A 72,089-nucleotide genomic window follows, 5' to 3' on the forward strand; every position below is an offset into this window, starting at 1 on the left:
CTGGTAGGCCTCAGTGAGGCGTCTTACGAAAGCCAGCCTCCGGCCCTCTGTGAGGAGGGCGAGGCGGCGTGCCTCCAGTGCTTCGTCGTCGGCATCAGCCGGGAGGGGGGTGGACAAGTCATCGGCTGCCGCGTGCGGGGCGTCGTGGGCGCTCTCGCCGGCCGGGCCGCCGTGGCCGATAACCATCACTTCGGTGGTGACAGTATCGCAGCCGTCGGCTCGAGGGAGCGGGTCGTTGTAGATCGTGACGTTGGTGGGGAAGGTGTCGAACGAGGCCGTGTCGGAGTCGACAGGCATCGGGTCGGTGGAGCCAACCGACTCCAGGTCCACAGCGGGCTCGCTGGAGACATGAAGCTGACCGAGGAGATCGGCGAGGCGGCTCGCCGCGCAGATGCTGGTGACGCCTTGCAACGCGTCGTGGCGAGCGCCATCGGGCGTGCCGGGCTGGCTACGCTCGCGGGGGAGGAAGAGGGTTCCCGTCCAGAACAGGTCTCCGGACGATGGTGCACCTGGCCCCACGGTGGGCGCCAAATGTCGGGTGGTAGGTGCGACATATGCCAACGGGTGGCTTATCATTGTGGGAGCCAGTAAGACATCGCCGGTGCCTGGATACGGGATAAGGCGAAGACATGCACGCCGGCGGATCTTACCCAGCTTCGGGGCTTTCCGTGGAGATAACACCCCTACTGCTGCTCTGCGGGGTCTCCGCATGATCACTAGATCAACAAGTAGCTACACAATGCTCCTTGAGCTGTTTGGGTGGGAGGAGGAAGAAGAGCACGGCTAGCCTACTTCCTCTCCTTGTATGGTGTCTAAGACTAGCAGGGGGTCGAACCCTTTGCATGGGTGCCCCGGGGGGTTTATATAGGCCTACCCCCGGGGGTACAATGGTAATCCGACTGGGCGCGGGGCCCAGCCGTCTGTGACTGCGCTTGCCGGCTTCCGCGCCGGCTGCTGGGGCCCGCCGACTGGTGGGTCCCGCCGGCTGCTGGCCCCTTGGTCGACAGGCAGGCCCCACCGTCTAGGGCCTGGTCGGTGGCTGGTTACTGTGGCTCCATCTTGGTGACGTGGGCCTCGTCGTGGTAGGCGCGGCTACAGTGCCGCCGCCCGTCGGGCGATCGCTGTAGCCTCACCGCGTCTTATCTCCTTAATGGGGCGTCTCCTTCGAGGGAGGCGGCAAGCCGGCTGCGGGGAGCCGGCTCCGTCTTGGGCCGACTGGCTGGAGGCGTGGCCGCCTTCGGGCGTCTCTCTGCCCAAAGGGGCTCACCGTCTGTGGGCCACGCTGGCGGCCCATCGTGGGTGACACCGAAGTCAACATGGCAACAGTGCCGCGCCGGACGGGTCATGCCTACTCCGTATGGTGCACTGTGCCAGGCATGCTCCGGGATTTGGGGGCGGCAGGCTTCACTGTAGCCACGCCCCACCGCTTTATGGGAGCCGGCTTCTTGGAGTCGGCCTTCTCATGGCCGGCTTCCTGAAGTCGGCCCTCCCGTGGCTTTCTTCAGGAGAGCTAAAGTCGGACCGCCTTCCGAAAGCCGGCCTGGGTGGCAGCCAGCCAGGGGAAGGCGGCCCCATGTCTTGGATTCTTGAGAGCCGGACGGGCTCATAATTTTTTCAGAAGGGCCAGGGGAAGCCGGCTAGGCTACCCATGGCTATTTACTCCGACAGCGGTAACATAGCCAAACAATGGTTTGCTAGGACAAGGTGGGTTAGAGGCTTGACATGGCAATATGGGAGGCATGATATAGCAAGTGGTAGGTATTTCGGCATAGAAAATGAGCGAGAAACTAGCAAGCAAAGATAGAAGTGATTTTGAGGGTATGGTCATCTTGCCTGAGATCCCGCAAGGAAGAAGAACGAGTCCATGGAGAAGACAAACGGACGTAGTCGAACGAATCCTCACCACACGATGTTATCGGAACCAACCCGAAGAAGCACACCGGAAAGAAGCAAACAACATAGTAAACAACCACCACATCAACATGGCATGATGCACAATCAAGTATGATGCATGTACGGTTTAAATATGCATGGCATGGCAAAATGCATAAAAAATCCTACAAATTAAGTGGAGCTCAATATGCAACTCCGTTGCATAGTGACGAAACACCACGTGACTTATTTAGTTCTCTCTCGTTTATGTACTCAACAATATTAAATATTGGTTAGCATGGCAAGAGGTGAAGCATAAAGAAAACTACATATCTAGGCAAGTTTAAATGAGGCCGGAACAACAAACAACAAGTCCGGAAACTCCTCATGTGCATATTTTAAGGTTTGTTACTGTTCTGCCCTAAACACAATTTTAGAGTTATCAAACATGCAAAGTAATGCCACCATGTTAAACTAGGCATTTTTCTACCCCATTTACATATAAAGTTTAATAAAAACCGAGCCATGGTTATTTAGTTATGAATCAAATCATTTAGCATGGCATTTGAGCAAATTTAAACAAACAACATTTTAAACATGCATGAAAGTTGGATATTATGAAACTAGATGAAAAACTAAGCATTTTTCATATATAATGTTTTTTACAAAAGATGCACGGTTGGTGAGTTATGATATGCATGGAGCTTAGGGGTTTTTCTGCAAATCTGTAAATCCCTGGTAATTAGCAAAATCGCAGAACCAAAAAAACATCCACTGGGCTGAAACTTGCTGGCTCAACAGGAACAGGGGATCTGGAGGGGTCTGCTCACATCGGGCCTAGCAGGCCGAAACTGAAGCTGGGCCAGAGAAGAGGCGCACTGGGCCGACGGGGAAACCTCATGGGCCGACCGGATCTGACCGATGCGATCAACGCGGTTGCTGCAGCGCTCATCGTCTGGTTCCTGAAGCGGGGACTGAGCGATGCAGGGGAGCTGACCCGGTCAATGCCAAAGAAACAGGAGCCTTGGCGCGGCCGCGACATAGAGGACGCAGCGGCGGATGGAGCTTCAACGGGCAGGCGAGGTGGAGGCCGCCGGGAGCGGAGCAGAACGGTGCGGCGCGAGACTTGGCAAGGCGGCGACCTGCGGGGCTTCAGCCTAGGGTGGAGCTGCTCCCGCGAGGCACAAGGAGGAGAAGCAGAGGAGGCCGCGGGCTCCTGGAGGTCTTGGACGTGCTTGGGGACTCCTTCCTCGAGCCGCTGTCTGGGCACGGGCGGCTACAGGCTCGAGCACGGGGAAGCAGGGAGGCGGGGTCTAGACGACGGGAACGGCGCAGAGGAGGTCCTTGGCGGCGGGGGCTCCTCCTGTCGACGAACGAAGACAGAGGGAGTGACGTGAGAGCGAGAGAGAGAAAGAGAGGAAAACGCGGGGAAGGAGGATGAGAAGGGCGACGAAGCTCCGACCTAGTTGCAGCGGTGGTCGATGGGCATGCTGAAGCGGTGGATCGAGCCGGTGCTCGGGCGGACAGGGACTCAGGTGGTCGCGGTGGTCTCCAAGGTCGATGGATCATCGGTGAGTCAAGGTGGGGTTGAGGGCGACGAGGAGAAGCACGAGGTGCTCGGGCGCCTCGAGCACACGATCGAGCAGGGAGGCGCTGCGGCTGGCTGATTTGGCGCTACGGCAGGGTGGGGTTGGATTGGTGGGTGGCTGTGAGATGAGAGAGGTGGTTGGCCCGATGGGGATAACAAGGAAGGAGGCTGGTCGGGTGGCTCAATCGAGAGGATCAGGCAAGATCCCGAGGAACCAGGAACAGTGGGTGGCAGCGGCGGGGAGGATTTGATGGATGGATGGGACAGGGCTAGGGTTAGACTATATATATATATATATATACCAGATGAAATTAGGTTAGGGGCTAACTCGTCCCTCCGATCAGAATCGGGCGGTCGAGAAAAATAGACTAGGAAGTCCAAATAAGAAAACGATGATGTTTTGTAGATGTTTGGGGATGATCCGGATCCAACGGTGACGACTGTCCAGGTTGGGTTCGGGTAAGTTTCGGACACAGGCGAGGGGTCGATGCACTATGCAAAAAGTGGTTTTCGGACCGTGCAATCGCATCGGAGGGCTCCGGACGCGAAGAGGGGTAGGCATGGGCCTAGGTGGACCATGGAGAGCAGGTTGGCCTAAGAGAAGAGGGGAGAGATGCTGCCCGGCACAGTTTCTGGAGACCGAAAACGTCCGACGAAAAGACCGGCTATACTGCCTCTATAGTTATCCGTTGGGGCATCAAACAGACTACAAATGCGATGAAACTTGACAGGCGGTCTATCTACACTATAATAAGACCACATGCCAACTTTCATCCCATTCCGAGAACATTTTCCGGCCACTTATAAAATAAAATATCGGACATGCCACGGGCGCGTGCAAGTGTGTCTGGGCTCAGAACGGGCAACGAAGAGAACTGGGAGACCCGGACGAATGCAAGTTTTGAAAACATGATGATGCAATGCACATGATGACATGGCAAGAAGCGACACGCAATCAAATGGCAAGGCAACAATAACGAATAACTGGAAGACACCTGGCACAACGATCTCGGGGCGTTACAGGCCTCTCCCAGTGTATGCTCCTCGTCACCTCCAGGAATATCAAGCTCTAGCCTCGAATAGTGGTCCACCACTTCATCAACCATGACACAAGCATAGCCAGCTGGAATCGGGTTGCAATGGAAGGTTGCTTTGGGGGGATTTGTATAAGTAACGACATCTACCACCTTCAGGGATATGTTCTTCATTTTGAAGTGTAGCTCACAATTAGTGTTCTCCATGATGTCATCCACAGGGTATCTATCCAGCAGTGCCTCGTCCGGGGCAGAACCCACGCTGCTTCTCGACATGGATGGGATGGTGATATCCAATGCAGGATCATCCGCTAGCCGCTACCGCTGCCGAGATCCCCTTTCTTGGCTAAGTGAGTCGATCTGCTGCCGTTGCCGCTGGAATTGGAGTGCCAACTGCGTGTGCACTGATTCTAGGCCGTTAATGTTGGAAATATGCCCTAGAGGCAATAATAAAATGGTTATTATTATATTTCCTTGTTCATGATAATTGTCTATTGTTCATGCTATAATTGTATTAACTGGAAACCATAATACATGTGTGAATACATAGACCACAACATGTCCCTAGTAAGCCTCTAGTTGACTAGCTCGTTGATCAATAGATGGTCATGGTTTCCTGACCATGGACATTGGATGTCATTGATAACGGGATCACATCATTAGGAGAATGATGTGATGGACAAGACCCAATCCTAAGCGTAGCACAAGATCGTGTAGTTCGTTTGCTAAAGCTTTTCTAATGTCAAGTATCTTTTCCTTAGACCATGAGATTGTGCAACCCCCGGATACTGTAGGAATACTTTGGGTGTGCCAAACACCACAACGTAACTGGATGGCTATAAAGGTGCACTATGGGTATCTCTGAAAGTGTCTGTTGGGTTGGCACGAATCGAGACCAGGATTTGTCACTCCGTATGACGGAGAGGTATCTCTAGGCCCACTCGGTAATACATCATCATAATGAGCTCAATGTGACCAAGGGTTGGTCACGGGATGATGTGTTAAGGAACGAGTAAAGTGACTTGCCGGTAACGAGATTGAACGAGGTATTGGGATACCGACGATCGAATCTCGGGCAAGTAACATACACTACAAAAAAATACACTTCCGTGATGATACGTGTTTGTCACAGTAGGTCGCTTTTTTTGTCATGCATGTACATCCATGACAAATTTATGACAGAATCAAGATAGTCATACCTATGCTGTCATAGAAGTGTTCCATGACATTACCAAAATTATCATCACGGAAGTGTCCACTTCCATGACGATAAATCGCGCGTCACAGAAGTGCTTTCGTCAAGGGTGACCGACACGTGGCATCCACCGTAACGGAACGCCGTTAAGCTATCGGGTCGGGTTTTGGATCCGATAACCCGTTAACAACCCCGACCAATGGGGATTTTCCACGTGTAAAATCATCATTGGCTGGAGGAAACACGTGTCGGCTCATCGTTGGGACAGATGTCAACCACTCATTGGACGGAAGGCGCCTATGATACGTCGACACGTGGCACGGCCCAACAGAGGCCCATTCTTGTGAAAAGGCCGGCCCATTTGACTTGGTCAAAAGGTGGCGGGCCGGCCCATGGAAAGCCTGTTAACGGCCTATTCGCATATAGCCCATTTACAGCCCGCTAACCCAAGGCCCGTTATGCCCTATCCGAATTAGGCCCAGTAGCGTCATCTGGGCCATCCAATATGATTCCAGCCCGTTTTCACTTCTAGCCCATGTATGGCCCATGACGTCTTTCGGCCCATATGAGGCCCTATGTAACTCTTGGCCTATTAACGGCCCGTGGTGAAACTGGCCCGTAATGAACAGTGTATCACTTTACACCCATTAACGGCCCGTGGTGAAACTGGCCCGTAATGAACAGTGTATCACTTTATACCCATTAACGGCCCGTTATTCTGTTGGACCGTTTCCAGCCCATGTTATCTTTCGGCCTTCTCAGAGCCCATTTATTCTTGGGCTCATTTCCAGCATTCGTTTACTTACGACCCGTTACTCTCATTTTCTGCTTGTGGGCCAAATTCAGCCCGTGGTTACAGTCGGCCCGTTTGTGGTCCGTTAATATGTTGGGCCGTTTTCATAGCGTCATCAAATACGGCCTATTACCGATGGCCCGTTACGGTCGGCCCATGAACGGACGATTCCAACTCTAGCCCGTTTACAGCCATAATGCGGCCTGTTATTGGCCCATGTTTGGCCAATCGATCATACGGCCCATATAAGGCCCATTGATGATACGGCCCGTAGAAGGCCCATTGTTTCTACGGCCCGTAGAAGGCCTACTGTTTCTACGGCCCGTAGAAGGCCCATTGTTTCTACGGCCCGTAGGAGGCCGAGTGTCACTATAGTAAATATTAGCCCATGGTTATTGTGGCCTAGTTTTAAAAAATAGGTTATTGCAGCCACTAGTTAACCGCGGAAAAAGAATTGCAATGACTATAAGCAAACAAATAAACAAGACAACAAGGAAATAAATAAGCAAGCAACTAACGCTAGGCTATCACGGCTATTACACATATTACATCCACTGGGCATCAAAGTTTGCCACCAATGCAAATATAGGGAATAAAGCAGCATATCATATACACTGGCCGTCAAAATTGGCCACCAGTGCGAATAAACGCGGCAGCAAAACAAGAGCATAATTGAAACAACTTCAGAAGAGCTCAAGAAATGTTATCCTGGGTATCCACCATGCTGGCAATAAGCTTAGCAAGCTGATTAGCTTTGTCCTGTTTGGCGCTAAAATCCTCCAACGCTTGCTGTTGCACTAGAAAGTATGCATCTGAATGCTCCAGGGACTTCCGCAGTCCTTCCGCTTCTTGTCGCAGCACAACTGATCGATGTCTTTCAGCTTGTAGTTGAGACTCAAGGAACCGAACTGATTCAGACAATGAGTTTGAATAGCTTGTGCAAGCGGTAGTGGCCAGTAACTCCAACACTAAACCAAGACAGGATGTGTCACTATCCTGAACCTTATCTACATTACTTCCTTTACCGTTGCTTAATAAGGCACTCTTCCCCAATATTCTGTCAGCATTCTAAAAGAAGAAACAAGCAGACACATAACAAGTTTAGCATGTACTAGTATATGAAACTCATTTCGGTGAACCAGTTCATTAGTAGGGTGGACAGGATTAAACTACCAAGTCTTCTATTGCCAAGTACTAGTACATAATAAAAGCATCAAACAAACATATATCTATGTCCTATGGTAGCAATGGAATCTTAAATTAGAATAATTGTTCTTCAGGTTTAGGCACTTGTTCTACATGAACAGAGTACAGTAAGACGCAAGAATATAATACTTAAAAATAGAAAATGAGCTCATAGACCTTACCACATTCTTGGTTTGGGACCAGTACAGAACAAGGCGTTCCCAGCCATCGTCTAGTAAATGTGTCTCAGGAGAACGTAAGGGAATTTGATGAGTTTCTTTGCCGGTGAAGTACGTTTTCTTCACATAATTCCGATACTGCCACCAAGCATTCTTGAAGATAGCAGAGGTATTAGCACAGGTTACCTCATCCCGAGTTTCCAAATCGGTCCTTCTCTATAGAGAAAAATGGGAAAATTTGCTGTATTATAACCATCATGGAGGTAGGATGTATGGGACGAAGCAAAGTAATTGCCATGAATAACATTACTTACACATAACTCCTGGACAAACACCTGCAACTGGCATTTTCCTTCATCTTCAGTATAATATTTCCAAGATGGGCAGATACGCACATACGATTTAACAACATGAAATGCGATAGATGCTAAACTACGACTAGCTGGTTGTGCTTCCTCCACAGGAATAGGCGTACTAACTGGTGGAGTTGGGGTTCGCCGTGATAGTACTGGACCTATGGGTACTGGAGCTGCATTACTAACTGCTCTTGTTTGGGAGCTCTGTGGTGGAGATGGTGCTGTGTCAACAGGAACTGGGTTACTATCGGCTCGGGTTGGGGTTAGATTGGGTGAAGCTGGTTCTCTGTCCATCGTAGTAGGGGTACAATCTGCGAGAGTTTGGGTTATGTGTGGTAGGGCTGGTTCTTGTGCATGTACAACCGGGGTGCTATCTCCACCAAGAGGTAGCACTGTTTTATTTGAAGACCGTGTTTTTAGTCCGCTAGATACTGGCATCACCCGCTCCAATTCAAATGGCTGATAAACAGGAAACATAGTTGAATGTACAGACATTGTATGAGAGACAGATGCAATTGATAGTGTGGAAAAAAGAGGGCATGAAATAGTTGACATGTATATTGTTTAACTAAAACGGATAGCATGACATAATTTCACATATATGATGTCTATCTAAACTGGATAGCATAGCATAACATAATTCAAAGATATGATGAATAACTAAATAGGATCGCATGACATAATTCACCTACATGTTATCTAAGTAATCAGGATCGCATCATTTAATTCACATATGTGATTTATATGCTAAAGAGAGGGCATTCGATATGATGTATGAACTAAGAACATGGTGTTGAATATTGTGTATATGATGTCTAAACTATGCAATGCAAGACACCATATGCATGATATGAGAAGTATAACCGTGCCAAGTTAGAACATACACCCCAGTGGGGGAATAGGACTGGTCATCTGTCTCTGAATCCATCTCTGAGGAGCTATCGGGACCCAACAAGAGATCTGCTTCAACAGGTAGCACTGTCTACTCTGAAGGCCTTGTTTTCACTCCAGATTTTTCCATCTCCCACCCAAATGGCTGATTCACAGGAAGAGTAGTTTAATGTACAAACATTGTCGACAAATTAAAATGTAATGAAGAAAAGGATGGGCAAGATATCACGCAAATATATGATGCCTGGTTAAACAGGATGGCATTGCACATTTCACATATATTATGGCTGGCTAAAAGACATGAGACTGCATAATTCCCATATATGATACAGAAACTAAACAGGTGGCATTACAGAACATGTCTAAACTAAGCAGATGACATATATGATGTTAAAAGTAGGCACTACAAGGCAACATATGCATGATATGACTAACATCATCATGCCAAGGTAGAGCAAACACCTTGGGGGTAAATAGGAGTGGTCAGCGGCGTCCGAATCCGCCTCAGAACAGATATCTTCCTCTGGATTACAATCTGGAGAGGGGTGGGGAGGGTTTGCCATTGAACCCATCATGGAGCGATGTCTGCATGACATTGTATTGTCGTGCAAAACTCTTCTCTTTTTCTCTACATGTTCAGCATGACTGTGTACAATATCTGACATGCATACGAAAAAAATATGGTGAGATTATGTAAGGAGAGCATGCAAAAACTTAGAGTGATGGTAACAACCAGTGGATCGATGTTTTTCCGTTGAACCAAAATAGCCCTAATGGATCGACGTGAATGTATAGTAATAAGTGATGCAACAAGTGTACAACCTCTTTGCCGTAGCCGTGTCGACCTCAGCATCATTGGGTTGGTCGCTGAAGCAGTTGAGGTAGAGGTGGCTGTCGGAGGTGTGGAGGAAGATCTGAGGAATCTGTAGACGGCGTCCAGGGCACTGCTCTGTTGTGACGGATCGTTCTGTCGTTGGAGCAGCTCCGGTGAGCCGTAAGACATCAAGGCTGAAGCAGCACAACACAGACATCGTCAATCTCAAGTGGGATTCTAATAGCATCTCTAATAGATGATGTAAAATGGATGTAAAATTAACATCACCAAAAACCACCTGACTACAACAGATGAGGTAAAAACTGTTGACTCTGAACTTAACTATCAAAAACTGAAATTTACTATGGAATCTGAATGCTACTGTCGAAACTGAACGCAATGGTAGCAGAGAGGCACTTGACATGTAGTTTAGGGAGGGCCTGCAGTTCATTTTCAACCTGCACCCCCCTAAGCCGCCAGCCACCACCGGCCGAACCGCCGGCCCCAGCACTGCCTCGCCGCCCCAAAACAACTCGCCACCGCTGCCCCGGCCAGCCCTCTAGGCCCCCGCCCCCACCCTGAACCCTAAGATAGATGGTGGGGTACCTCTCCGGCGAGCCCCCGTCCCCGCTGCAGGTGGTTCTTCCCTAACTCCGGCGAGACCCCCAACCCCTAAAAATCGACTGACCCAAAAGTCGATTCAGTCGACTGAAGTGTGGCTTAATCGGAGCAGAGCAGCAGCACGAGCGAGGGGGAGAGCAGCAGTAGCAGCTGGGCGAGCGAGCGATCGAGCGAGAGCTGGAGCAGCAGCAGCAGATCCGGCTGGTATGGACGCCGCCGCCGAAGGGGCCTCGCAGTGGGGGAGAGCCGCCGTGGAGATGTCGCCCGCGGCGCCGGCTTCAAGGTAGCCGCTCCATGGGGGTGCGGGATGGAGCAACGTCGGTGCTGGGAGGTCGAGTTAAGGAGAAGGTGCGATGCGATGAGTGTACAACCTCTTTGGTGGCGCTGAGTAGGCCTCGGCTTCGTCCGAGGAGTCGGCGAGTGCTACGTCTTGAGCTTGCGTTGGTTTTCCCCGAAGAGGAAGGGATGATGCAGCAGAGTAGCGTAAGTATTTCCCTCAGTTTTTGAGAACCAAGGTATCAATCCAGTAGGAGGCCACGCTCAAGTCCCTCGTACCTGCACAAAACGATAGCTACTCGCAACCAACGCGATTAGGGGTTGTCAATCCCTTCATGGTCACTTACGAGAGTGAGATCTGATAGATATAATATTTTTGGTATTTTTGGTATAAAGATGCAAAGTAAAAAGTAAAGGCAAAGTAAAAAGCAAAGCAAGATTAAAGTGATGGAGATTGATATGATGAGAATAGACCCGGGGGCCATAGGTTTCACTAGTGGCTTCTCTCAAGAGCATAAGTGTCGGTGTCAAAACCGGCGGATCTCGGGTAGGGGGTCCCGAACTGTGCGTCTAGGCCGGATGGTAACATGAGACAGGGGACACTTTGTTTTACCCAGGTTCGGGCCCTCTCGATGGAGGTAATACCCTACTCCTGCTTGATTAATATTGAAGATATGGGTAGTACAAGAGTAGATCTACCACGAGATCAAGGAGGCTAAACCCTAGAAGCTAGCCTATGGTATGATTGTTGTGTATGGAGTTGATTCTGTCCTACGGACTACAACCCTCCGGTTTATATAGACACCGGATAGGGTTAGGGTTACACAGAGTCGGTTACAATGGTAGGAGATCTTTGAATATCGCATCGCCAAGCTTGCCTTCCACGCCAAGGAAAGTCCCATCCGGACACGGGACGAAGTCTTCAATCTTGTATCTTCATAGTCCAGGAGTCCGGCTGAAGGTATAGTCCGGCTACCCGAACACCCCCTAATCCAGGACTCCCTTAGTAGCCCCTGAACCAGGCTTCAATGACGACGAGTCCGGCACGCAAATTGTCTTCGGCATTGCAAGGCGGGTTCCTCCTCCAAGTCCTTCATAGAAGATTGTAAACACCAAGGGTAGTGTCCGGCTCTGCAAAATAAGTTTCCACATATTGCCATAGAGAGAATAATATTAACACAAATCAAATCTGCTGACATATTCTGCAGTGCGCCATCACACTGCAGCCAAGTCCTTTAGTCGAATCGTTTTTACTTTCCCACCTCAGCATCTTTTGCGAGGCGGTTTCCTTGGCACGTCTTGTTAAAGCAGAGATCGTGTACCCTTTTTACGGGATTCTCATCAATACGGACGTGGGTAACCCAATCGTGCCCGTTAGCATGTTTTCTCGATTAAAGGCGAGCCCCAAACGGTTACGGGGAGGGCTCCTGGTATTCAACCTCTTATAAAGAGACCAAGGCCTTACCCCCTTTTCCAATCTCAAACGAGTTCGCCCGTCGCCTCGAGTTCCAACACCCTAGGCTTCAGATTCCAGGCGCTTCGGACCTTCGATAATGTCCGGTTCTGACCTTCAAGGCCGATGGATGCCTTCCTCCATCACGGAGGAGGACGTGCTAAAGATGAGAGAGGCTAAGTTCTTGACCGCCGAAATTCCGCATAGGTTGCCTGTTCAAGGGCAGGCCATTCCCAATCCCTAGCCCGGTGAGAGCGTAGTGTTCATGTCTCACTTCCTTCGGGGGTTAGGCTTCCCGATGGATCCCTTCGTGAGGGGGCTGCTGTTTTATTACGGGCTGGAATTTCATGACTTAGCCCCGGAGTCCATCCTCCACATTTCCTCATTCATCGTCGTGTGCGAAGCATTCCTCCGTGTTACTCCTCACTTTGGATTATGGCTCAAGACTTTTGGAGTGGAGCCGAAGATGATCGAGGGACGGCACGCAGAGTGCGGAGTTGCTGTCATAAGTAGGAATGCCGATGCTCCATGGCCCGAGGGCTCCTTTCAAGAGGAGATCGGCTTGTGGCAACGAGAGTGGTTCTATATCACCGCTCCCAGGAGCGCCAAGTGGGTGGCGCCTCCTGCTTTTCGCTCGGGTCCCCCACCACGGCTAACGTCATGGGTCAACAAAGGATTAAATTGGGGGTTATCCAAAGACGTGCCCCTGTTGCAGGGCCGCATTAGGGATCTCTTAAAAGGAGACCTCAACCTGGTCAAGGTGACGCAGGTCATGCTGATTCTCCGAATATTGCCCGGCAAACATCACCCCCTTCGCCTATGGGAGTTTAATCCAGAGGGACCGCAAGCTCTCCAGCATTTTATGGGCGCAACGCCCGCGGAGATGTATAGACTGTTCTTCGGATCACAAGAGATGTGTCCGGATTTAACCAAGGATGCAGGCCTAAGCTGCCATCGCCCGGATACTCAAGTAAGAAACCTTGTGCCCAGACTTTCTATCCATATAATTGTCATAAACTTGCCCCTAAAAGAGCCGTCCTTTTAAATAGGAGTGGATAGCGAAGGCAAAGCTGATCAGGTGTCCGGCTCCCCTTCCTGAAACCAGGCCGGATCCCGTGCTAGTCAGGATGCTGGAGATAATGCCTTTGGAGGGGAAGGACAAGGAAGCTATGGCCTCCTCGAAGGAGGCTGCTCCGAAGGGAGGAACCGACAATTCCTCTCCTAAGGGGAAGAAGAGAGCCGCCTCTGACGACCCGGAGACGATGGCCTCGAAACGGGGGAGAACATCCTTGTCAGAGGGTCCGACGCCAGGGAGTTCCTCGGCAGGACTACGCCCTCAAGGGGATCAGCCCTCCAGCGAGCCGTAAGTGGAGAAAAGAATTTCTTTTTGAGGGAAATCCTTGATTTATACCTGAGAAGATTAACCGAAATTTTACCTTGTAGCTCAGACCTCAGCGCATCTCAGCAGAGCTCGTCTTCGGGGGATCTTCTTCCGGAGATGATGGAGAGCGGGACGCCTCCCCTTGCCGTACCGCCTAGCGAGGCGGGCGACCCTGAGGTGTCGTCACGGAGGGTTTCTACGAATCCGGCAGGGGAGGAAGATAGCTATGTGGCCCCCCAAGGCTCTTCACGTCGGGCCTTTGAAAGAGGCCATAGGACAAGTCTGGCACCATCCGGTGCTCGTCCGGAGGAGCTAAAAATTCTGCTGGGGCGAGCTTCTATCTCAGTGGAGCACCGTGCATTGATGGGCACGGTGATTGAAAGGATTTCATCCGCAGAAAGCGGGTTGCATGAGGCCGTCAAAAGTTTACTGACGGGTTTTGAGGTACGTTAGATAATGTACACTTTTGTCAGTTGCGCATAAGTAAGATGCGCCCTGTGTAGATAGTAGCCCCTGAGACTCTGCGCGTTGTCAAGAAATGACGGCACGCAGAGGATCATACTCCCAGGTCTAAAATGTCGCCTTTGAATGTAGGTGGCGAGGTGTTCGGAATCAAGCCGAACTGATGATATGGCCGAACTAAAGCGGCAACTGGACGTGGCAGATGCTGACATCGCGCTTGTCAACAAGCGGCTTGATGAGGCTCAAGGTATGTAATTCTTCATGCGGCATTAGGTAAGAGGAGCTTCATGACAGTGTCTTACAATGTGTGCCCTTGACACAGATGGTACGGCCGCCATGGAGAATCTTAGGGCAGAACTTGCCCGAGCTAAGGAGCAAGCCCGAAAAAGCGATGCGGCTACCAAGAAGGCCCTTGAAGAGCTGAGAGCCGAACAGGCTGCTCACTGCCGAAGCAGAGAAGAGATGGCCGAGATGGCCGAGAAGTTAAAGAGCGCTGCAGACCGTTGCAAACTTCTTGAGAAGGAAGACCGGGCGAGACAGACGGATTTAGAGAAGGCCGTTGCCGATGCCAAGGACGCTCGCTCTGCGATGAGAGCTACGAAAGAGGAGCTGTGTTAGGCCAAACAGATTGCGGCTGGAAAGGCCTTTATGCTGCGGAGGAAGGTTTGTGATCCGAAGTTTGCTCCGTTGGACTGGATGTGGAGTGTGGAGGACACCTATCTGGATTTGGCAGCGAGTGCTGCTGATGTGACCGAACACTTTCGAGATCAGAAAGATCGCGAAGTGGAAAAGCTTTTCTGGTCGCAGTTTCACAATCCAGAGCGTCCACTGGCAGTGGATGATCATTTGGCTCAATGGGCCGAACTGAATAGGATGTCTGGACTCGCCATGAAGTACGTTGTGGGTCACCTGTGGCCGGGGAGTTCGGAGCCGAAGAGTTATTTCAGCTTGGTGCAGCAATTCCTTGACGCGGTGCCGCGTATAAATGCAATTAAGAGGTCAGCATGCATAGAGGGCGCTAGGATGGCTCTAGCCCATGTTAAGACATACTGGGCAGGGATGGAGACCACCGTTGTTGCGTCCCGAGATTCGGACCAAAGCCGAGTGCCCTCCGAGCACTATTTTCAGGAAGTTCTTGAAGGCGCTCGTGTAATAGAGACGCAGTGCCCGAAAGATGCTATGTTATGATAGCATATGTAATTATAAAGTAATATTTTGATAAAATGTAGTGACCTTTTTTATACCTGTGCCTCCAAGTATTGTAAACACCTTCTATTCGGCCGTTTTAAGATATATGTATATATATATACGTATATAATCTGAAAGATGGCAGTCGTTGGCTTCAGCCCCCACGCACATAGTGCGGGGGTGCTCGCAGAAGACGCATTTTCACACTTAACCCAACGTCTTGGTCCTACAAAGGAGGTGATAGCGCAGCGGGCCAGGCAACCAGACTATAATGCTTTAACACTTTCACTTAGCCATAGGAGTTTGAAAATGAGACTCTTTAGGTAGCTCCTTGGTGGCAACTACGCTCGTCCATATTCGGGGCGCGTATGTGCCTGACTGGGAAGCGGTCCTTCGTTAAAGTAGAGGAATCCGATAGATTCCAATAGGTCATCGAGTGGCTGACCAGTCTCGCGCTACATCATGACAGTCAGTTTTCGGCTTTCTCTACTGAGGTGCTCGCCCTGGCCGAACCGGGGGCACAATCGCAGTAGTTCTCCTAGTGCTACCTTAGCCGATAGAAAGGAACGTAAGGTAGCCGAACTCAGGAGCCGGGCAACCCAACATTTGACCAAAGACATGATTCGGAACTGATGCATATAATGCCAAAACTCGCGACGTCGAACACTCCCTAAGGTGTTCGGTCTTTATGAGTGCGGGTCAAACAACACTCTTTTTTTAAAAAAGCCCCTAGTGTCCAGGTACGTGCAAAAATTCTAACGTGGCCACATGCCAAGACGCCAGCCTCCTCCTTGGTTATACTAGAAAGAAAAACCAGGGGATGTGTAGCAACAAGAGACAGTAAAGAAGGTTTACGTAGGGTCTTAATCTAAAAATAATCCTTTAGGACGGGTCCCCACTGCACGCCTGCGCCTGTGTCTCCGTTGTGCCGTATCCTGGACGGGCGCCGCACGACGTTCATCTGTAAAAGAGAGGAACTGAGTTGGAAAACAGGTCGTGCCGAAATTTTTTAAAATAAGCAAAGTATAAAGTAAGATATGTAAGTTTGAGCTTTATTGTCTCTTATTGTATATGCGTGGAGCCCCTAGTGCGGGGGTATGTGGCTTCTAGGCCTGCATTAATGATGATTTTGCACCGAACTCGTCTATCCGCGCTCGTGGTCTTGAATGACCTATTTTGAAGTTTATTGGCCGGTGAGGCCATTTTGCTGTGGGGCTGTCAAAGCGGCCGCGCAGTCCTTCGCTTGGGGAGGCGCACTTTAGTGCTTCCCTTTCAAAGAGATGATGCCTCGTGGACCAGGCATTTTAAGCATAAGAGATGCATAATGCGGTATTGCGTTAAATCGAGCGAAAGCTTCGCGTCCCAGTAGTGCTTGATAGCGACTTGAGAACGGGACGATGTGGAAGGTCAGCTTTTCACGGCGGAGGTTATCGGCAGAGCCGAATATGACTGTGAGCCGGAGAAAACCCGTACAATGGGTGTCCGGACCAGGTATTACCCCTTGAAAGGAGGTTTTGCTGCGGCGGATTCTTGCTGGGTTTATCCCCATGTGCTGTATTGTACCCTGATATATCAGGTTTAGTCCGCTGCCGCCGTCCATAAGGACATTTGAAAACTTGAGTCCGCCAATTATTGGATCGAGTATCAAGGCAGTCCAGCCTACATTCTTGATATTCCTAGAATAATCTAGCTGATCGAAGATGATCGGTTTTGACAACCAGTGGCAGGACCCTTTAGGCCGTGTGGTGCGTGCCTTTACGGGAGCCGCACGTTTTGTTATGTGAAGTGAGTTCACTATTTTTACTTCTTGTGGGAAGTTCTTTTGTTTCCTGGTACTCTGCTTTTGGGGTTCGTCCTCGTCTTTGCTTGGTGTGTCGAGCCCCTTGTGTTCGGCATTGAGTCTGCCTGATTGTTTGAAAACCCAGCAGCTCTGTGGGTATGGTTGGCAGGCTTCCCGGGAGTACTGTGTATCTGACATATCCTGTCCAGGATTTTATTTAGGTTGGATGGATCGTCCCTGTTGTCCTGGGGGGGGGGGGGGCGATTTTTCCTGATTTTGTCATGAGCCTTTGAATCCGGCATTGTCTGCCGTGCTCTTCGGAATTTTTTTAGTCCAGCGACGGTCCTTGTTGCGTCGCGGTTTTCCATTTCCATCCCTAGTTTCGGATGTACTTGGGTCGCTAGGGCTGCACCTTGCCAACCAGCTGTCCTCCCCTACACAAAAGCGGGTCATGAGGCTTGTTAGTGCGGCCATTGTTCTTGGCTTTTCTCGGCCGAGGTGTCTGGCGAGCCATTTGTCTCGGACATTATGCCTGAAAGCTGCTAAGGCTTCGGCGTCCGGACAGTCGACTATCTGATTCTTTTTAGTGAGGAATCTATTCCAGAACTGCCGAGCTGATTCTCCGGGTTGTTGAGTTATGTGACTAAGATTGTCTGCATCCGGAGGGCGGACGTAGGTCCCTTGAAAGTTTGCTCGGAAAGCATCCTCGAGCTCTTCCCAAGTTCCAATTGTGTTTTCAGGAAGGCTTTTAAGCCAATGCCGGGCTGGCCCTTTAAGCTTGAGGGGTAGATATTTTATGGCGTGGAGATCATCTCCTCTAGCCATGTGTATGTGGAGGATATAGTCCTCGATCCAGACTCCAGGGTCTGTTGTTCCATCATATGCCTCTATGTTTACGGGTTTGAATCCCTCTGGGAATTCATAGTCCAGGACCTCATCGGTGAAACATAGGGGGTGTGCGGCGCCCCTGTATTTGGGTGTGCTGGATTCTGATGATGGCTTCATAGCGTTGCTTATGAGAGCTTGCTTTCTTGGCCCATAGATGGACCTGACTGGGCCATGATGCAGGTCCTTAAGAGGGTCGCATGCCGATTTGGGTGCGGCACCGCTTGCCGCTTTATTGGGTCGTCTATCCGACCGTGTGGCTTTTTCATTTTTTGAATGCGAGGGCTCTGAGGCCTCTTCGTCGAATTCAGGCAGTAGCTTTCTTTTCGGGTAGCTTTTAGTGCGGCGACTGTTGCCGTACTTATCTGTGGCATTGATTACCTTGCTCCATCTAATCCAGAGTGCATCTTCCGCTGTTTTTAGCTTCCGCTTCTGCTTTTTTAGGCCGCGTGCAGTTGCAACGAGCCTCTCATGGAGATTCTTCTGATCCGTAGGTTTATTTGGCGTGAGGTCGTCCAGAATGCCGTTTTCGCCGGGGGAGGGATGTTCGGTTTCTCTATCCATGTTGCCCTGTTCGGACGGTTGCTCTAAGGCCTGCTCGTCATCTACCGGCTCGTCCTGCTCTATGGCTGGGTTTTTGTCAAGGCGAGGCTTGGGTCGGCGTTTACGCCGGTGCTTTGATTGCTTTTCGGGGGGTCGATCTCTCGTCCCATCCCCTTTTTCCTCGTTGTTGCTTCCTTTAGGGGTGTCCACCATGTACACGTCGTGAGATGAGGTGGCTGTCCAATGCCCTATGGGCGTTGGTTCGTCGGTATCTCCTGCATCGTCATCCATGCTGTCGATGTCTTCGGAGCCGAAGTCTAGCATGTCGGTTAGATCGTCGACAGTGGCTATGAAGTGGGTGGTGGGTGGGTTTTGGATTTCTTCATCGTCCGCATCCCAACCTCGCTGACCGTAGTCCGGCCAAGGCTCTCCTGACAATGAGAGAGACTTTAGAGAATTCAGGATGTCGCCAAAGGGCGAGTGCTGAAAGATGTCCACGGCGGTGAACTCCATTACCGGCGCCCAATCGGATTCGATTGGCAGGGGCGTGGGGGGCTCGGAGTTCGGAGAGGGATCCGGCTCCTCGGAGTCACGGGCCATGCGGAGTGCGGGGCTGGAGTTCGGCTCGATCGCCTCCGAGTTCGCAGCCCTTGAGGCAGCGTCCAACCGCTGATCCTCGATCGGCGCAGTGGGCTCCGAATCAATGGTCGAAACCGACGCGTGTGCGGCCTCCAAGGCGCTGTTCGGTGGCAGAGCTATATCATGCCCATCGAGACAGTGCGGCGCGTTTGGCTGTGGCTCAAATCCGTCGAAGATCAAGTCCCCGCGGATGTTAGCCGTGTAGTTTAGGTTTTCAAACCTGACCTGATGGCCAGGGGCGTAGCTTTCGATCTGCTCAAGGTGGCCAAGCGAATTGGCCCGTAGTGCGAAGCCGCCGAAGACGAAGATCTGTCCGGGGAGAAAAATCTCAACCCGGACTGCATCGTCATTGATGATCGAAGGAGCCATCGGTCCTGAAGGCGACGGCATAGAGGAACTCTCAATGAAAGCACCAATGTCGGTGTCAAAACCGGCGGATCTCGGGTAGGGGGTCCCGAACTGTGCGTCTAGGCCGGCTGGTAACAGGAGACAGGGGACACTTTGTTTTACCCAGGTTCGGGCCCTCTCGATGGAGGTAATACCCTACTCCTACTTGATTAATATTGATGATATGGGTAGTACAAGAGTAGATCTACCACGAGATCAAGGAGGCTAAACCCTAGAAGCTAGCCTATGGTATGATTGTTGTGTATGGAGTTGATTCTGTCCTATGGACTACAACCCTCCGGTTTATATAGACATCGGATAGGGTTAGGGTTACACAGAGTCGGTTACAATGGTAGGAGATCTTTGAATATCTCATCGCAAAGCTTGCCTTCCACGCCAAGGAAAGTCCCATCCGGACACGGCACGAAGTCTTCAATCTTGTATCTTCATAGTCCAGGAGTCCGGCTGAAGGTATAGTCCGGCTACCCGAACACCCCCTAATCCAGGACTCCCTCAATAAGTATTCTACAGTGGGTGAACAAATTACTGTTGAGCAATTGACAGAATTGAGCATAGTTATGAGAATATCTAGGCATGATCATGTATATAGGCATCACGTCAGTGACAAGTAGACCGAAACGATTCTGCATCTACTACTATTACTCCACTCACCGACCGCTATCCAGCATGTATCTAGAGTATTAAGTTAAAAACAGAGTAACGCCTTAAGCAAGATGACATGATGTAGAGAGATAAATTCATGCAATATGAAATAAACCCCATCTTGTTATCCTCGATGGCAATGATGCAATACGTGCCTTGCTGCCCCTTCTGTCACTGGGAAAGGACACCGCAAGATCGAACCCAAAGCTAAGCACTTCTCCCATGGCAAGAACTACCAATCTAGTTGGCCAAACCAAACGGATAATTCGAAGAGACTTGCAAAGATAATCAATCATACATAAAATAATTCAGAGAAGATTCAAATATTATTCATAGATAGACTTGATCATAAATCCACAATTCATCGGTCTCAACAAACACACCACAAAAAGAAGATTGCATCAAATAGATCTCCACAAGAGAGGGGGAGAACTTTGTATTGAGATTCAAAAATAGAGAAGAAGCCATCTAGCTACTAACTATGGACCCGAAGGTCTGAGGTAAACTACTCACACTTCATCGGAGAGGCTATGATGATGTAGAAGCCCTCCGTGATGACGGCTCTCTTCCGGCGGAGCTCCGGAACAGGCCCCAAGATGGGATCTCGTGGATACAGAAAGTTGCGGTGAATTAGGTTTTTGGCTCCTGTTCTGATCGTTTGGGGGTACGTGTGTATATATAGGAGGAAGAAGTACGCCGGAGGAGCACCAAGGGGCCCACGAGGCAGGGGGGCGCGCCCTAGGGGGGGCACCGTCGTGACCGCCTCTTTTGTTCCTTGGAGTAGGGTCCAAGTCTCCTGGATCACGTTCGGTGAGAAAATCACGTTCCCGAAGATTTTATTCCGTTTGGACTCCGTTTGATATTCCGTTTCTTCGAAACACTGAAATAGGCAAAAACCAACAATTCTGGGCTGGGCCTCCGGTTAATAGGTTAGTCCCAAAAATAATATAAAAGTGGAAAATAAAGCCCAATATAGTCCAAAACAGTAGATAATATAGCATGGAGCAATCAAAAATTATAGATACGTTGGATACGTATCAGGCATCCCCAAGCTTAATTCATGCTCGTCCTCGGGTAGGTAAATGATAAAAAAAGAATTTTTGATGCGGAGTGCTACTTGGCATAATTTCAATGCAAATCTTCTTAATTGTGGTATGAATATTCAGATTCGAAAGATTCAAGACAAAAGTTTATATTGACATAAAAGTAATAATACTTCAAGCATACTGATAAAGCAATTATGTCTTCTCAAAATAACATGGCCAAAGAAAGTTATCCCTACAAAATCATATAGTCTGGCTATGCTCTATCTTCACCACACAAAGTATTTAAATCATGCACAACCCCGATGACAAGCCAAGCAATTGTTTCATACTCTAACTTTTTCAAAACTTTTTGAATCTTCACGCAATACATGAGCGTGAGCCATGGATATATCACTATAGGTGGAATAGAATGGTGGTTGTGGAGAAGACAAAAAGGAGAAGATAGTCTCACATCAACTAGGTGTATCAACGGGCTATGGAGATGCCCATCAATAGATATCAATGTGAGTGAGTAGGGATTGCCATGCAACGGATGCACTAGAGCTATAAGTATATGAAAGCTCAAAAAGAAACTAAGTGGGTGTGCATCCAACTTGCTTGATCATGAAGACCTAGGGCCATTTGAGGAAGCCCATCATTGGAATATACAAGCCAAGTTCTATAATGTAAAATTCCCACTAGTATATGAAAGTGATAACATGAGAGACTTTCTACTATGAAGATCGTGGTGCTACTTTGAAGCACAAGTGTGGTAAGAGGATAGTAACATTGTCCCTTCTCTCTTTTTCTCTCATCATTTTTTTATTTTTATTTTATTTGGGCCTTTTCTTTTTTTATATGGCCTCTTTTTATTTGGGCTTCTTTGGCCTCTCTTTTCTTTCGTCCGGAGTCTCATCCCGACTTATGGGGGAATCATAGTCTCCATCAATCTTTCCTCACTTGGGACAATGCTCTAATAATGATGACCATCACACTTTTATTTTTCTTACAACTCAACAATTACAACTCGATACTTAGAACAAAATATGACTCTATATGGATGCATCCGGCGGTGTACCAGGATATGCAATATGAAAATGATGAATGTGTCATGATGAACTAGATGGTGGAAAGTTGCATGGCAATATATCTCGGAATGGATATGGAAATGCCATGATAGGTAGGTATGGTGGCTGTTTTGAGGAAGGTATATGGTAGGTGTATGATACCGACGAAAGGTGCGCGGTATTAGAGAGGCTAGCAAAGGTGGAAGGGTGAGAGTGCGTATGATCCATGGGCTCAACATTAGTCATAAAGAACTCATATACTTATTGCAAAAATTTAGAAGTTATCAAAGCAAAGTATTACGTGCATGCTCCTAGGGGATAGATTGGTAGGAAAAGACCATCGTTCGTCCCCGACCGCCACTCATAAGGAAGACAATCAATAAATAAATCATGCTCCGACTTCATCACATAACGGTTCACCATACGTGAATGCTACGGGAATCACAAACTTTAACACAAGTATTCTTTAAATTCACAACTACTCAACTAGCATGACTTTAATATTATCACCTCCATATCTCAAAACAATTATCATGTTTCAATCTTTTCTTAGTATTCAACATACTCAAAAGAAAGTTTCACAAATCTTGAATACCAAGCATATTATTATTAAGCAAATTACCATGCTATTAAGAGACTCCCAAAATAATTTAAGTGAAGCATGAGAGATCAATAGTTTCTTTAAAACAAATCCACCACCGTGCTCTAAAAGATCTAAGTGAAGCACATAGAGCAAAATTATAACGCTCAAAAGATATAAGTGAAGCACATAGAGCAAAACTACTTAGCTCAAAAGATATAAGTGAAGCACATAGAGCAAAACTACTTAGCTCAAAAGATATAAGTGAAGCACATAGAGTATTCTATCAAAGTTTAATTCATGTATGGCTCTCTCAAAAGGTGTGTACAGCAAGGATGATTGTGGTATACTAAGACACAAAGACACAAATAATACAAGACGCTCCAAGCAAAACACATATCATGTTGGTGAATAAAAATATAGCTCCAAGTAAATTAACGATGGAAGTGGACGAAAGAGGGGATGCCTTCCGGGGCATCCCCAAGCTTCGACTTTTTGGTGTCCTTGTATTATCTTGGGGGTGCCATGGGCATCCCCAAGCTTATGATCTTGCCACTCCTTGTTCCATGATCCATCAAAAGAATTCACCCAAAACTTGAAAACTTCACAACACAAAACTCAAAATAGAAAACTCGTGAGCTCCGTTAGCGAAAGAAAACAAAATACCACTTCAAGGTACTGTAATGAACTCATTCTTTATTTATATTGGTGTTAAACCTACTGTATTCAACTTCTCTATGGATTATAAACTATTTTACTAGCCATAGATTCATCAAAATAAGCAAACAACACACGAAAAACAGAATCTGTCAAAAACAGAACAGTCTGTAGTAATCTGTAGCTAGCGCAAGATCCGGAACCCCAAAAATTCTAAAATAAATTGCTGGACGTGAGGAATTTATCTATTAATCATCTTCAAAAATAATTAACTAAATAGCACTCTTCAAATAAAAATTACAGCAGTTCTCATGAGCGCTAAAGTTTCTGTTTTTTACAGCAAGTTCAACAAGACTTTCCCCAAGTCTTCCCAACGGTTCTACTTGGCACAAACACTAATTAAACACAAAAAACACAATCAAAACAGAGGATAAATAATTTATTTATTACTAAGCAGGAGCAAAAATCAAGGAATAAAAATAAAATTGGGTTGCCTCCCAACAAGCGCTATCGTTTAACGCCCCTAGCTAGGCATAAAAGCGAGGATAGATCTAAGTTGTGCCGTAGTAATAAGATAGATCTGTGAAGCTCATTTCATATTCTCTACATTAAGCAGCAAGTTTTCTTTGAGGCAAGCAAAAGTAATCAAAATGGCTAAATTTAATAGGACAGAAGTCCCCAAGATCAATTTTAGGAGGTATAGGTTCCTCTTTCGGCCCTTCGTATTGTACAACCAATTCATCATTATAAGTATTATTTTGACAGAACTTTGTGAGCCTAGACTCAAGAGAGTATCCTAGCTCATTATTTTGAATAGCAAAATCATCATTAAGTTCATAGATTCTATCAATTAAAATATTGGTTGGCACCTTTTTTCTAAGGTTTTCATTAAAAGCAACATAGTCAGGAGATTGAAAGCGCATAATTTCTTCTTGATCGAAGAGGATAGATTCTATGGGAGGACAACCAGCGTCCACCCTATAGTGCGCAAATATTTCTTTGACTTATTTTATTATAAATCTGAATTCATGAGCCAAAAATATAGTAGCGGCACGCTTAACAGAGGAATGCTCGATATTAGAAAATTCTAGGAAAACTCTTTGTATAGATGGGTGCATATGCATAAATTGCCTTTCAAGTTCAACGATAAGCATGGCAATAGTGTCCGCAAGACTACTAGTTCTATGGAGAATAGAACCGCCTATAGAGGGAAAAGCACCGGCACAAGTAAAGAAATCTTGAATAACTCCTTTTCCAATAATATTACCACTACCGATTCGAAATCTTTTTGTATGGTAGGTAGGGGGTTCTTCAGCAGGAGCATCAGAATTTTCCATGATATTGTTATCGCCCATATTGGCGATAACTTCGCCAATTTCAGACATAACGACAAGCAAGCAAACTAGCACACGAGCAAACAAGAGGCAAGCGGAAAGGAGAGGCAAATAGAGAGGGAGGATAGAGAGAGAGGGCGAATAAAACGGCAAGGGTGAAGTTGGGGGAGAGGAAAACGAGAGGCAAATGGCAAATAATGTAATGCGAGAGATAGGGATTGTGATGGGTACTTGGTATGTTGACTTTTTGCATAGACTCCCCGGCAACGGCGCCAGAAATCCTTCTTGCTACGTCTTGAGCTTGCGTTGGTTCTCCCCGAAGAGAAAGGGATGATGCAGCAGAGTAGCGTAAGTATTTCCCTCAGTTTTTGAGAACCAAGGTATTAATCCAGTAGGAGGCCATGCTCAAGTCCCTCGTACCTACACAAAATGATAGCTACTCGCAACCAACGCGATTAGGGGTTGTCAATCCCTTCACAGTCACTTACGAGAGTGAGATATGATAGATATAATATTTTTGGTATTTTTGGTATAAAGATGCAAAGTAAAAAGTAAAGGCAAAGTAAAAAAGCAAAGCAAGATTAAAGTGATGGAGATTGATATGATGAGAATAGACCCGGGGGCCATAGTTTCACTAGTGGCTTCTCTCATGAGCATAAGTATTCTACGGTGGGTGAACAAATTACTATTGAGCAATTGGCAGAATTGAGCATAGTTATGAGAATATCTAGGCATGATCATGTATATAGGCATCACGTCTGTGACAAGTAGACCAAAACGATTCTGCATCTACTACTATTACTCCACTCATCGACCGCTATCCAGCATGCATCTAGAGTATTAAGTTAAAAACAGAGTAACGCCTTAAGCAAGATGACATGATGTAGAGAGATAAATTCATGCAATATAAAATAAACCCCATCTTGTTATCCTTGATGGCAACGATGCAATACGTGCCTTGCTGCCCCTTCTATCACTGGGAAAGGACACCGCAAGATCGAACCCAAAGCTAAGCACTTCTCCCATGGCAAGAACTACCAATCTAGTTGGCCAAACCAAACGGATAATTCGAAGAGACTTGCAAAGATAACCAATCATACATAAAAGAATTCAGAGAAGATTCAAATATTATTCATAGATAGACTTGATCATAAACCCACAATTCATCGGTTTCAATAAACACACCGCAAAAAGAAGATTACATCGAATAGATCTCAACAAGAGAGGGGGAGAACTTTGTATTGAGATTCAAAGAGAGAGAAGAAGCCATCTAGCTACTAACTATGGACCCGAAGGTCTGAGGTAAACTACTCACACTTCATCGGAGAGGCTATGATGATGTAGAAGCCCTCCGTGATGATGGCTCTCTTCCGGCGGAGCTCCAAAACAGGCCCCAAGATGGGATCTCGTGGATACAGAAAGTTGCGGCGGTGGAATTAGGTTTTTGGCTCCTGTTCTGATCGTTTGGGGGTACGTTTGTATATATAAGAGGAAGAAGTACGTCGTAGGAGCACCGAGGGGCCCATGAGGCAGGGGGCACGCCCTAGGGGGAGGGGCACCCTCGTGACCGCCTCTTTTGTTCCTTGGAGCAGGGTCCAAGTCTCCTGGATCACGTTTGGTGAGAAAATCACATTCCCGAAGATTTTATTCCGTTTGGACTCCGTTTGATATTCCGTTTCTTCGAAACACTGAAATAGGCAAAAAACAACAATTCTGGGCTGGGCCTCCGGTTAATAGGTTAGTCCCAGAAATAATATAAAAGTGGAAAATAAAGCCCAATATAGTCCAAAATAGTAGATAATATAGCATGGAGCAATCAAAAATTATAGATACGTTGGAGACGTATCAATGAGGATGCTGCAGTTCCGGTGGAGCAGGTTAAGGCGACGCTGTGGGGATGGAGGAGCCGCGATAGACGAGGCGATCGTCGGAGCAGCTCCTTGGAGGTGGAGGACGGGGCGGCTGAACCGGCGGGACGGCGAGATGGACGACGGATCCTCATCTGGGGAGGTGGACGAGGGACGTCGAGCTGTTGCGCTGGACGACGACGTCGGGGAAGAGGCTCCGGCTGGGCAGCGGTGACGTGGTGGACGGAGGAGGGTGGGGTTTCGCGGCTGGAGCAGAGAGGTTATGGCGGCCTGGGATTTCGAATGGCGAAAAGGGGGCGATGGGAGGGGGGAAGCATGACTTAGGAACGCACTTGTCCAAAATGTAGGGTGTGTTACAAAAGTACCCCCCACCGATTTGAACTAGCGGCCCTATCGGCTTAGGGTTAGAAGGGGGATTTCGCGTGTCGGGATTTGGCAGCTGGAGGGAGTTTTCGTGCATGTTGTAATTTCGGGATAGCAAGGCGCGGGTTGTGAAGGCGCCAGTTTTGGGAGCACGATATCTGAATTTTCAGGATATAACAAGACGCGGGTTGAATTTTAGGGACAAGCCTAACGTGTAGTAATATTGTACTTGTACATACCAAATCAATTCGCAGTTCCCTCAACCAAAAAGAAAACGAAAAAATAAAACTATTCACACCACACAAAGAGAGAGTCTTGCCCTGTTTTACTATACAAATGCTATCCAAAGCTACTCCCTCCTTCCATCTATATAGGGCCTAATGCATTTTTCGATGCTAACTTTGACCAAATATTAGAGCAATGATATATGACATGCAACTTACACAAAGCACACCGTTAAATTCATCTGTGAAAGGTTCTTTCAATGATATAATTTTCACATTGTGCATGTCATGTACTATTAATCTTGTCAATAGTCAAAGGCGGTCTTAAAAATCTCATTACGCCCTATATAGATGGAAGGAGGGATATGAATCCATGTTATGTCCGATTAAATTTTTTCGCTTGCTGTATAATGCATGTAACCTACTCATACCAACATTTTAGTGCATTCCAAATGTCTATACTACCGCTGCAATTCGAACTAAATTTGAATTCGTTTCTCTATTTCAATAAGAATCTACAATCATGATTGTTGCCAACTTCAACCATCATAGTTTCCTTGCTATCCGCCAGATATAAATCAGACGGCCTATAATGCAGGATGGCAGGCACACCATCATCAACAACTCCGTTTTTTTATAGGAGTAGAGATAAAACATATTAAATGTAGTATACCATGTTCATAACCACACCATGTGTATCACCGTTATATATATTCACACATCCGTCGGTTTGAAACACTATGATAAATTCTTCAAATATCCGAATTCGCTTTTTATAATGAAGTGTATATGATCTCTATTCGTCTTTTACACCCACACAACCCTCTTATCTTTGTAGCTAGCGCTAACTTTCTCTTGTGCATGCACACGCCCGCATCCCTCTCACCCTCCCTCAGCATTCTCTAGCTCCATCGCGCAAATTCGTCTTTTCACTTTAGGTCGTTCACCCACGGTGTGTGTAGGCCCCCCAACTCCTTCTTTACGGCGCACATCGATCGATATGCCTCTCTAGCCAGGTGTGCCTAGCACAAACACAAGATTCCCCTCTTCTCTTGTCACCGTCCATGCCTCACTCCCACCACTCTTTTCATCGTTCTCGTACTCACACACTCCTCCCCCTCGATATAGTATGCCTCTCGTACCACCTCCTACATGCATCCCTCTCTCTCTATCCTTCTCCTCGTTCCTTATTTGCTTCTAACACACACATGCATGTATACCGATCGATCTCCCAACATATACCTAGATCGACTTTAACTACCCCCCATCGATCGACGTACCTCACAAGTTATGTCTCTCCTTTCTCTTACAAAGGGCGATTGATCTTCCTATGTAGTTACGTCTGCTTACCACAGCCACATCGTCCCCCCTCATCATTCGTGCATACCTCCTGACCTGTCTCTCACACGCACGTGCACAGACAACAAGCAGCCATCTCCTCTCTTATTGATATTGCGGGCGTGCCCTCCGTTTGTCTAGCAAGCCTATCTCACCATTTGTTAGAAGCAACTCCACTACCACCCCCTCCAACACTCTAGCTCTGTCTCTCTCCCAACCTTATTCATCTCCTGCACATATGCATGGATGTCGATCAATCTCCCTTAATACATGAGGCAGATCGATCTCCTTAATACATGAGGTAGGCCCTCTCCTCCTCCACACATATACCAGCCATTGTACCTCTATAGTTAATTGGGCCTCCCTCTTCCCCCACCACACACCGATAGTCGAGCGCTGCAGGTAGGTATCCATGCCAGAGACAAACTGCACATGTCCCATCTCACGTTCCAGTAGGCCAACCACTCTATATCTTTGACGTGGGCACACACAAATTCGATGACACTCTTTATCAATCGCGCGCACGCACACACACACACATCATCCCTCTCTTCGATTCTATGGACACCTCAAGCCAATGATACCTCCACTCTCTTCTCGTGGATCGCCCCCTCTATATATATGTTATATCCAGGACTCTATTTCACACACATTGCATATGTTAAATTTTTTGATTGACCCCCCCCCCCCCAAAACTCTCAAGAACCCACACACTATATCTCTCTAGGTTTGTATCTCTCTCACACAACCCCACGAAGGTGGTGTATGTATACAACAAGAGAATAGGTGCACCGTGCACGTACTCACGCTTCGTGCCCAGCCACACCCACGCGGGTACACGGTGGAGCTCTTTTCTTTACGAAATGGCAGCCCACGTGCTAATTTGAACGCCTGTAGCAGTTGTTTACCTAGGGAGGTCATGTACCACGCATGCACGAAACAAAGTTTGACTTGACGCGTTGCCGCGTTATTTTTAAATAAAGTTATAGCGCTCAATGGCACGTACGCAGAATATAAAACGATTTTTATGGAGAAAAAGGTAGTCCGCTCTTCAGAGTATCTCACACAAGGCTCCGGTGGCCTCTCTCTCTCTCTCACCGTTGGTCACTGATCTGGCCGCATCCCGTTCGCCGGGGGAAAGGGAGTGCGGTGGCCTCTCTCTCTCTCACCATTGGTCACTGATCCGGCCGCATCCCGTCCGCCGGGGGAAAGGGAGTGCGGTGGCCTCTCTCTCTCTCACCGTTGGTCACTGATCCGGCCGCATCCCGTCCGCCGGGGGAAAGGGAGGAAGTGCATCGTTTCTCTGTTCGACGGTGCCGAGGCAGCACATCTCGATCTGCGGTACACGCTGTTCTCTCTGACCAAGCTCCGGCGCGGCAGGGCCTACGCCACCCGCTCGCAGATTCCGCCCGCCGCCGCTCACCTAGTTACATCCCGACGACCTCCAGGTATCCCCTCCGGCCTTGCTCCACTGCCTGTTTTCCCACGTCGCTGCATGTGGATCTTCCATAGTTCTTTGCCCAAAACGTCGCTCGTCCGGCGTACTTTCCATATTGCATTCTCGTCCTCACACCGTTTTAGACAAACACAACCGTGTTGTTATATTCCCTTAGGACAAGGAATATGCTTCTTTTTTTGTCGTCGCATGTGTCATCAACTGTTATTGGCCAGTAATTGTTTCCTTTCTACCTCTTTTTTGCAAATAGGGCTATCCATTTCACGTCGTTGCTATTGTGACCTTTTGGTGAACTGCACAAATCACTTTTTTCTTAAGAGTGTTTTGTGCAGTTGTACTAAAATGTCACATGGGCAACGTCTCTACATTTCAGTGCGACTGCACAAAGGGAGATTGGTTTTGCTCTATCCTCCTCATCCAACTCCGAGCCTAATCTTCTCCAACTAGTTAGTCTTAAGAGAGACTGCAAAGGTGACCGGCTTCTATTTGCGTGTTTATTGTTTCATCAGCAGTCCTCTATTATCGTAATCACACTTGATATCTTTGGAACAGGGACGCTCAGCTCTATTTTAGTGGAACTGCACAAAATGATCGGAATGTTGCATGCTCCAGACAGCTACTTTTTTCCCAACATGCCTTGTTGATTTAGACAGAGCTGGGGGGACGTTGCTGCCAATGAAAGCATGGATCAATTTTAATTTAACACCTTCTCACAACTTTGTCTTCAGTTGTGATGTAATTATTAGCTCTGATCTGCTAATGATTGACATGCATTAGCAAGGAAGTTAGTTTTTTATTGTTTCCGAAAGAGCATCGATGGCAAGACAAGCAAAACAAAAGCTGAAAGCTCACACCATTGTACAATTTCATGTCGCTGGAAAATTATTTGTATAGTACGTCAATTATGTAAACAAATGATGGAAGCTTGATAGCATTGCCAGAAGCCTCTTCATCATCCGGGTCCATGTGCCATGCACAAAATTATACTCCTTCGTTCCTAAATATTTGTCTTTTTACAAATTTCAAACGGGCATATTTTAGAGTGTAGATTCACTCATTTTGCTTGGTATGTGTACTCCCTCCGTTCCTAAATATTCTATTCGTCTTAACAGAGATTTCAACAAGTGACTACATACGGAGCAAAATGAGTGAATCTACACTCTAAAATATGTCTATATACATCCGTATGTGCCAGTCCATTTGAAATCTCTAAAAAGACAAATATTTGAGAGAGAGAGAGTAGTCACTCGTTGAAATCTCTAGAAAGACAAATACTCCGGAGTATATTTAAGAACCGAGGGGGTAGTGCACAACCGCATGGGAGACTCAGCCCGATCGTTGCGCCGCATTAATAGTGAGTAATGAGCAGTCAAATCATAAGCCCCACCTTTCCCACTGTAAGTTTCTCTGAAGAAGCAACCATCAATACACTCTTCTTTGAATCCGCTCATACTACTCCATCCGTCACTGTTTATACAGCGCGCTTCAGAAAAAAGAAAAAAAAATCTGTGGGACCAAGGCGACTAGCGATCGTCCTGAAAATAGCATTGGTAGTTATAGCACGGCGTCCATTACTAGAGGGAACAATGCGTACACACATGCATGCAGTGCTTCCACCCCGGGTACACACATGCATGCACTCCGTAGTAGTACAGTACATGGAGAGAAAATTGTGGACTTGATTGCGGTTACCACGCCCTAATTAATTGAGCATTATACCAAACGCGTCTAAAGTCTCTCTGGTGGTGGAAATGCATTGAGAGAAATGCATCATAATGAAGCGCGCCCTGTAAACTGTGATGGAGGGTGGAGTAGTATGAAGGTGCAAAACCAAGTACACGTACTACTGCGCTTGGCTCTTCGCCCCTTCGTGAAGTCGAACAATGATGGTACTCCGCATGTTGGGTACTACAGTGTATGCCTCTGACAATCTGACACCGAATGGACTGATGCATGTCCACCGAGGGTAGGTTGCATTAGTCAAAAGGCGTAAGTGAGCTTCACCTTGTCCTGCAAGCTTCTCCTCGTTCTGCGAGTTGATGGGACACACCAAAAAGTAGTGCTAGTCCATACTCCCTCCTTTACGGTTAATATGGCTTAATCTTTTTTGCGGGTAATGAGAGAGCTTTATTCATATATAAGCATTCTTAGGACGATCAACCAAGACATTGGTCACTAGGAAGCGAGGTACCCCGCAAAAAAAGAAGTAGGAAGCGAGGTGTTTCATCAAGCCAGCTCTCGGCCACATTCAAAGTGCAGCAAGCATGGTTCGCACGAAGATGCGCCGCAAGGTTTGCTGACCTATTTACATGCTGAATAACAAAAAAAGGAAAAATTACTGAGCACTACTATTTGTAACAGGATATGAGCCAGAATTAAGCGAGAATTGTGGCGAGTGTTCCATGCAATCAACTTCCATTATCACATGCGAGAACCCTCGAAGAGAACCAAATGTGTTGAAGATTGCTTTATCACATTTTAAAATTATAATAAGAGTGCAGACGCTCCTCCATCTGGTTCCTAGTACTAGTATAGTACGTACCTTTATGGACTATAGTAGTAGTACCAGTAAACTTTGCGCTTGGCTGTTCAGGAAGTCGAACAATAATAGCACTAGTAGTATAGTGTATGCTTCTGGCAATCTGACACCGAATTAACTGTTGCACATCCACCGCCTGAGCGAGGGAGAGCTTGCATTAGTCAAAAGTTTCTCCTTGTCCTGCGAGCCACCACGCGCAAGCTTCTCCTGCCCTGCAACCTTCTCCTCGTTCGGCAAGTTGACGGGACACAGCAAAGTAATGCTAGTCCATGCTGCCTCCTTTCCGGTTAATATGGCTTAATTTCAAACGAGATAAATACACTGTCTGTCACTATATATTTGTAAAAATACGGTCAGTGGACTTCATAATACGCTCATTGCGCTCAATATATATATTTTCCGGTGTTCATACGGTCACTAGCTCACCCTGACTGAGTATGTGTGTGCATGCACGTGTAGGTTGAGCACTTGAGCGTGACCGTTTGTGTTCCTTCATGTGCTCGGACATGCATGCATTAGGGCGTCGTGCACGTTTTTGCGTCCATGTGTACGTGTGACTGTTGCATACACGTAGGGGGAGTACGTGTGGGGGCCACTATGGAGCAGTCAAATCACACAGTAAGTTAGTCGGAAGAAGCAACCATCATTTCACTCTTGAATGACACGTACGTAATATAAAATGGTTGATATGGAGAGAAAAAGAAAACCACTATATATACACTAGCAGGAGCCTAAGCTACAAGCCTGCTTTCTTAGGTTGCTCTCTTCACAAGCATAGAACGACGAGCCTGATCCTGCAGCTAGGGGAAGGGAACAATGTTCTGCGTAGACGCGGTAGACATCGGCGAGGGAGAAAACCCACAGTCGGTGCGTCCCAATCGGGGGTCACAGCGGTGTGGGCCGATGCCGCGTCCCAACCGCCCTTCTAGCTACAGCCCGACGTCCCAGGTAGTCCATCTTCCTTTTGGAGCCGGCTTGCTCCACTGCTGTAGCTCCATCTCCATGTCAATCTTTCTCTACTTCTACCGGCTTCTACTTGTGATGAGTTTATGTCTCATGAACTAGTGCCAGTACTATTATTCTAATCACACTTCTTCAATATCTTTGCCATCAGGGATGCTCAAGTCGATTTTAGTGGAACTGCACAAAAGCATCGTATGATCCGAGGGTGCCAGCCGTCTTTCCTTCGACAGGTTCTACCTGGCCAGGAAATTAAATCATGTTTAGGGTTTAGGGTTTAAGTCGTAGTGACCCCATCACTAGTTTTTCTATCGTACACGCTCTCACAACTTTTTTCTTTAGTTGTGAAGTAAATATTGGCAATGATCTGTGAATCATTGAGATGCATCAGCATGCGTGTTAGTTTTCCTTTGTATTTGATGGAATGTTGTAACGGGGCAACCTTGGAATAGGAATGAAAATGGAGTGGAAAAGTTTCCATTTTTCTGGAGAAAAAATGGAAATGGAGAGAAACCAATATCTCGTTTCATTGGATCATGCCATCGAGAAAAACCAACGTTTAAATCACGTCTGTCATGTTCGTGTCTCACCCTCCTCCACGGCTCGACCCCACATGGTCGCTCGGCATGCCACTCACCGCAAACCGAGTAGTATACCATAACTTTCCCGCCTGCTTGTCGATGGATCGCGCCATGGAGTACTAGCACTATTGGAAGAGATTGACGAGTTGGGGGAGGACAGCTAGCTGTAGCATGGACTCCCAAGAACTTACTACTGGAAGAGATCGCGCATGTTGTAGCCGGCTATTGCGACCTTTGAACGCGGAGCAGCCGTGTGCACCCGGAAGCGGCGCGGGCGACGCTCTCTCGGCCGGTGCGCCGCAATCAATGCCGGCGCCAATGAGAGGTCGTGTCCGCTCTGGCCGGGCATGAATGCGGCACTAACCGTTTCGGGCGGGAAGCACGCGCGGGTGATGAAGAGGGTTCGGGTTGGTCAGGACCGGCCGTGGCAGCGGTCCGGACGTGCGCAAACAAGAGATGTTGTACGTTAATATTGTTGCGTATATAATTAACAACATAAATAATGTGCCAGTTGGACAAATATGATTGCAGATGGAGATGGAAATGGAATTTTACATAAACACGAATATGCATGTCTATGTCTATGTGTGTGTGCGCGACGACTCTCGCGACCTGGAAGCGGGGGCATGTTTTTGATCGAGTTTTCTTTCTTGGTACGTTAGAAAATCAGTTTATCTAATTCACAGCTAGATGTTATTTAAGGATATCACATCTAAGATCCCACAAGTATATAATGTAGCAACAAGAAACAAAAAAACTAGGAAAAGACCACAAACAGAGTGGACATCAACTTATATGTGACATAACTATGTCACATCTAGATGTGTCCTAGACAGACCCTTAAAAAATTGTCTGGCAGTTTTCGTTTCTTTTTTCCGGGACACACGTATTCTATTTAAAACCACTGCTATGGAGAGATTTTTTTTACTCCATTATAGCCTCTTGTTTGATAAAGTTTCTCGCGTCTCGCTCTCTCACCCTCTCCATATCAAAACAAGATGACAGTGTCCACTCTATCTCTCCTCACCGGTGGTCACAGATCCGGCCGAATCCCGTCCGCTGCGGGAGGTGAGGAGGTGCAGCGTTGATGTTGTCGCCGTCGGTGACGGAGGAATCCGATGCGCACCGTCCTCTCGGAGCCGGCGCTGGCGCGGACGAAGATCCTTCGCGCCCTTGTTCGCTGTCGTCCTGTGGGCAGATCCCGCCCGCCCGCCTTAACAACATCTCGCCCACCTGAGGTATAACTTCTTGTACTGGTCCAGCTCCCCAGGTCGCTGCGTGCGGGTTTTCTTCTATGCGACTACTCCCCAGCTCCCCATGCATAGTAGCTAGGGTTCGTCGGCTGGTCCAACATCACCTACTAGTACTATTATAGAGGAAATGCCACTCAAAAAGTTGTCCTGATTTATGCCTCGGTGGAGGTATACTTGTTGTTTCGACAAAAAGTACATGGTGGTTGTGCGGTCATTGTCCATATGGTGGTAGTACTATCACTGGTTAAATGAAGAAATGCTTTTTTTCTTGGGTATCCTGGTTTAGTTCCCATCAAGATAATTATGATGCTTCTGTTTGTTGGTGTACTTTTCATTAATTCTTATTGACAATTGAGATGTCGTTGCTAACCCTTTTTTATATTTTTGGAAACAGCGATGCGTGTGTCCATACCCGGGCATATCTTCCTCAATTTTAGTGGAACTGCACAAAATTGGATGGCCATTGTTGTTCCGCCTCACTGTCCTCTGCCACATGGTTCTTCCTTCCTCGAGCTTGATTACTGAGAAGAAACAGACCACAGTGAGGATTTGTCGAACTTCCTAGGTGCCTCACCCAAACTTGATGCCAAATGGATGATTCATCACCACGATGACCTATCGATGCTCATGGTTGCGCCTCATGGTTGCGTCGGCTGGTGAAGCTGATCGATTTTCGATGAAAAACAAGCTATCTTCCATCAGTGCTCTTTGCTTGTTACGCACAAAGATGATATCCTTCGTCAGTTCACCTTGGTTGCGTTGGAGACGCAGTCGTCTTCCACGTTGGTGCAATTTTCGCTAGGGTTTTATGACAGGTGGGCCCAAAATGTGGCTGGCTCACCTGTCATACAGCCAAAAGCAGGTGCAGTGAAGGCACCGGAGCTCAGTCCGTACTACAATAGTATATATATATATATATGCGGGAGCCTCAGCGCTTGTTCACTAGGGTTTGCACTCTCCACACGCTCGCCACACTATATATATGTTACTCGCTCCGTTCCGAATTACTTGTCTTAGATTTGTCTAGATACAGAGGTATCTAGCACTAAAATGAGTCTAGATACATTTGCTAGGGTTTGCTATATTCACAATCTCTCACCCTCTCTTCACCAGATCTAAACAAGACTGTGTTGGCCTCTTGTCTCTCTCTCCCCCCTCACAGCTGGTGAAGGAGGCGTCCGTATCCCGTCGCACCGGGAAGGGGAGGAGGTGCAGCATTCACTCTATCACCTTCGGCGAGGGAGGCAATCCACTATCGGCTGCGCTGTTCTCTTTCACCTAGCGCCTGTGCGGGAGGGCCACCGACCCCTTCTTCCTCGATGTCGTACTTAGTGTGGGCAGATCTGGCCTCCCGCCGCACGCCTTGCCACATCCCGACGACCCTAAGGTATAAGTTTCTTTGAAACCGTCGTTGCTCTAGCTGCATGTGGATCTTTTTCGATCTGTAGTCGAATCTAGGTCTTGGTTCAAAGAGGAATGAAGGGTGCGGTGGGCTGGAGCAAGAATCTAGGACGTGGTTCAATGAGGAAAGGAGGGGCGGAAAGTAGTATAGACTAGCTATCCAACCGCTTTGTAGGTCGAAAAGGGAAAAGGGGGGTAACCCAGTACACACATCTGTAAGGAACCGATCTCTTTGTTGAAAAGGGAAAGAAACTGGGGGGGGGGGTCGGGTAGTTTGTGCACGACTAGATTTGCTGCCCTCACATAGGAAGAAGGTTCAAAGAGAACAAATATGGGACCATCACATATATGCTGCTTGGCCACATACTCTGCATCACCCATTTATACGTGTGGACGCACATGGTGCTGGCATGTCCCATGCAGCTATTTTGCTGTTGTTAATCTTAGAATTAACTACTGATCTGTTTTAAAAGAATTTCTCTGTTAATATGAATCAATGCAACCGTTTTAGAAATGCCACTATCCTATACTTTGTTTTCCATCAAGATAAGGTATATGCTTCTTTTTGTGGCCGCATGTTTCATCCTCCTTTATTGGCCAGTAATTGTTTTCTTTTTTGCCTCTTAAAATAGGGATAGCTATTCAACTTGTTGCTATAGAAAACTTAAATGTCACACCGGCAACTTTGCTTGATTTCAGTGCAACTGCACAAAACTTGATTGGATTTCCTATTTGTGTTGGTAGATTCGTATTTTATGTTGGTCGTCTCATGAAAGGTCAGTACAGGCCTTCATCCACATGATTGTGCAGTGTGCTTTGAGATGCTGTGCTACTTGTATTGGTACTGTTTTAAATAAATGATGAACTGAAGCTATTGTATTGCTGTCTTTTCCCATTAAGTAGTGAACAAAAATGGGACCAACCCAGACATGATGCTTGTTGCTTTGTTACAACAAATTCAGCATCACCCCCTTTATAAGCCAGTAATTGATGCCACTCTCAGAATTAACTACTGAATCTTATTTCAAAACTGCAACACTTGTTAGGGATTGGCGGGATTACCATTTTTGTGGCCGCATGTTTCATCCTCCTTTATTAGCCAGTAATTGATTTCTTTTTTGCCTCTGTTTATACAGGGATATCTATTCAACTTGTTTCTATTGTGACATTTTGCTTCGCTACGCGAAACATTTTGCTTGATTTCAGTGCAACTGCACAAAACGAGATTGGATTTCCTATTCGTGTTGGCAGATTCGTACGTGATCTTGTGTGCGTCATGACAGGTTGGTACTTGCCTTCATCCACATGATCGTGCAGTGTGTTTTGAGATGCTGTGCTACTTGTATTGGTACTGTTTTAAATAAATGATGAATTGAAGCTATTGTATTGCTGTCTTTTCCCATTAAGTAGTGAACAAAAATGGGACCAACCCAGACATGATGCTTGTTGCTTTGTTACAACAAATTCAGCATCACCCCCTTTATAAGCTTTGTCGTTCTTTATACATGTTGAAACAAGGCATTGTTAAGATAATGTCTCAATCAATATGAATGAATCACACTGATGGAGAATTGCTACCCTCCTGCTTTGTTTCCCATTAAGATAAAGTAGATGCTTTTCTTCTGGGAGTACAAGTCATCAACTGTTATTTCTTAGCAATTGTTTCCCTTATACCTATTGTTGCTTACAGGGATATCAAAATTAAAGCTCGGTTTTATTCCGACTTCGATTTTAGTTAAACTGCACAAAAGGAGCCAATGTGTAAGGCAAACTGCTGCATTACTGGGTCTAGTTGGTCGTTCCACTTTGCAGAAAGAAGCAGTCACTGTTTGCGCTACATTACAGAAGGAATGACCGAGAAGCTTTACAGAGTATTATTAGACACCGGTGACATGACTAGTCTGCAGAGACCATTGGCAATTTAACAATACATGGAGTGCCCTGGGCAAAAAGTGCCCAAACAAGTATAAAAGCTACAACGGGACTCCACGATCATAGGCATTACATATTTTGAATGGGAAAAGCTTGTCAAAGTTTAATCATTGATGTTAGCAAGAAGACGTTAGTTTAATATATTGGAATTGGAAAACCTTGTCAAGATTTGCTCATTGATGTTAGCCAGAAGACATGCATTTGATATTTTTGAGTGGGACGCCCTTGCTGTGAGCAGCGTCGAGTGTTTTTTCCTATTCCTGTGTTCAGTTTAGAAGTAAATAGTTACTTTGCTGAGATATTCCTGTGTTAAGAGTTTGTTCTGAATATTGTCTATGTAATGCCAGGCCTTGTGTTTGATTGCAAAGTTGAGCTTGGAATGTTGTGGCATGCGGCATCACGAGCTGTTCACCATGCCTGCTGAGAATAATGCTTCGTATTGTTTTGCATGTCGATCTAATGCCAGTGATTTACTTGTTAAGAAGATCATCCTCTTCTGTTGTTTCTGTGCTTAAGAAGTTCATCATCTGATGTTTCATTCATAGCCTATACGACAAGTCGAGTAGGTTAGACATGAAACCATATGATCTTCCGACCAACTCATGATATTAGGCCGTGATTGGATCGTCGTTTTCCAACCAAAACTGCTTGTAAAACTGACGCTTGTAAATTAAAGCAGATGGTCTCGGGCGAAGGCGCTTGGTTGGTCGATTTCGACTAGTAAAATATCGGAAGTACTTGACACACGATAAAAACACTGAACGGCACTCGGACGATTGCTAATCCAGCCGTTAGCTACTGTTTCAGCCTTGCCCATGGATGGCATGATACGCACGTCGTGCATGTATCGTCTGGTAATGTCGTCCATATAGTAGTGCTCGTAAAATATACACTGGTCTCTTAAATTACATGCGTAACCCGCCGGTTTTACTTATAGACCTCGGGCCCTCGGTTTCATTACGCCTGTATTTTACGTGTTGTTTTCGATGACGAGTAAATTACACTTGTATGTTAATACAGGTTTGAAATAAACCAGAGCTCCCAAGCACGGCCTTACTGTTTCATGCCGTCTCAGTTTCTCGAAGGTGCTCATAGGTGTCCGATGATCCTGGCTTCCTGAATGAGTAGCGGGCGCTATATCAGACCATCCGTAGGGCCCGCGAGGCCCTCTCCGTTGTCCTTCTAGTTGTTGCGCTCGCCGTGGCACCGAGCATTGTTAACATCGTCAACGAACATGAGGATTTAGGAGATGACTTTATTTTGACTGGATGACACTAGGGACCCACTAGGGCCATAGCCGTACGTACGCAAGTGCCTCCTTATTATGTACAACTATTTTTTTTTGCTTTCTCCTAGTTTCGTGACATCACGGTCCCACACCATTGTCAACCTATGTAGTCAATATAAACGAGAGAATTGCACAAGGTGTAGCCGATAGCTGGGACCAAGCAGCTCGAGCAGTATTTGTGCTTTTGAGGCGTGAGCACTGCAGAGTTTTTCTTGGCGATGATTTCGTTGTTGTTCAGAGGAGAGCAGGGTATTAACTGGGCGGGCTGTGGTCCGTCTAGCCCAGGCCAGATATCCAGCCCAGATACTAATTTTTTTCAAGATGAAAATGGCTAGCCCAGCTATACGTCTTTTTGAGGAATACCCAGGCAAGGTCAACTTGTTACTCTCCGCCCCGCTCGGCTGCAAATCTTTCCTAGGAGGGATGCATTAGGCTTAACAGGAAAATGGGCTTTAAAAAATAATAAATGGGATGTAATTATAAAAACTGGGCAGTAACTATAAAAAATGCACCAAACACGAAATTAGTTTATAAAATATTATTTATGGATTTTGAAAATCTTAAATTTTCATTGTTGCGCGCGCAATGTTTCGTTGGATTTTTACGTAATACAAATTTATATTTAATCTGACTAGAAATTTCTGGATAAAAATATTTCAGAGCCCATCAAAATGTGGGAAATTTTATTGAATTCTGTCTTCAACGGTTGGTTGAAATTATTAATCATTGTCCTAGCTAGAAAATGGGCTGTACTTTTAACAAACTATAAATGGGTTGTTGTAAATTCCATTAGAATTCAAAATGGGCTGTACATTCTTACAAAATGCAAATGGGCTATAAGTTCTCTGCCACACACTTGTGGGCCTACTAAGTGAGGCATCCCCTAAAAAAATAAGTTGACGTGTATGCAAGGCTTTGCCAACTTATTATAGTCAACACACGGTTCTAGCAGTAGTGGCCGTTGGATGTCTATCCAACAGATGTCGTGCTTCTTCTTCAATCTCGGATATTCTTAGCTTCGGCCACCCAAAAAATGATTCCTCCCCCTGACATCTGGGGCGCACCGTTTCGGAGGCTGACCTGTGGGCCTACTAAGTTGGAGCGTACCAAGGGCTTTGTCAACTTAGTCAATAATAAACGTTTCTAGCTTCAGTGACCGTACGATGTCCATCCAACGACCGTAGTGCTTCTTCAACCTCTGGTCTTCTTGGTCCAGCCGCCCAAAGCAGCGCCGGTCGTGCCGCCTGCTCCTGTCTCCCGTGGCTGGCTGTGCTGCCGCGGAGGCCTCACCGCCCCCATACTACTCCCACCGCTGGCCAGGCCATCCCTCCACTCACCCACACCCCCTGTTATTCTGCGGCGACGGCAGCCTCACCCCGCAGCCGAACCAGTGAACCCTCATACTCCTCTCCGCGCGGGCTTCCACTGCTGCATCTTCCCCGGCTCCGCATCGTCCCCTTCCTAGGCCTCGCCGTTGTCCAGACCACCGCCCTGGTGCTCTCGATGCGGCGTGGTCAATGACTGACTTCCATCAGAAGAGTACTGTACGTGGAGAGGGTGACAGCTGGGTCCAGGCGGCCGCAAGGAAGTGCCTCCTTATTACGCGCAAAATAATTATTCCTCCACCTTACAGCAGGGACCACCGGACGGGCCACCTTATTTCGCGAAAAAACGTTTCCCCCCTGACTGCTCGGACCCACCGGACGAGCCAGCGTATTTCGCGAAAAAACGTTCCCCCCACTGTCAGCTCGGACCCACTGGAAGTGCCTCCTTATTATTCACAAAAAAAGAATAGTCCCCCTGCTAGCTGGGACCCACCATGGTGGAAGGCTGACTTGTGGGCCTACTAAGTTGACTGGGACGGGGGCCTTTGTCAACTTTAGTCAATATGAACGATTCTAGCTCCAGTGACCGTACGATGTCCATCCAACGGTCGTAGTGCTTTTTCAACCTCTGGTCTTCTTGCTCCAGCCGCCCAAAGTAGCGCCGGTCGTGCCGCATGCTCCTGCCTCCCGTGGCCGGCTGTGCTGTCGCTGAGGCCTCACCGCCCCTACTATTCCCACCACTGGCCAGGCCCTGCGGCGACGGCAGCCTCACACCGCAGCCGAACCAGTGAACCCTCGTACTCCTCTCCGCGCGGGCTTCCATTGCCGCGTCTTCCCCGGCTCCCTGTCGTCCCCTTCCTAGGCCTCACCGTCGTCCATCGCCCTGGTGCTCTCGGTGCGGCATGGTCAAGGAACGACTTCCATCGGACGTGGACTGTACATGGAGAGGCTGACAGCTGGGTCCATGGCCGCAGCAAGGAAGTGCCTCCTTATTACGTGCAAAATAATTATTCCTCCACCTGACAGCGGGGACCCACCGGACGGGCCACCGTATTTCGCAAAAAAAACATTCCCCCCTGACTGCTGGGACCCACCAGCTACACCTTCGCACGCAAGGAAGTGCGTCCGGGCAAAAAAAAAAACAAAATGATTCGCCCCCTAACTGCTGGGACCCACCAGCTACATCTTCGCACGCAAGGAAGTACCTGACAGTCGGGACCCACCTGGTCAAAGCGTACGTAGCATTGTCATTCTGGTCGCGAACGTGTACGTACATATATACTGGTTGATGTAGAGGCACGCACGTGTCGTAGTAGAGGCACGCACATAGCATGTACACGTACGTACAGCGGCCAGGGTGCAAGAAAGAAAATACGGCCACGTATGTGTACATAAGGGCGGGGTCTCGAACGCCTACTCGCGCATACGTACGGTCAGGGCTCGTGTACATGGCTGGGTCGGAACGGATAAATAGCGTCGTCGTTGTGTTCATGGGGAGGCAACGAAATGCGTCGTGTTCATCAGGAGGGCTTGGACGGAACAGGCGATGGAAACGAGGCCTGGCGTACCGCAGAACAGAGGAAACGGCCTTGTGTTCGACCGGCCACGTTCGAAACAGGATCCTGTTCATCGGGAGGGGTCTGGCGTACCGCAAAACGGAGTAAAGGAACCTCCTACGGTCGAAACAGGGGTCCTGTTGATTGAGAGGGGTGTGGCGTACCACAAAACGGATGAAACGGACTTGTGTTGGAACGCTACGGTCAAAACGGGGGTCCTATTCATCGGGAGGGGTGTGGCGTACCGCAAAACGGACTCCACGGGATACTGTTCATCTCCACCGTCGACCCCCTCCAGCCTCCACGAGCTACTGTTCATCCACCGTCGACCTCCTCCAGCCTCCACCTGCGACTGTTCATCCACGGGCTCCTGTCATCCAGCCTCCACCGCGTGCTACTCCACCGGCTACTGTTCAACCACCCCTCCACCGTCTACTGTTCATCCAGCCCTCCACACCACGGGGTCCTGTTCAACCACCCCTCCACGGGCACCCCTCAATCGTCTACTGTTCATCCAGCCCTCCACACCACGGGGTCCTGTTCAACCACCCCTCCACGGGCACCCCTCCACCATCTACTGTTCATCCAGCCCTCCACACCACGGGGTCCTGTTCAACCACCCCTCCACTGTCTACTGTTCATCCAGCCCTCCACACCACGGGGTCCTGTTCATCCACCCCTCCACGGGAACCCCTCCACCGTCTACTGTTCATCCAGCCCTCCACCACACCACGGGGTCCTGTTCATCCAGAGGCAACGCCACCGCTCACTGTTCATCCAAACCCACCCGCAACGCTCACTGTTCATCCAAACCCACCCGCAACGCTCACTGTTCATCCAAACCCACCCGCAATGCTCACTGTTCATCCCATTGATCGGCTTTAGTTAGTAGCAGTAGCGAAGGAATCGCTCGATCGGGTTCAGTTAACAGCCATCGATCGATCGCTCGGGTTCAGTAACGCGTAGCCTGCAGTGCAATCGCTCGGGTTCAGTTAGAGCCCAATGCCTCGCTCGGGTTCAGTTAGAGCCAACGCCTCGCACACATGCGTGTACGTGTACGAGAGAAACGCGCATCGCTCGGCCCCCGACCTCCCACCGTAACCGGGAACTCCCCGAAATTTTCCTCCCCCTCGCTTCTACCACGGTTTTTTCCATCATGGACGGCCCAAAGAATGTCATGCAACTGCGTCTCCGGCCCGCCCAGGACGAAAAGCCCATTTTCTGTCATGATTTTTTGTCATAGAAGTAGGAGCCCACCACATCTATGATGATACCAGGTTTTGTCACAATTATCGTCATAGAAGTGTCATATCTATGACAGAAAAAAAAATTGTTCGGCCCAAAATGTCACGGATGTGTCTTTTATTGTAGTGATACCGATTGACAAAGGGAATAGTATACGGGATTGATTGAATCCTCCACATCGTGGTTCATCCGATGAGATTATCGTAGAGCATGTGGGAGCCAACATGGGTATCCAGATCCCGCTGTTGGTTATTGACCGGAGAGTTGTCTCGGTCATGTCTACGTGTCTCGCAAACCCGTAGGGTCTACACACTTAAGGTTCGGTGACGCTAGAGTTGTAGAGATATTAGTATGCGGTTAACCAAAAGTTGTTCGCAGTCCCAGATGAGATCCCGAACGTCACGAGGAGTTCCGGAATGGTCCGGAGGTAAAGATTTATATATAGGAAGTCCAGTTTCGGCCACCGGGAGAGTTTCGGGGGTCACCGGTATTGTACTGGGACCATCGGAAGGGTCCCGGGAGTCCACCTGGTGGGGCCACCTATCCCGGAGGGCCCCATTGGCTGAAGTGGCATGGGAACCAGCCCCTGGTGGGCTGGTGTGCCCCACCCAAGGGCCCAAGGCACCTAGGGTTGGAAACCCTAGGGGGCCGTTACCCCCCGAGGGGGCATGCGCCCCCTGGTTGGAAACCCTAAGGAGGCCGTTGCCCCCCGAGAGGCCGCCGCCCCGGGGGCCACCGCCCCCCCTCTAGATGGATCTCCACGGGGGCATGCTCCCCCTAGCCCCTATATATAGTGGAGGGGAGGGAGGGCAGCCGCACCCTAAGCCCTGGCGCCTCCCTCTCCTTCTCGTGACACCTCTTCCTCCTCCAGTAGCACTTGGCGAAGCCCTGCTGGAATCCCGCAGCTTCCACCACCACGCCGTCGTGCTGCTGGATCTCCATCAACTTCTCCTTCCCCTTGCTGGATCAAGAAGGAGGAGACGTCTCCACTCCGTACGTGTGTTGAACGCGGAGGTGCCGTCCGTTCGGCGCTAGGATCATCGGTGATTTGGATCACGACGAGTACGACTCCATCAACCCCATTCTCTTGAACGCTTATGCTCGTGATCTACAAGAGTATTAGATGCACTCCTCTCTCTCTCGTTGCTAGATGACTCCATAGATTGATCTTGGTGATGCGTAGAAAATTTTAAATTTCTGCTACGATCCCCAACAGTTAAGGCGTTCTGCTTCCTGCTTCCTCTACTCCTCCAGCTTCCTCTTCTCCTCCTCCTCCATCTTCCTTCTGGCACGGCTTCTGTAGTTGGTGTTCCAGTCCGCAAACCCCTCATACCACGGAATAACACCTTTGCCTCATGTTCTTCCCGGGTGTTCAGGATTTCCCAAGGCGCGCGTAAGCTCGTCGTTCTCTCTGTTGGGCGTGAACACCCCCATTCGAGCCTCTTCTATTGCAACAAGTAACTTGTCGTCGGCTCCTTTAAGACTTGCCTTCTTCAAAACCTGGCATGTCTTCGGGTCCAATGCCCCCCATGCACATAGAACCAAGTCATGCACCTTTCCAGCCAGCTCAATGTAACTGCAGTGACCCCTGCATCCAGCATATGTTGCTCAGACTTAGCCCACTTAGGATGGGCCACCGCGTAGCCACCTGGCCCCAGCGTATGGAAATGATCCTTTTTAGTGGCATTGATCTTGTTTATTCTCGACCGTTCCTGAGCTAATTCTGATTCCTTGAATTTCACGAAATCAACCCAGTGATCTCTTTGCTTCTCCAGTGTTCCCTCGAATTCTGGAGTCTTCTTTTCTCCTTCGACGTACTTGGCCCATATAGTTTTCTTGTGGGTGCTGAATGCAATTGCCATCTTCCTAAGAGCAGCGTCCTTGACTTTCCGCACATCTGCATCTATGAAATGATCTGGTAGGGTGAAATGTTCCATGAGAGATTCCCAAAGCCGATCTTTTGCTCTTTGGCTGACAAAAGTAAGATCTGGACGTTGCTTTGCTGGATTTTTCCATTCTTGCATGGAGATCGGGATTTGGTCCTTCATAAGAACTCTACACTAACGAACGAACTTGTTCGCGTTCTTCTTAGGCTTGCTTGGTTCGCCATTAGGTTTGATGGCATCGATGTTGTACTTTACGCCCTCCTTCAACTTTTTGGCCGGGCCTCGCACTGTCCCGTTGCCTGTAGAAGATTTGCTTAATCCGGAGGGCTGAAAGAAGAAAGATCAATTTGTTAATATATGTTCAAATCATTTAAAACATGTGATGATCACCAGATGCCTGCTTATATAAATATACCACACCGGTCTCTGTTATTTCAAGATAAACATTTTCTTCGTCATCATAATCATAGTTCTGGACTTCATCAATTTGGTTATGTTGATCGAATATCATATCACCCTCCCCGGTATTGTTCAGATATTGGGGGCTGAGGGAGTCCTGGATTAGGGGGTGTTCGGGTAGCCGAACTATACCTTCAGCCGGACTCCTGGACTATGAAGATACAAGATTGAAGACTTTGTCCCATGTCCGGATGGGACTTTCCTTGGCGTGGAAGGCAAGCTTGGCGATGCGGATATTCAAGATCTCCTACCATTGTAACCGACTCTGTGTAACCCTAACCCTATCCGGTGCCTATATAAACCGGAGGGTTGTAGTCCGTAGGACAGAATCAACTCCATACACAACAATCATACCATAGGCTAGCTTCTAGGGTTTAGCCTCCTTGATCTCATGGTAGATCTACTCTTGTACTACCCATATCATCAATATTAATCAAGCAAGAGTAGGGTATTCCCTCCATCGAGAGGGCCCGAACCTGGGTAAAACAAAGTGTCCCCTGTCTCCTGTTACCATCCGGCCTAGAGGCATAGTTCGGGACCCCCTACCCGAAATCCGCCGGTTTTGTCACCGACATTGGTGCTTTCATTGAGAGTTCCGCTGTGTGATCGACAAAAGGATCGATGGCTCGCCTGCAGATCAACTGCGACTTCGGCATCTTCGTCACCAGCTCGACTGGTCACCTTGGTTTGACCAAGAATTGCGCCCTGTGTTCGGATCACCATGTCCGGACGAGGACCTTCATCAAACATCAACTCCGATCTCTATCAAGATCATGGAGGAATCATCTATGGAGCTCGGGGGCTCAACGTCAACATTGCCCTCAAGCGACCGTGCTGTTTTTCTGGACAGCGAACTCGTATCTGCCACCACCACCTCCTCGAGTATCACTTTGACGATAGCTTTGGTGGAATTGTGCGGAATTGAGTCTACAACAATCCTGGAAAATTTCGTCAAGTTCCGATGGAGGAATCTCTGGCAATCCACGATATACCGGAGCCCTGCCAAATCTGGAGGGGAATTTGGATGAGTTTAGGGCGTGCTGTCCAGCTTCTAGCTCGGACGTCCTTTGGAAGATCCAACCGTTGATCGGCCGCGGAATTCCTATATCTACCACCTCTCAAAATTTTGGCTCGATCCGACCGTCCAAACTCCGGGAACCTTCCGATTAGTGCATCACTCTTCGGATCTGTTTTCTGCGCGAAAACGAATCCGACCCGAGTTCATCTTTTTTATGAACAGGATTTCGGACATCCCTTCTGAAGGAAGTTTTGTATGGGGTATTGTGTTTTGTTCCCGAACACATCCCACTAACTTTAAGATCTTTTGAACATGATCTTCAACATCATGCTGGTGTCAAACCAGTCCGGCAATATTACTCCACGGCTGCCGACCTGCGCTAGACACGTCGTCACTTTAGCCGAGCTCAACTTCTTCGGATCATCATCTCGGCAAGCCGAACAAGAGCCCGGCATCGCGAAGGATAAATCATCACCAACATCGCCGCCCCATGGATTACACGGAGCGGGCATACCGGCCTCGCCGCACGGTCGCTTCATCAAGCCGGCATCGACCACGTCACGACCTGCATCGACAGGGCCGCACTATTGCTTCTTCAAGCTGGTGTCCATCACGCCGACCTACTTTGACATCTCGGCCGGACCGGGGGCTTCGCCATCTCTTCATCAACCTACTCCGGACGCTTCGGCGTCACTAGCCAACCAACTCCGTCATGTTAGCTGGGCCGAGGGCTTTGCCTCGGCGAGTCAACCTTTACCAACATTGCCATGCCATCGTTTTATCGCCCATCAGGCAATAGGTGTGCGGAGCGAGTCCCAATTTTGGGAATCACCTTCCTTCGGATTGCTACAACAAATAAACCAGGTGCTATTAATCCCAGTATTTTTTGCTTGTTTGGGGTTCATTTTTCCCAAGGAATTATTACTCTGGTTTGTCCATCATATGTACACAGGTCTATCAAATGGTGGCCGCATTAACGACGGTCGCGTGGTGGTTCGAGCAGTTTCCGTACATAGTCCGGCGAAATGCCGCGTCCGGAGCTCGGACCGACCTGTGAATTCAGGCTTTGCCACGCCTTCACTACATCACGCCGACGCCCTACATCGACATTGACTTCGGCGCCAGGCCATATTTCTTCTATTACTCACTTTGCATAAATTATTTACTATGCAACGATTTTTTTAATTATCATTATTACTACTATCCCCGGCTTGCACTATTTTTTGTGCACAGGAAAATGATCCGGGGACTTCGGCGTCACTCTGCCGGTCTGCATTGACCGTGCTATGTCACCACTTCGGCGTGTCGAGCTCTCCGCGCTGCCACCTCGGGACCGGCTTGGGGGATGGAGCCTTGCCCCGCATCAAGCTCGGACCACGCCATCAATACCGAACACATTAACCAGCTAAGTCGCTTTCATGCTCAAAGCTTTAATTTCTAACTTGTGTCCGGTTCGACCAAGCATTATACTTTTTTGGAAAAAAGTTGCTTGTAAAAAAATTTCCTTGTCCAAACTTTGTTTGTGACGCATAAATTCAAATACCCCGTTTACTTGGGGGCTTCCTTTATGAAGCTTTTCCTGTTGCATATGATTATACTTGTACGGCTTTGTTCCTTGTTCGTGTATTACGCCACAATATGCACCACATTGACTTAAGCGATTTGCAAGCTGGGTTGCCTCGCTCCTGTGTTTACCCCTACGTTCCCGATTGTTCGGCTAGGGAGTAAAGGGAGCACCTATGCGATTATCACGATCGGGTCAACCGAGCCGGACCTCAGACTGGGTGAAGCCGAAAGCTAGCGCTCTTATAGTTATTCAATGATGGTCGGCACACAACGGAACTCATGAGTATAAAAAATCTATTGCACAAGTCTCATAATAACAATGAGCACCGAAGAAAGGTATCAGTGGGGGTACTATTTTCTTCGAAGATGCTTCTTACACTTCACGGTAATATAGCATAAGTTCCCTGAGCGCGCTTTGTCTGTTACAGCCTTATGGCCTGATTGCCTGGTTATTGGAAACACCGTCGATATTCTCGACCGATGGAGTACATAACACTTTTTGGTCCTTGACCGAAGAGGGAGAAGCTGACGGTCGGTTAAGACGCGTTTAAAGTTCGCTTGAACATAGATATGATATAAGTACTTCGGTACATGCAATCATTCTTCTACCCAAGTCACTTGGGGGCTCTTAAATTTATATGAGCCGTTTTATGATAAGTGTTCTTCTTCTTAGTCGTTGCAAAGTTTTATTATTATTATTATTATTATTATTATTATTATTATTATTATTATTATTATTATTTATCACTCCTTTTTTCGACACGAGTGTGCGGTCACTAGCCGGGGAGCCTAATTTCTGTCTCAAAGCCGCTAGAGTTTAGTTTGCTAAACTGGCCTGATGAGAAGTACTCCGCCCTCAGGATAGGAGGTTGAAGCCGTAGGCTGACCCGCTCGAAGTCTTGAGATAGGATGTATCATGTTAAAGCACGACAGAAGCACTTCTTTTTTCTAAGACCAACTTTCAGATTGGCACCGAACACTTGATATTGTTCAGACGTCATGTTTTTACTGACGTTTCTTGGTTTTCCAAGCCTTTTGGCACTTTTAAACTATTTGTGCTTTTCCAGCATTAGTCTCGCAGTGCAACGCCGGACACCTTTAGGGATTCGGCAAAAACATTCCCGGATATTGCTATATATGCATCGGTTTTGAATTGTGTCTTCGGTCAATAGTTGGGTTGCCCGGCTCCTGCACTTGCTTCCTACGTTCCGTTTTGTTCGGCTAGGCGTGCAAAGGGAGAACCACTTCGATTGTGCTTCCAGCTCACATGGTTAAGCACCTTAGTGGAGAAAGCCGAAAACTGACTGTCACAATAAGCGTAAACTGGTCAGCGATCCGATGACTATGACGGGCCATTCATAACATTGGCCGAAGTGTTTATGGCTTGACCTCGACTGTCACCGAACACTATCGGGGGCTATTAACTGGCCTCCCAAACTAAATCCTCGATATTTTGCTCTTACATTAGAGCTGAGGTTTAATGATCATGCTTAGCATGACAACCCAAAGAAAGGAACCGATAGCGGGACTATTTTCTTTGGAAGACATTTCTTCTGTTAAACAGTAATATAACATATCTCTCTGCGTACCTTTGTTTATAAAACCGTGTGGCCAGATTGCCTTGTTTGTCGTAAATCTTTGCCCTCATAAAGGCTTTATAAAGTAGGACAAACACTCCTCGGCTACTGGCCGAGGAGGTGGAAGCTGATGGTCGGTCAACAAAGTTTTGTACAATGCGGATCCGAGCATTAATGACGTAAAGTACTTGGATACATAGAGTCATTACACATAATTTGTGATTTTACTATGGATATTGATCCTTAATTCGGCCACCCGTGCCCGCATTAAGGCTCGGGGGCTACTGGGCTTCGGGCTTATTATTTACAAATATTAAAGGGGCACATCGATCCCCTGATCTGGTGTTGCCACCGGACCAGTGTCTCGGGGGCTACTGCATTGCTTGTCCAATGCAGAAAATTTTATGTGCAATATAGTTTCTGAGGAGATTTTGATCCTCAGGTTGGTCGGCCGCACCCGACCTAAGTCTCGAGGACTGAGCACGCCACTTTTAGTGTCCCGAAGTATTCTACTGAGCTTGGACTTGATCCTCAGGCCGATTTTGCAAATCAACCTGAGTCTCAGCGGCTACCGGGATCAGCGGTCTTACGTCATCCTTCGGGTGCATCTCGGGTTTTAGACCGATGCACACCGTGAGGGCTACTGGCTATATATCTCGGCAGAGAATAAATTGCATCAATTAAAAAAAATACTCACAAAAATCGGCCCATAGTCGGGGTGGCGCACCACCTCGAAAGCAGTCCGGCATAAAGCTCGGGCGCTAGTGGCTGGCTCCATAGAGGGCATTTCCGGCATTAAGCTCGGCTAAACTCCTTAAAAACTTCTTTAAACCAAGGTGATTTACGACACCTCGGATACAGTCCGGCGTTGGAGCTCGGATACATAGTCCGGCGTTGGAGCTCGGATACATTCCGGCGTTAGAGCCGGGAAGTGCGGACTTGGGCGCTGGAGCTCGAGTGCGCAGGACATGGATAGGAAAAAGAGGAAGAAGGCGTAAGTAAAAAGGTGGATCCTTATCCGCTTATATGGGCGGATGCGGTTGTACGTCCCCACCTGCCTAATAAAACTCGCTTGCCTCCCAAGCGCCATGGTAAATGGCGCGGTTAGGGTTACCCACGTCCGTATTGATGAGAATCCCGTAAAAAAGGCACACGATCTCTGCTTTGACAAGACATGCCAAGGAAACCGCCTCGTAAAACACGCTGAGGTGGAAAAGTAAAAATGATTCGAGTAAAGAACTTGGCCGTAGCGTGATAGCGCACTGCGGAATACGTCAGCAGATTTGATTTGTGTTAATATTATTCTCTCTATGGCAATATGTGGAAGCTTATTTTGCAGAACCGGACACTACTCTTGGTGTTTACAATATTCTATGAAGGACTTGGAGGAGGAACCCGCCTTGCAATGCCGAAGACAATTTGCGCGCCGGACTCGTCGTCATTGAAGCCTGGTTCAGGGGCTACTGAGGGAGTCCTGGATTAGGGGGTGTTCGGGTAGCCGAACTATAGCTTCAGCCGGACTCCTGGACTATGAAGATACAAGATTGAAGACTTTGTCCCGTGTCTTGATGGGACTTTCCTTGGCGTGGAAGGCAAGCTTGACGATGCGGATATTCAAGATCTCCTACCATTGTAACCGACTCTGTGTAACCCTAACCCTATCTGGTGCCTATATAAACTGGAGGGTTGTAGTCGTAGGACAGAATCAACTCCATACACAACAATCATACCATAGGCTAGCTTCTAGGGTTTAGCCTCCTTGATCTCGTGGTAGATCTACTCTTGTACTACCCATATCATCAATATTAATCAAGCAGGAGTAGGGTATTCCCTCCATCGAGAGGGCCCGAACCTGGGTAAAACAAAGTGTCCCCTGTCTCCTGTTACCATCCGGCCTAGACGCACAGTTCGGGACCCCCTACCCGAGATCCGCCGGTTTTGACACTGACAGGGGCTGTCATCTTCTTCATTCTGATCATCTGGCCGGCGAGGGGAGCGTATGATCTCGAACAAGGCCTCTGATACGTCTCCAACGTATCTATAATTTTTGATTGTTCCATGCTATTATATTACCCGTTTTGGATGTTTTTGGGCTTTATTATACACTTTTATATTATTTTTGGGACTAACCTATTAACCGAAGGCCCAGCCCGAAATGTCATTTTATTGCCTATTTCAGTGTTTCGAAGAAAAGGAATATCAAACGTTGTCCAAATAGAATGAAACCTTCGGGAGAGTTATTTTTGGAACGGAAGCAATCCAGGAGACTTGGAGTAGACGTCAGGGAAGCTTCGAGGAAGCCACGAGGCAGGGAGGCGCACCCTACCCCCCTGGGCACTCCCCCCACCCTCGTGGGCCCCTCATGGCTCCCCTGACCAACTTCTTTCACCTATATATGTCCATATACCCTAAAAACATCGAGGAGCAGAATAGATCGGGAGTTCCACCGCCAGAAGCCTCCGTAGCCACCGAAAACCAATCTAGAGCCGTTCCGGCACCCTGCCGGAGGGGGGAATCCCTCTCCGGTGTCCATCTTCACCATCCCGACGCTCTCCATGACGAGGAGGGAGTAGTTCTCCCTCGGGGCTGAGGGTATGTACCAGTAGCTATGTGTTTGATCTCTCTCTCTCTCTCTCTCTCTCGTGTTCTTGAGTCGGCACGATCTTGATGTATCGCGAGCTTTGCTATTATATTTGGATCTTATGATGTTTCTTCCCCTCTACTCTCTTGTGATGAATTGAGTTTTCCCTTTGAAGTTATCTTATCAGATTGAGTCTTTAAGGATTTGAGAACACTTGATGTATGTCTTGCATGTGCTTATCTATGGTGACAATGGGATATCACGTGATCCACTTGATGTATGTTTTGGTGATAAACTTGCGAGTTCCGTGACCTCATGAACTTATGCATAGGGGTTGGCACATGTTTTCGTCTTGACTCTCCGGTAGAAACTTTGGGGCACTCTTTGAAGTTCTTTGTGTTGGTTGAATAGATGAATCTGAGATTGTGTGATGCATATCGTATAATCATACCCACAGATACTTGAGGTGACCTTGGAGTATCTAGGTGACATTAGGGTTTTGGTTGATTTGCGTCTGATAACCCACAAGTATAGGGGATCACAACAGTTTTCGAGGGTAGAGTATTCAACCCAAATTTATTGATTCGACACAAGGGGGGCCAAAGAATATTCTCAAGTATTAGCAGCTGAGCTGTCAATTCAACCACACCTGGAAACTTAATATCTGTAGCAAAGTGTTTAGTAGCAAAGTAATATGATAGTGGTGATAATGGTAGAAAAAGGTAACATAAGTAAAAGCAATGTTTTTGGTATTTTGTAGTGATGATAGCAATAGCAACGGGAAAGTAAATAAGCGGAGAACAATATATGGAAAGCTCATAGGCAATGGATCGATGATGGAGAATTATGGCGGATGCGGTTCATCATGTAACAGTCATAACCTAGGGTGACACAGAACTAGCTCCAGTTCATTGATATAATGTAGGCATGTATTCCGAATATAGTCATACGTGCTTATGGAAAAGAACTTGCATGGCATCTTTTGTCCTACCCTCCCGTGGTAGCGGGGTCCTTACGGAAACTAAGGGATATTAAGGCCTCCTTTTAATAGAGAACCAGAACAAAGCATTAACACATAGTGAATACATGAACTCCTCAAACTTCGGTCATCACCGGTAAGTATCCCGATTATTGTCACTTCGGGGTTAACGGATCATAAAACATAATAGGTGACTATAGACTTGCAAGATAGGATCAAGAACACTCATATATTGATGAAAACATAATAGGTTCAGATCTGAAATCATGGCACTCGGGCCCTAGTGACAAGCATTAAGCATAACAAAGTCATAGCAACATCAATCTCAGAACATAGTGGACACTAGAGATCAAACCCTAACAAAACTAACTCAATTACATGATAGATCCCATCCAACCCATCACCGTCTAGCAAGCCTACGATGGAATTACTCACGCATGGCGGTGAGCATCATGAAATTGGTGATGGAGGATGGTTGGTGATGATGATGGCGACGGATTCCCCTCTCCGGAGCCCCGAACGGACTCCAGATCAGCCCTCCCGAGAGGTTTTAGGGCTTGGCGGCGGCTCCGTATTGTAACACGTGATGATTTGTTCTCCTTGATTTTTTTCTCCCCGAAACTCAATATATGGAGGTGGAGTTGGAGTCGTAGAGGCAACAGGGGGCCCACGAGGTAGGGGGGCGCGCCCTAGGGGGCAGGCACGCCCCCCACCCTCATGGCAAGGTGGTGGCCCCCTGGCCTTCATCTTTGGCAGGTATGTTTCTTATTTTCTGAAAAGTGTCTCCGTGAAGTTTCAGGTCATTCCGAGAACGTTTGCTCCTGCAAATAAATAACACCATGGTAATTCTGCTGAAAACAGCGTCAGTCCGGGTTAGTTCCATTCAAATCATGCAAGTTAGAGTCCAAAACAAGGCAAAAGTGTTTGGAAAAGTAGATACGTTGGAGACGTATCAACTCCCCCAAGCTTAAACCTTTGCTTGTCCTCAAGCAATTTAGTTGACAAATTGAAAGTGATAAAGAAAAACTTTTACAAACTCTGTTTGCTCTTGTTGTCGTAAATATGTAAAGCCAACATTCAAGTTTTCAGCAAAGATTATAACTAACCACATTTGCAATAACGCATAGGTCTCAAGTTTACTCATATCAATAGCATAATCAACTAGCAAGCCATAATAATAAAACTCAGATGGCAACACTTTCTCAAAACAATCATAATATGATATAACAGGATGGTATCTCGCTAGCCCTTTCTGAGACCGCAAAACATAAATGCAGAGCACCTTTAAAGACCAAGGACTGACTAGACATTGTAATTCATGGTAAAAGAGATCCAGTCAAGTCATACTCAATGCAAACTAACAGTAATGAATGCAAATGACAGCAGTGCTCTCCAACTGGTGCTTTTTAATAAGAGGATGATGACTTAGCATAAAAGTAAATAGATAGGCCCTTCACAGAGGGAAGCAGGGATTTGTAGAGGTGCCAGAGCTCGGTTTTGAAACAAAGGTGAATAATATTTTAAGCGGTATACTTTCATTGTCAACATAACAACCAAGAGATGGCGATATCTTCCATGCTACACACATTATAGGCGGTTCCCAAACAGAATGGTAAAGTTTATACTCCCCCTTCCACCACAAGCATCAATCCATGGCTTGCTTGAAACAACGAGTGCCTCCAACTAACAAGAGTCCCAAGGGGAGTTTTGTTTGCAATTATTTTGATTTAGTTTGCATAAAGCATGAGACTAGGCATCCCGGTGACCAGCCATTTATCTCGTGAGTGAGGAGCGGAGTCCACTCCTCTTGAGAATAACCCGCCTAACATGGAAGATACAGACAGCCCTAGTTGATACATGAGCTATTCGAGCATACAAAACAGGATATTTATTTGAAGGTTTAGAGTTTATCACATACAAATTTACTTGGAATGGCAGGTAGATACCGTATATAGGTAGGTATAGTGGACTCATGTGGAATAACTTTGGGGTTTAAGGAGTTTGGATGCACAAGCAGTATTCCCGCTTAGTACAGGTGAAGGCTAGCAAAACTCTGGGAAGCGACCAGCTAGAGAGCGACAACAATCATTAACATGCATTAAAATTAATCAACACCGAATGCAAGCATGAGTAGGATATAATCCACCATGAACATAAATATCGTGAAGTCTATGTTGATTTTGTTTCAACTACATGCGTGAACATGCGCCAAGTCAAGTCACTTAAATCATTCAGAGGAGGATACCACCTATCATACCACATCATAACCATTTTAATAGCATGTTGGCACGCAAGGTAAACCATTATAACTCATAGCTAATCAAGCATGGCATAATAAACTATGATCTCTAGTTGTCATTGCAAACATGTTTATTCATAATAGGCTGAATCAGGAATGATGAACTAATCATATTTACAAAAACAAAAGAGGTCGAGTTCATACCAGCTTTTCTCATCTCAGCCAGTCCATCATATATCATCATAATTGCCCTTCACTTGCACGACCGAACGATGTGAATAATAATAATAGTGCATGTGCATTGGACTAAGCTGGAATCTGCAGGCATTCAATAAACAGGAGAAGACAAGGCAATATGGGCTCTTTTGTCAGATCAACAATAATGCATATAAGAGCCACTTCAACAATTTAATCATGGTCTTCTCCTATCGACCCCCAAAGAAAAGAAAAGAAATAAAACTATTTACACGGGAAAGCTCCCAACAAGCAAAAGAAGAATAGGAAATCTTTTTGGGTTCTCTTTTTAATTACTACTACAAGCATGGAAAGTAAATTAATTAAAAGCTACAACTAATTTTTTTGGTTTTTCTTAAGGTTTATTAAACACACAAGAAGAAAGCATAAAAAGGTAAACTAGCATGGATGATACAATGAAAAAGTATGAGCACCGACATCTAGCAATGAGTGTGTGAGCATAAATGTAATGTCGGTGAGAAATACGTACTCCCCCAAGCTTAGGCTTTTGGCCTAAGTTGGTCTATGGCCATGGCTGGCCTGGCTGATATCCATAATAGTAGTTGGGGTCATACTGTGATGCAGCAGCTATCGCCTGCTGAGCTGCAGCGTGGCGATGAGCGGCCTCCTCTATCCTCTCGTACTCATCTGCCTCCTCTCTGGTAATGGTATATCCTCCTCTTGCCTGATAATCAAAGAAAGCAGGAGCAGGGAGAGTAATACGGACAGCATGGCGTCTGTCAAAGATTAGTCGATATAGGAGAGGTGATTCGTTCCTCTCGACAAACTAGTGGTGAACCATAGCATTAAAATCTAGATAGGCAGGAGGTAATTCAATATCATCTTCGCATACATCTATACCAAGAAAATTAGCTATGCGGGTTGCATAAATTCCACCAAAGAAATCTCCATTATGTCTATTAAGATGCAACCTACGTGCAACAATGGCTCCCAAATTATATGATTTGTCTCCTAACACAACACTCCTAAGAATACTGAGGTCAGGGACACACATGTGACATGCTTCATCTTTACCATTTATGCATCTACCTATGAAGAGAGCAAAATAATGTATAGCTGGAAAGTGAATGATCCCTATGGTAGCTTGTGTAATATCTCTAGATTCTCCCACATTTATATTAGCAAGAAAATCTCTAAATTCAGATTTGCGAGGATCCCTTATACTACCCCATTGTGGAAGTTTGCATGCAGTGGTAAAATCCTCTAAGTCCATGGTATAAGATTTATCATAAAGATCAAACAGGACAGTTGGAGAATTACGTGAAGTTGAAAATTCAAACCTCCTCGCAAAGGAACTAGTGAGATTATGATACTGACTGCACTTCTCTTCCTCGAAGCTCACGAGATTAGCGTTACACAAATATGCATTGAATTCGTCTTTTATTCCCGCTCGATTCATAAAGTTCTCAGAAGGCCATTCACAAGGACGCACTGGAGCATCTCTTGGTGGCTCTTCATCAGCATCACGCATTGCAAGCCTGGGTCCTTGCTTCCTTGAAGAACCACCTTGGAACATTTTCCTAAGCATATTTCTTCCTCTGAAAAATTCTGAATTTTTTTAGTAACTTCAAAATAAAAGTAAACCAAACTCAATAATATTGATAGCAACTACTCCTACAAGTGCCTAGGGCCTATATCATGCATCAAAACTACTTTTGACCATATAAATTTGACATGCAAGCTCAAGAACATGGTCACCTAAGAAGCAAAAAATTGCAATGAATAAAGCACTAGAACAAAAACTAATTGGACCAATGGAGGAGTCACATACCAAGGAACAATCTCCCCAAGCAGTTTTGTGAGAGGTGCTTTGAGCAAGGAGATCGAAAATGGCAGCAAGATGAGCTAGAACTCGTGCTTGAGCTGGATATTCGTGTTTGGGGGAGGAAGATGAAGTGTGTGGGTGCAAGAATAAGTGGAGGAGGGCCACCGTGGGCCCATGAGGCAGGGGGCGCGCCCTAGAGGGGTAGGCGCGCCCTCCACCCTCGTGGGCAGGTGGTTGGCCCCCTGGTGTGTTCTTAGTTCCATAAATCCTCAAATATTGTAGAAAAATCATATTTAATTTTCAGGGCATTTGGAGAACTTTTATTTTCAAGGTATTTTTATATTGCACGGATAATCAAATAATAGACAGAAAAATATTTATTTTTATTTTATTTAATATAAATAACAGAAAGTAAAAGTGGGGTATAGAAGGTTGTGCCTTCTAGTTTCATCCATCTCATGATCATCAAAAGGAATCCACTAACAAGGTTGATCAAGTCTTGTTGACGAACTCATTCTGAATAACATGGAACCGGAGAAATTTTGAATAACACTATGTTACCTCAACGGGGATATGCACATCCCCAATAATAAGAATATCATATTTCTTCTTGACAGTAGGAAGAGGAAATTCAAAACCTCCAAATATAATCGATGGAATTTTTCCAATAGAGTTGATACTATGAACTTGAGGTTGTTTCCTCGGAAAGTGTACCGTATGCTCATTAGCATTAACATGAAAAGTGACATTGCCTTTAGTGCGATCAATAACAGCCCCCGTGGTATTCAAAAAGGGTCTTCCAAGAATAATAGACATACTATCGTCCTCGGGAATATCAAGAATAACAAAGTCCGTTAAAATAGTAACATTTGCAACTACAACAGGCACATCCTCAGAAATACCGGCAGGTATAGCAGTTGATTTATCAGCCATTTGCAAAGATATTTCAGTAGGTGTCAACTTATTCAAATCAAGTCTACGATATAAAGAGAGAGGCATAACACTAACACCGGCTCCAAGATCACATAAAGCAGTTTTAACATAGTTTCTTTTAATAGAGCATGGTATAGTGGGTACTCCTGGATCTCCAAGTTTCTTTGGTATTCCATACTTAAAAGTATAATTTGCAAGCATGGTGGAAATTTCAGCTTTCGATATCTTTCTTTTATTTGTAATAATATCTTTCATGTACTTAGCACAAGGATTTGTTTTGAGCATATCAGTTAATCGCATACGCAAAAAGATAGGTCTAATCATTTCAGCAAAGCGCTCAAAATCCTCATCATCCTTTTTCTTGGATGGTTTGGGAGGAAAGGGCATGGGTTTCTGAACCCAAGGCTCTCTTTCTTTACCATGTTTCCTAGCAACGAAGTCTTTCTTATCATAACGTTGATTCTTTGATTGTGGGTTATCAAGATCAACAACAGGTTCAATTTCTATATCATTATCATTACTAGGTTGAGCATCATTATGAACATTATTATTAGCATTATCACTAGTTCCAGGTTCATTGCCAGGTTGTGTTTCAGCATCAGAAATAGAAATATCATTTGGATTCTCAAGTGTTTCAATAATAGGATCACTAGAAGCATGCAAAGTCCTATCATTTTTCTTTTTCTTCTTTTTAGAAGAACTAGGTGCATCTAAATTATTTCTCTGAGAATCTTGCTCAATTCTCTTAGGATGGCCTTCAGGATACAGAGGTTCCTGAGTCATTCTACCACCTCTAGTCATAACTCTAACAACATTATCGTTATTCTTATTATTCAATTCATTGAGCAAATCATTTTGAGCTTTAAGTACTTGTTCTACTTGAGTGGTAACCATAGAAGCATGTTTACTAATAAGTTTAAGTTCACCTTTGACATTAGCCATATAATCACCCAAGTGTCCAAGCATATTTGAATTATATTTTAATTGTCTACCAAAATAAGCATTAAAATCTTCGTGCTTAGCCATAAATTTATCAAACTCATCTAAGCATGGGCTAGCAAACTTAGTAAATGGGATTACAACTTTATCATATCTATAGAGAGAATTTACCTTTACTACCTGTGTTGGGTTATCAAGACCATGAGTTTCTTCAATAGGTAATGGATTAAGATTATATGTTTCTTCAACAGGCGGTAAATTAAGACCATGTATTTCTTCAATAGGAGGTAAATTCTTAACATCTTCAGCTTTAATACCTTTTTCTTTCATAGATTTCTTTGCCTCTTGCATATCTTCAGGACTGAGAAATAGAATACCCCTCTTCTTCAGAGTTGGTTTAGGAATAGATTCAGGAATTGGCTCCGGAGTGTCCAATTATTTTCATTTGTCAACATATTATTCAATAGAATTTCAGCTTCATCCGGTGTTCTTTCCCTGAAAACAGAACTAGCAGGGTTTTCCCAGTCACGACGTTGTAAAACGACGGCCAGTGAATTGTAATACGACTCACTATAGGGCGAATTCGAGCTCGGTACCCGGGGATCCTCTAGAGTCGACCTGCAGGCATGCAAGCTTGTGGGAGACTCTTCTTCAATTTGCACAAAATTATATATATCCCTTAAAGCAGCTTGTTTCTTATGAGCAGGGAAATATTTAGCACAGAAGTAATAAATCATATCCTGGGGACTACGCACACAACCAGGATCAAGAGAATTAAACCATATCTTAGCATCACCCTTTAATGAGAACGGAAATATTTTAAGGATATAAAAGTAATGAGTTCTCTCATCTTTAGTAAATAGGGTAGCTATATCATTCAATTTCGTAAGATGTGCCACAACAGTTTCAGATTCATAACCATGAAAAGGATCAGATTCAACCAAAGTAATTATATTAGGATCAACAGAGAATTCATAATCCTTATCAGTAACAAAGATAGGTGAAGTAGCAAAAGCAGGGTCAGGTTTCATTCTAGCATTTAGAGATTGCTTACTCCATTTAGCTAATAATTTTTTAAGTCTAGTTCTATTTCTGCAAGCTAAAATAGCTAAAGAAGCATCTTGATCAAAAACATAACCCTTAGGAATGGCAAGTGGTTCTTCATCATCACTTTCATCAGTATCATCAGATTCAATATTTTCAATTTCTCTAGCCCTAGCAAGTTGTTCATCGAGAAAAGCACTAAGTGGCATAGTAGTATCAGGCATAGAGGTAGTTTCATCATAAGTATCATGCATAGCAGAAGTGGCATAATCAATAACATGCGACATATCAGAACGAATAGCAGAAGCAGGTGTAGGTGTCGCAAACTTACTCATAACAGAAGGTGAATCAAGTGCAGAGCTAGATGGCAGTTCCTTACCTCCCCTCGTAGTTGAGGGATAGATCTTGGTTTTTGGATCTCTCAAGTTCATCATAATGATAAGCATATATATATATATCCCAAGTGACTCAAAGAATTGAGCTATGCTCCCCGGCAACGGCGCCAGAAAATAGTCTTGATAACCCACAAGTATAGGGGATCGCAACAGTTTTCGAGGGTAGAGTATTCAACCCAAATTTATTGCTTCGACACAAGGGAGCCAAAGAATATTCTCAAGTATTAGCAGTTGAGTTGTCAATTTAACCACACCTGGAAACTTAATATCTGCAGCAAAGTGTTTAGTAGCAAAGTAATATGATAGTGGTGATAACGGTAGCAAAAGGTAACAGAAGTAAAAGCAATGTTTTTGGTATTTTGTAGTGATGATAGCAATAGCAATGGGAAAGTAAATAAGCGGAGAACAATATATGGAAAGCTCGTAGGCCATGGATTGGTGATGGAGAATTATGCCAGATGCGGTTCATCATGTAACAGTCATAACCTAGGGTGACATAGAACTAGCTCTAGTTCATTGATATAATGTAGGCATGTATTCCGAATATAGTCATACGTGCTTATGGAAAAGAACTTGCATGACATCTTTTGTCCTACCCTCCCGTGCCAGCGGGGTCCTTACGGAAACTAAGGGATATTAAGGCCTCCTTTTAATAGAGAACCGGAACAAAGCATTAACACATAGTGAATACATGAACTCCTCAAACTATGGTCATCACCGGTAAGTATCCCGATTATTGTCACTTCAGGGTTAACGGATCATAACACATAATAGGTGACTATAGACTTGCAAGATAGGATCAAGAACACTCATATATTGGTGAAAACATAATAGGTTCAGATCTAAAATCATGGCACTCGGGCCCTAGTGACAAGCATTAAGCATAGCAAAGTCATAGCAACATCAATCTCAGAACATAGTGGACACTAGAGATCAAACCCTAACAAAACTAACTCGATTACATGATAGATCCCATCCAACCCATCACCATCTAGCAAGCCTACGATGGAATTACTCACGCATGGTGGTGAGCATTATGAAATTGGTGATGGAGGATGGTTGGTGATGACGATGGCGATGGATTCCCCTCTCCGGAGCCCCGAATGGACTCCAGATCAGCCCTCTCGAGAGGTTTTAGGGCTTGGCGACGGCTCCGTATTGTAAAACGCGATGATTTGTTCTCCTTGATTTTTTTCTCCCCGAAACTCAATATATGGAGGTGGAGTTGGACTCGGAGAGGCAACAGGGGGCCCACGAGGTAGGGGGGTGCGCCCTAGGGGGGTAGGCGCGCCCCACCCTCATGGCAAGGTGGTGGCCCCCCTGGCCTTCATCTTTGGCAGGTATTTTTCTTATTTTTTGAAAAGTTTCTCCGTGAAGTTTCAGATCTTTCCGAGAACATTTGCTCCTGCACATAAATAACACCATGGTAATTCTGCTAAAAACAGCGTCAGTCCAGGTTAGTTCCATTCAAATCATGCAAGTTAGAGTCCAAAACAAGGGCAAAAGTGTTTGGAAAAGTAGATACGTTGGAGACGTATCAGCATCTTAAGGTGTTATTTTACTACGAACTCTAGGGCTGTTTATGACACTTATAGGAATAGCCCAACGGATTGATCGGAAAGAATAACTTTGAGGTGGTTTCGTACCCTACCATAATCTCTTTGTTTGTTATCCGCTATTAGTGACTTTGGAATGACTCTTTGTTGCATGTTGAGGGATAGTTATATGATCCAATCATGTTATTATTGTTGAGAGAACTTGCACTAGTGAAAGTATGATCCCTAGGCCTTGTTTCCTAGAATTGCAATACTGTTTATGCTCACTTTTACCGCTTGCTACCTTGCTGTTTTATATTTTCAGATTACAAAAACCTTTATCTATCATCCATATTGCACTTGTATCACCATCTCTTCGCTGAACTAGTGCACCTATACAATTTACCATTGTATTGGGTGTGTTGGGGACACAAGAGACTCTTTGTTATTTGGTTGCAGGGTTGTTTGAGAGAGACCATCTTCATCCTACGCCTCCCATGGATAGATAAACCTTAGGTCATCCACTTGAGGGAAATTTGCTACTGTCCTACAAACCTCTGCACTTGGAGGCCCAACAACGTCTACAGGAAGAAGGTTGTGTAGTAGACATCAAGCTCTTTTCTGGCGCCGTTGCTGGGGAGGTTAGCGCTTGAAGGTATATCTTTAGATCTTTCAATCGAATCTTTTAGTTTCTTGTTTTATCACTAGTTTAGTCTATAAAAGAAAACTACAAAAAATGGAATTAAGGTTACCTCATATGCTTCATCTTTTTAATGTCTTTCGTGAAAACAAGGATTCCGATAATTGTGCCAAAGTGTTAGAAGAAGAATGCATTAAAATGTTTGGCACTAAATCTTTGTATGATGAGCATGATTGCAATGTTGTTAGTGTGAATTCCTTGAATATCCATGATGCTAATGACATGCAGAGCCACAAGCTTGGGGATGCTATGTTTAATGAAGATGATATTTTTAGTCTCCCAAGTTTTAATATGCAAATTTATTATGATGATAGGATGCCTCCTACTTATGATGATTATATTGATGAAAGTGGGTTGGAAGAGTGTCAATTTTAGGAAGTAATGATCCCACTATTTTGGAGGGTGTTGAATCTTATTGTGACAATTATGAAAGTGGATTTGGAGAGGTCATGACTTTATTTAGTAATGATTCCACTATCTTGGAAGAGGTTTCAATCGATTATGATGAGAACAAAGTTGCTACTTATGATAATTATTGTGATGATGCATATGCTATAAAAAGTAGTGATGATTATATTAAAACTTGTCATGATTATCATTACTATTTTTCTGAACTTTACTCTTTTAATGTGGAAACAATTTATAGTATTCGAGTTTCTTATGATACTCCCATTATTCCGAATGAGAAGAATCTTGCTTATGTGGAGAGTAGTAAATTCTCTATGATTGTAGATCATGAAAATAATGCTTTATGTGATAGTTATATTGTTGAAATCATTCATGATGCTACTGAAAATTATTATGAGGGAGTAATATATGCTTGTGGGAATTGCAATAATATCAAGTTTCCTCTCTATGTGCTCAAAATCTTGAGGTTATCCTTGTTTTACCTTCCTATGCAAGTTGATTCTTGTTCCCACAAGTTGTTTGCTCACAAAATCCCTATGCATAGGAAGTGGGTTAGACTTAGATGTGTTAGTAATATGCTTCATGGTGCTCTCTTTATGTTTCAATTCTTATCTTTTATGTGAGCATCATTGAAATCATCATGCCTAGCTAGGGGCGTTAAACGATAGCGCTTGTTGGGAGGCAACCCGATTTTATTTTTGTTCCTTGCTTTTGTTCCTGTTTAGTAATAAATAATTTATATAGACTCTGTTATGATTGATTTTTTTATGTTTAAATTAGTGTTTGTGCCAAGTAGAACCTTTGGAAAGACTTGGGGAAAGTCTTTGTGATCTTGCTGTAAAAGAACAGAAACTTTAGCGCTCACGAGATTTGCTGCTATGTTTTACTGCAGAGTGCTACTTAGTTGATTCTTTTTGAAGATGATTAATAGATAAATCCCCCATGTCCAGAAATTTATTTTAGAATTTTTGGGGTTCCAGAAGTAGTCGAAACCTACAGATTACTATAGACTGTTCTGTTTTTGACAGATTCTGTTTTCTATGTGTTGTTTGCTTATTTTGATGAATCTATGAGTAGTATCGGAGGGTATGAACCATAGAGAAGTTGGAACACAGTAGATATTACACCAATATAAATAAATAATGAGTTCATTACAGTATCTTAAGTGGTGATTTATTTTCTTATACTAACGGAGCTTACGAGTTTTCTGTTAAGTTTTGTGTTGTGAAGTTTTCAAGTTTTGGGTAAAGATTCGATGGACTATGGAATAAGGAGTGGCAAGAGCCTAAGCTTGGGGATGTCCAAGGCACCCCAAGGTAATATTCAAGTACAACCAAGAGCCTAAGCTTGGGGATGCCCCGGATGGCATCCCCTCTTTTGTCTTCGTTCATCGGTAACTTTACTTGGAGCTATATTTTTATTCACCACATGATATGTGTTTTTCTTGGAGCGTCATTTTCTTTTCTTTTGTTTTGCTTGATGTTTGAATAAAATACCAAGATCTAAAATTATTAAATGTTAGAGAGTCTTCACATAGTTGCATAATTATTCGATTACTCATTGATCTTCACTTATATCTTTCGGAGTAGTTTGTCAATTGCTCTAGTGCTTCACTTATATCCTTTTAGAGCATGGCAGTGGTTTTATTTTGAAGAAATAGATGAACTCTCGTGCTTCACTTATATTATTTTGAGAGTCTTTTAGAACAGCATGGTAATTTGCTTTTAGGCATAATAAAAACTTTCATATAAGTGCATTGAATACTATGAGAAGTTTGATACTTGATAATTGTTTTGAGATATGGAGATGGTAATATTAGAGTCATGCTAGTTGAGTAGTTGTGAATTTGGGAAATACTTGTGTTGAAAATTGTGATTCCCGTACCATGCACGTATGTTGAACCGTTATGTGATGAAGTCGGAGCCGGATTTATCTATTGATTGTCTTCCTTATGAGTGGCGGTCGGGGACGAGCGATGGTCTTTTCCTACCAATCTATCCCCCTAGGAGCATGCACGTAGTACTTTGTTTCGATAACTAATAGATTTTTGCAATAAGTATGTGAGTTCTTTATGACTAATGTTGAGTCCATGGATGATACGCACTCTCACCCTTCCACATTTGCTAGCCTCTCTATTACCGCACACTTTTCGCCGGTATCATACACCCACATATACCTTCCTCAAAACAGCCACCATACCTACCTATTATGGCATTTCCATAGCCATTCCGAGATATATTGCCATGCAACTTTCCACCATTCCGTTTATTATGACACGCTTCATCATGGTCATATTTCTTTGCATGATCATGTAGTTGTCATCGTATTTGTGGAAAAGCCACTGATCATAATTCTTTCATACATGTCACTCTTGATTCATTGCACATCCCGGTACACCACCGGAGGCATTCATATAGAGTCATATTTTGTTCTAAATATCGAGTTGTAATTCTTGAGTTGTAAGTAAATAAAAGTGTGATGATCATCATTATTAGAGCATTGTCACAGTGAGGAAAGTATGGAGACTATGATTCCCCCACAAGTCGGGATGAGACTCCGAATGAAAAAGAAAAAAAGAAAAAAAGAGGCCATAAAAAGGAGAAGGCCCAAAAAACAAAAAAATGAGAGAAAAAGAGAGAAGGGACAATGTTACTATCCTTTTTCCACACTTGTGCTTCAAAGTAGCACCATGATCTTCATGATAGAGAGTCTCCTATGTTGTCACTTTCATAAACTAGTGGGCATTTTACATTATAGAACTTGGCTTGTATATTCCAATGATGGTCTTCCTCAAATTGCCCTAGGTCTTCGTGAGCAAGCAAGTTGGATGCACACCCACTTAGTTTCTTTTGTTGAGATTTCATACACTTATAGCTTTAGTGCATCCGTTGCATGGCAATCCCTACTCACTCACATTGATATCTATTGATGCGCATCTCCATAGCCCGTTGATACGCCTAGTTGATGTGAGATTATCTTCTCCTATTTGTCTTCTCCACAACCACCATTCTATTCCACCTATAGTGCTATGTCCATGGCTCATGCTCATGTATTGCGTGAAAGTTGAAAAAGTTTGAGAACATCAAAAGTATGAAACAAGTGTTTGGCTTGTCATCGGGGTTGTGCATGATTTAAATATTTTGTGTGATGAAGATACAACATAGCCAGACTATATGATTTTGTAGGGATAGCTTTCTTTGGCCATGTTATTTTGATGAGACATGATTACTCTCTTAGTATGCTTGAAGTATTATTATTTTTATTTCAATATTAAACTTTTGTCTTGAATCTTATGGATCTGAATATTCTTGCCACAATAAAGAAGACTACATTGATAAATATGTTAGGTAGCATTCCACATCAAAAATTCTGTTTTTATCATTTACCTAGGCGAGGACGAGCAGGAATTAAGCTTGGGGATGCTTGATACGTCTCCAATGTATCTATAATTTTTTATTGTTCCATGCTATTATATTACCCGTTTTGGATGTTTATGGGCTTTATTATACACTTTTATATTATTTTTGGGACTAACCTATTAACCAGAGGCCCAACCCAAAATGTTGTTTTATTGCCTATTTCAGTGTTTTGAAGAAAAGGAATATCAAATGGAGTCAAAACGGAATGAAACCTTTGGGGGAGTTAATTTTGGAATGGAAGCAATCCAGGAGACTTGGAGTAGACGTCAGGGAAGCTTCGAGGAAGCCATGAGGCAGGGAGGCGCGCCCTACCCCCCTGGGCGCGCCCCCACCCTCGTGGGCCCCTCGTGGCTCCCCTAACCGACTTCTTTCACCTATATATGTCCATATACCCTAAAAACATCGAGGAGCAGAATAGATCGGGAGTTCCGCCGCTAGAAGCCTCCGTAGCCATCGAAAACCAATCTAGACCCGTTCCGGCACCCTGCCAGAGGGGGAAATCCCTCTCCGGTGGCCATCTTCATCATCCCGGCGCTCTCCATGACGACGAGGGAGGAGTTCTCCCTCTGGGCTGAGGGTATGTACCAGTAGCTATGTGTTTGATCTCTCTCTATCTCTCTCGTGTTCTTGAGTCGGCACAATCTTGATGTATCACGAGCTTTGCTATTATATTTGGATCTTATGATGTTTCTCCCCCTCTACTCTCTTGTGATGAATTGAGTTTTCCCTTTGAAGTTATCTTATCGGATTGAGTCTTTAAGGATTTGAGAACACTTGATGTATGTCTTGCATGTGCTTATCTGTGGTGACAACGGGATATCACGTGATCCACTTGATGTATGTTTTGGTGATCAACTTGCGAGTTCCGTGACCTCATGAACTTATGCATAGGGGTTGGCACACATTTTTGTCTTGACTCTCCGGTAGAAACTTTGGGGCACTCTTTGAAGTTCTTTGTGTTTGTTGAATAGATGAATCTGAGATTGTGTGATGCATATCATATAATCATACCCACGGATACTTGAGGTGACATTGGAGTATCTAGGTGACATTAGGGTTTTAGTTGATTTGCGTCTTAAGGTGTTATTTTACTATGAACTCTAGGGCTGTTTGTGACACTTATAGGAATAGCCCAACGGATTGATCGGAAAGAATAACTTTGAGGTGGTTTCGTACCCTACCATAATCTCTTCGTTTTTCATCCGCTATTAGTGACTTTGGATGACTCTTTGTTGCATGTTGAGGGATAGTTATATGATCCAATAATGTTATTATTGTTGAGAGAACTTGCACTAGTGAAAGTATGATCCCTAGGCCTTGTTTCCTAGCATTGCAATATCGTTTATGCTCACTTTTACCGCTTGCTACCTTGCTGTTTTTATATTTTCATATTACAAAAACCTTTATCTATCATCCATATTGCACTTGTATCACCATCTCTTCGCCGAACTAGTGCACCTATACAATTTACCATTGTATTGGGTGTGTTGGGGACACAAGAGACTCTTTGTTATTTGGTTGCAGGGTTGTTTGAGAGAGACCATGTTCATCCTATGCCTCCCATGGATTGATAAACCTTAGGTCATCCACTTGAGGGAAATTTGCTACTGTCCTACAAACCTCTGCACTTGGAGGCCCAACAACGTCTACAAGAAGAAGTTTGTGTAGTAGACATCAGCCTCTTCTCCTTATCTGCCGGTATTGTTCGCCATAGTTTTATTTAACTAATCCAGAAGAAATATAAAACAATTTAGTACGCATCTCAAATAATAGTAGATAATATATATGCATCTCGAAAGATAAAACTGAATCATAGTAGATAATATGCATCATCGAATATAATCTCGAATACATCGTGTCGAATATCATCGAATAATATATATAATCTCAAATACATCATCTCGAATATAATCGAATACATCACTAGCTAGCTAATCTAGATCGAATACTATCGAATAATCTAGTTCACTCGCGGTTCCTGAGGCGCGGGTGGTGGACACCCAAAGAGAAGGAACCATCACAAGATCATAGCTCGGGTGAGATCCTCGAAGAACTTGCCAGGTATTTGAGAACCTGACGTCCATAGCAGCCATCTAGTGACGGACGTGCTCGTCCTCCTCACTTACATGGCGACGTACCACCTCCGGCGGGGCCGTCTCCCTCCGCTCCGAAAGTGGCCCACGTGAATGCCACCAAAGGAGCTCCGGGTCGATGATGGGACCCGGGGCCAGGTTCCTCACCGAGCGGCGCGCCCCTGAAGGTAGCACCTCCCAGTACCAGCCCGGTGGAGCCCAGCCCCGGGCATGGCTCCTCTAAAGCAGGACGTCGTCGCGAATGGGTCGACGGAGAGGATGCGGGTCGGGCATCGTTGATGTCGAGAACAAATACTATATGCAAATGTAACATTTTAAATGTTTGGATTGTGATTTAGCTAATTCATCTAACTAAAACTAACATTTCAAAAATTTCTAACATTTCTATATAACTAACATTTCTATAACTAAAAAACATAAAAAATTCCAACATTTCTACAAGTAAAAAACATAAAAATTACTAACATTTATATAACTAAAAAACAGAAATATTTCTAACATTTCCATAACTAATTAACATAGTGTGTGTGTGTGGCCATGGCGGGGCAGGAGCTCACAGCGGCGAGGCGAGGCAACGGGGGCGGCGATGACGGGGATGGCAACGGGCGGCGATGGGGACGGCGTGGCGACGGGGATGGCGACGGGCGGCGATGGGGACAGGGGCGGCGATGGGGGCGGCGACGGGGGGCGGCGGCGACGGGGCAGAGGAGAAGAAGCAAAGGAAGAAGATCAAAAAACTGATGAAATTCATAAGTCCTGCTTATATAGACCCCCCTTTTAGTACCGGTTGGAGCCACCAACCGGTACTAAAGGGCTGTTTTAGCCAGGCGAAGCGGCGGGAAGGGCACCCCTTTAGTACCAGGTGGTGGCTCCAACCGGTACTAAAGACCCCCCCTTTAGTACTAGTTGGAGGCATGACCCGGTACTAAAGGGGTGCGTTGGCGCAGGTGCGGTGCGGGCAAGTTTAGTCCCACCTCGCTAGCCGAGGGGCGCCCGCACCAGTTTAAAAGCCCCGGTGTGGCTGCTGTCTCGAACTCCTCTCTATAGCAGGCTTCTGGGCCTAACTCTATCACACTGCCCTGTGGGCCCACTGGGCCTTGCGGGCCTGCATCCTGGCCCAACTACAGGTTGGGCTTCTAGTCGTATGCACGCCGTTGTGACCCAATAGGCGGGCTTTTTTATTTAGTTTTTTTCTTGTCTACTTTATTTATTTTCTTTTATTTATTTTTGAGTTGTTTTTTTGCTATATTTAGAGGTTCCTTGTGAATATTTTTTCTTTAGGTACAAAAAATTACAAACTTTCTGTTAGTGCCAGTAGTTTTCAAATTTGAACAATTTAAATTTGAATTATTTGAAATTTATGTGAATCACTAGTTTGTGAATAACTTAACATTAAAACTATATTCTTTAGTGATTCTTTTTTCTTATGTTTAATATTACTGTGTTCCATCATTATATTCAATTTGGTAATACTTAGGTTATTTAAAAAAATGAAATGCCTTTGTAACAGATGAGTTTTCGTCCGAAACCCTAATACTTCAAACGAGATAGTCCATTTTTTACACGAAGTGCATCCAGTTTTTGCCATAACCCTCTAAACTTTTTTGCACATGCTATGTGGCTGAAATGATGATACCATGGCAACTTTCAACCATTTCAGAGTTCATTTGTACTGATTTTCAATTTCAGGGTTATTTAGCTAAAAAAATCAGTAAATGCATGAAAAATAGCAAATGATGTTAGAAAGGGTTGAAAGTTGATGACGTGACTTTAAATGGTGCATACTGAACGCACAAAAAGTCTAGAGTTGTAATAGGTTTTAAAAATGCAATGTATTTTGTAACGGATGAGTTTTCGCCCGAAATCCTGATACTTCAAAAGAGATAGTCCATTTTTGTACATGAAGTGCATCCAGTTTTTGCCGTAACCCTCTCAACTTTTTTGCACATGCTATTTGAGCGAAATGATGATACCATGCCAACTTTCAACCTTTTCAGAGTTCATTTGTACTGCTTTTCAATTTCAGGGTCATTTAGCTCAAAAAATTAGTAAATGCATGAGAAATAGAAAATGATGTCAGAAATTCATGTAACCCATATACTCATCAAAGTCAATCAAGCA

This window comes from Triticum urartu, chromosome 3 (assembly GCF_003073215.2).
Source record: "Triticum urartu cultivar G1812 chromosome 3, Tu2.1, whole genome shotgun sequence".
NCBI lineage: Eukaryota > Viridiplantae > Streptophyta > Magnoliopsida > Poales > Poaceae > Triticum > Triticum urartu.